Source organism: Scomber scombrus, chromosome 1 (assembly GCF_963691925.1).
Source record: "Scomber scombrus chromosome 1, fScoSco1.1, whole genome shotgun sequence".
Lineage (NCBI taxonomy): Eukaryota > Metazoa > Chordata > Actinopteri > Scombriformes > Scombridae > Scomber > Scomber scombrus.
The window spans coordinates 5,937,655-5,998,602 of NC_084970.1; the positions used below are offsets into that span (position 1 = coordinate 5,937,655).

General features: G+C 40.6%; 1 protein-coding gene across 1 annotated transcript; it reads right to left on the reverse strand.

Annotated features, from left to right (window-relative positions):
- Window positions 1-29,486: 29,486 nt before the first annotated feature.
- On the reverse strand, window positions 29,487-59,614 carry mmp15b (matrix metallopeptidase 15b). Its single transcript, XM_062419641.1, has 10 exons — window positions 58,742-59,614; window positions 49,201-49,349; window positions 48,894-49,016; window positions 48,284-48,591; window positions 44,385-44,546; window positions 43,961-44,157; window positions 40,770-40,908; window positions 35,433-35,583; window positions 34,386-34,504; window positions 29,487-33,158 (listed from the first exon to the last, which is right to left on the reverse strand). The coding sequence occupies exons 1-10, from the start codon at window positions 58,859-58,861 to the stop codon at window positions 32,626-32,628; spliced, it is 2,001 nt and encodes a 666-aa protein (XP_062275625.1). The 5' UTR covers window positions 58,862-59,614; the 3' UTR covers window positions 29,487-32,625.
- Window positions 59,615-60,948: the final 1,334 nt, after the last annotated feature.

Genomic DNA, 60,948 nt, shown 5'->3' on the forward strand with positions numbered 1-60,948 from the left:
TGTTATGTTGGATGTAGGCAAGCTAAAGTCAAAACATTTTCCTAAAGATGAAACAGTTTTTTTCCGTTACACTTATCTGTCCATCTTATTATTGCTCCCCTTGGTTAATATGCCTCCACTCTGTTTCTTTGATCCCTTATTCATCCATCCATCCATCTCAGTCTCGATCTCCAGTGTAGGTTGATGCTACTGTAATTACTGCCTCCTACATTCTCTCTCTCTCACACTCACACACAAACACACACAAAACACAGACAATAAACACAAGGCTTTTTTTTTTTTACATTTCATTTTATTCTTTCATGTGCCTCATCCCGATTTATGTAAATTACAAGGCTTCATCAGATTGAGTCTGCCTACCCTGCCCGGCTGTTGTGATTCTCTTGTGTTTCAGAGAATTTCCATATGAGTCGGGGTAATTACATCTCGCTATTCAGCCTACACAGAGAGACACACTGCGCCATGGGTGGCAGACCGACCGCAGTTCATTGAAAGGTCAACAAGTAAACAGGCATATCGTCTTTCATAAAGTCATGCTGCCTGCTCTGTTTAAGGGTGTGTCTGTTACTGTACTGTGTCTATGTGTGTCCACGTTAAGTGTGTGTGCAGGCGTGGTAAGTTGAGCTTCATATTAAGCCATACTGAGCCACTTTTAAGGGGATTGATCAATTCCCAGGAGGTGAGTGAAGAGTGAAGGTCCCCATCATTGTTAGTGACCTTACGGTTTAATTCAATGGCTATTTCCTCCCGGAGGGATCAATGCTGTGATTCACTGGCTGTTGGCTAATTCTCACTCAGCGGACGGACTGGCAGAAATGGGGGGTTGGGACCATGAGGTTCAGATGAGTAACACCTGCTGGAAATGTATATAGAATTGTGTTTATGTATTAGATGTTATATATATATCACTATTTATGTAGTGATAAGACAGGCAGGATAGAGTGGGTGTTTCAATCAGTTACCATAATAACTCATATAGTAACTATTTCCTTTGCATATTATTTTCTCCCATGTTCATAAAATAAATACATAATATACATTTAGTCAGGACTTTATTAGATATCAGCACAGTTGTTTTCAGAGTCCTGAAAAATAGTATGAAACATAGTACTGTATAAGCTGCACAAGCACAGAAAAGTCAATCAAGGCCTGAGACTAATGGCATTCTTTCAACCTGGGGTGATAAAAAATGTGACGCCTCCGGGACGAAAGGGATTTGATATATAATTTGTTTTAAACCATTGCTTAGCAAATGACAAACTGACAACAACAGAGTGCATCTACTCGTGCTGTTACTATAGTTACTATCACTGGCTGGCTACTCAGGTACCACTCCATCTATCCCCTCTGTCACAAACAACTTTGTCCTGGTTGGACCTCATACATATGTTCTGCTGCAAAGCCTTCTACATGGCTCTCCTGCACAGCACAATGGCTCAATGAAAGCAGTGACCAAGTGGTGGAGTAGGGACTTCAGGGCACAAATACCTCTGACATAGAGACAGGATTATTTCCCACATTTTGTTCTGTTCTCCTGTTTGTTTTTTACAGTTTAATTTTTGAGTATTTTTAAACCTTGGTCTTTAAATGGAGCAAAAATAAATATAATGATTTATTTCCCCAACATGTTAATATCATCTTTCTTATGCCAATTACAACTAACAGCTGCAGATGGTAACTAAGTAAAGAAACAAGATTTTAATTAAGGACAGTTAACATTCACTTCATAACAGTTAAAATTGATTTTCCAAAAAGTTCCAAGAAGGTGGTGAAAAAAGTAAGCCTGGAGCCCTGGTCATATATTTTCCAGAATTTCACAAAAAGTTTTTTTTTTAAAAGAAGAAGGTAATACTAGTGCCTCCGTAAAGGCTGTGAGCTAACACTAATGCTAACATGTTTACAGTGATAATGTTGTAGAAACGGGGTGGAGGTTTCTGGCACAACTTCACCTACTTCCAAGGTGTATGGAGAAGGGAAAAAAGCCCCAAAAAAGTAAAAGCTCTAGCAACATTTGTAATATAGAACAACTTTATAGATAGACCGATGTGTTTTAGCTTGCAGCGGGTCAGGGTCATCCATCGATTAATACAGTTGTTCTATACTACAAGTATAGTTACTGGAATTTTTACCTTTTTGTTTTTATTTTTTTCCAGTGACAATGTTAACATACTTATGTGCAGCAGCTTACCATGTTAGCATGCTTGCATTTGCTAATTAGCTCTAAACACAAAGTACTGAGGTTAATAAAGGTCAAGTACTGGGTTAATCAGAATTTATGACCTGATGATGAGCTAGGATAAATATGGGATCACCAAAGTTATTAGAATTCCTCTTGAGGGGAACATGAATGTCCAAACCAAATGTCATGACCATCTATCTGACCTTATGGTGGCGCTAGTGGAAAATTCAGTGGATCGCCAAATTCTCTGGGGACCAAGAATATCTGTGTAAAATTCAATGGCAATCCATCTTCCGTCTTACCAATCATCTTGCAACCCCTTGGGGGGTCCCAACCCCCAGATGGGGCACCACTAATCTAATGCAATCCAATACAACAGCCCTGCAACAAGTCTTATTATTGTGAAGCTTATATCTTATAGTCAGTTTATTTAACTCTATGGTAATTTAGTGCCAACTATGTATTTATACACTTTCTATATTTTATAGTTTACTCTTCTTTATATCTTTGTCTTTTCTGTATTACTCCCCTGTTTGTTGTTTGTTGATCTATCCCTCTTTGGAAGAAAGGGTAACGGTACATCTTTTATTCATTGCAACAAATATCCAGAGAAAGTATAATATGTATTGAACTCCAGCCATTCTGGTTCTATAAATCACTACCCACATTGATTTACTTATCGATTGCTTTCACTTCTGTGCTTATCTCTTCTGGCACTTCAGTCGCTATAATAACCAGCCTTACTATTTATTGCTGTGTTTATTGCTGTCATTGCTAATGCTAAGATAATTGAAGTTTTTGGATACGTTTTTATGGGTAATTTAGTAAAGAATATAGAGGCATGATCCACTCACCACTGTGGCCATTCTTTCCCCTCTGACAGCCACAAGGGCAAAGAGCAAAATCATGATGGATTGGGGAGAAGGAAAAAGGAGGTGAGCCTCGGGGAGAAAAGAAGTTTAGAGAGAGGGGAGGAAAGAGGGGAGACAGAAGAAAAGGAAGAGGGGGCGGAAGGGGAAACAGTGGCTTATTATCTGACCATTGTGGTTCCAGACCAGTGGCTCTCAAAGTGCAGGTCCTCAAGCAAAATGACAAATGGCCCCATTTTGGTATAATGGTCCCTATTAAGCAATGTGCTCTGACTATGACCTTCGCCCTGTCTTGATTCTGGTTTTGTCTTCTTTTTCATCACCCTCTGTCTATTTCAGTGCAAATGATAACATAAATCTTTCTGTATGTAGCCCTCTTATCAGTCAAATCTGGATCAGGACACTGACAGGTTTCTATTGGTGTCCAGGATGTGATAATATTTGAGGTCAGTACAGGTTCAGAAATAGATGAGATGAATTTAGCTGCCCTTTGTTAATATACAAACATGGTGTGAAATGAAGCCCGTCAAGTTAAATCAGCAAACAATGTAAGAGTGCATTAAGGTTCTTCAGTGCAAATGAGCTGGTATTTATGTTTTGCTGCATTAAAGGTACTCCACTAATTTTATACATGAAGTCTGAAAAAAAGAACCCAGATGATGTCGTCAAGATTATTCTCATTTTGAATTTAGACCTTTTGTTTTGGTAAATGGTAAATGGACTATACTTATATAGCGCTTTTCTAGTTGTAATGAACACTCAAAGCGCTTTTACACTACGTTCTCATTCACCCATTCATGAATGGGTGACACACAGGGTGCCAAACTGCTCATCAGGAAGAAACGAACCATTCATACACATTCATACACTGATGGCAGGGGCTACCACACAGGGTGCCAACCTGCTCATCAGAGGGAAACTAACCATTCATACACACACAATTTGGGGTTGCCCAAGGACACATTCACATCGCCAATCTTCCAATTGGTGGACTACCGCTCTACCTGCTGAGCCACAGCCACCCCACAATTGTTTTTGACAGAAAAATTGCATTATGAGCATATAAGAGTTGCATTACAGTAAATGTATAGGATGCAGTGTTGTTGGGGCCCAAAGTGAGGCTATGTAACTTTTGCTGAACAGTGGTAGAGATGCAACAATCAGTCAATTAATCAATAAGATAATATTTGTCTTTTACAAAATTATTTTTATTATTTTTATTTTGAAGGAAAATGCTTCTCACATATAAGGATTTGCCACTCTTCTCTATTTTATATTGGTATTATATATTATATATCTTCTGTTTTATAAATTGAACACTAAATATATTTGGGTTGTGAATTGTTGGTCAAACAAATAAGACATGTGAAGGTGTCACCTTGGGCTGTAGGCAATTTTCGTAATTATCTGATGTTTTATAGAATTAATAATAAATGATTAATCAAATAATGTGGACTACAACCCACAGATCAACAATAAATAATGAAAAACATTGTAAGTTTGTTAACTATAGCCACCAGGAAGCTACTAGATATACCAGACCAGTAAGACTATATCAGCAAAAACCATGAGTGGACAAAATTCAGCAAATGTGTTTTTTATTGCACTTGAATTCACTTTTTAATTCATAGAAGCAAGTTAAATAGTCACACTTTATACATCTTTCTTTTTTAATGTGTGTCTTGTAAATCCCCCCAACTTCAAAAAGGTGCAACACAGTAAATCAGTGGACTATGCCTTTAAAGTTCACATAATGCTGAGCTGTCCTGTGACCATGATGATGACGTCTTCATATTTGTATCATCATTTGCAGTCATATTTTAACAACCAAAGGGGTAAATATGCCTGTATTGATTTACATACAATATAATATTCAGCTGCTGTTCAAAGCTCTGATGAGTGCTGAGTCAAACCCTTAAAAAGCTATTATATTTTCTCACCGCTCTGCTTAATAAAAGCCTTTTCTATGATTTTTTACCAGCAGTCACTCCATCTAAATGATTTAGCTGGCAGAGATACCCACCAGCATAACTCACCATCAACTACTCTGAGGAAGGGATGACAGGTCATACCAATTCATCACAGCCAGGTGGAGTGGAGTAAATGATGGAGCGACACGCACATACACAAAACACACACCTAGGCGGACACACACACAAAGTCGCAGCTCTTTAATGCCGGGCTCGCTCAAGTAAGGAAACGGAATAGGAAATGCTAACTCATAATTACGTATGACCCATCAGTTCACACAGAGGGAGATGCTATCAGAGCTTTTATAATGGCTGTTTCTGGTTTTCATGTTGTCACGGCAACTTTTTTCCTCATTTTATTCTCATTATTTGTTTGCTCAGTCACCATGGGTTTAATTCCTCCCTTCCTGCCTTATTCCTTTAGCAAGAGAAGTTACATTATGGCGCAGCCACATCCCTCCTCAAGTTTCACAGGTGCTAAAGTGAAGTTCTGGGCGGAGACATGCTCTTACGTACTTTTCCTTACGCAACAGCACACGCACAGGATGGAAGATAGGGAAAAGTGTTGGCGATGTGGAGGTGTGGAGCGGAGGGAGGGAAGGAAGAGGTTCAGATCACCTCCTTCCTGTTACAACTACGTTCTGTGACTACGTGCTGCTACTGGAGGAAGTGTGTGTGTGTACAGTGTATCCCTTTATATAATTATGCTGCCTTGTGTAAGGATAGATATTTTTTTGAAGCTTTATCTCCGCTGTCTTAATTTAAAGTTAAAAAGTTACAAAATTGTGTTATCAAAAAGTTATCTTTAAAAAAAGTTGTGCGTGTGTGTGTGTGTGTGTGTATGTGTGTGTGTGTGTGTGTGTGTGTGTGTGTGTGTGTGTGTGTGTGTGTGTGTGTGTGTGTGTGTGTGTGTGTGTGTGTGTGTGTGTGTGTGTGTGTGTGTGTGTGTGTGTGTGTCTTGAGGATGGGCTTTGGTAGACAGGAAAACGTGTAACAATATCAGTCACAACCCTGCCCGTCATTTCTCACACCTTTATGATGTGAAATACCGGAGAACAATCAAACATTTGCACGTCCAGTAAACGTCTGCTCCCCTGAAACCAAGTTTACCAGCAATATAAACCATATGGCTTCTTACCAAGAATCATTACACTCTATCTGTGAGGAACCTGTCCTCCAAGGGTGTTGACTTTTTTGGCAAATGTCACTTAAAACGGCCCTTTGGGAAATACACCTACTAACTTTCTTGCTGAGTGTTGTATAATAAGATTGATGCCTCTTAAATGTCTGTCCTCTTTCTGTCAGGCTCTGTCCAAAAGTAAAAAGAACCCCCCCCCCCTCCTCCTTCCCCCAAAAATAAACATCCTACCAGCATCAAGATAGCACATCACCTCCTGTAAAACCACAAGTTGACATTCATACAAGTTCTTTTTATATGGAATAAACAACTGAGACGTAGGATGTTTATTTGTGAGCTATAGAGGTGTTGCTAAGCAGGTGTTTCCTTCATTTTCATGTTGTAGCTACATATTTAGCGTATAGACATGAGTGATACCAATCTTCCAAACTCTCACCAAGACTGCGAGTTAGTGTATTTCCCCAAATTTTAAACCATTTCTTTAAAGTGCTCAAAAGTGTCTTCCTATTGGCTCTTGATCCATTATAGTAAATGCTGTTTTTACATGTTTTTTGGGGGTCATGAGGAAAACCACTTTCATGTGAAGCCGACATCCACGACCTGTGCCCTTGAGTGTAATGAGGAGGCAACCAGACTGTTCGGTCGGTCAAACCCATCAGCTTCAGAGAATCTGCAGAGATAAACTTGTCATATTCACTTGCGGGTCTTTGACCTTTAACCCTATAAGCAGTGGTTGGTAATTGATGAACAATTTTAAATAGGGCCAGACACAGATATCATTGTCATGTTAGAACTCCAATACTCAGGGAATCAGTGGATCCATCATACAATAGGGTTGTGAACTGGGAGAGGCTGCTGTGTTCCCATTTCACAGAACTCTATAACAATTCTATACTGTGTTTATATTATAACCATTGCCTTTAATTAATTAATGTTTTGTCCATGATTTGGGCTGACAGCCAGGAATACTGAAATGAGCTGAGGCCACCATTGCTATGGAGAGGAACCGAGTCAGAAGCACAAATCAGAGCGGTAATGAATTGGTAACACTTTGTTGTGGAAGTTGTTAACAGTTGATGAAATCACTCAATAGTGACCCAGAAATGAAAACAGCTGAGTCACACCACAGACTGTAAAATCAGTTTTCACAACAATGTAGTCTTCAGCTTCTGTCCGCCATTAGTGGAGCACATGACCCAATTAGTAACTTCTATTTTCTTACTGAAATATACCTTGGGAGTCATAGTTAGCTTCTACTCTGACATCTTCATGTACACATTTTACCTTTGACTTTTTGTCAAAGAGCCAAATATTTTCTAATGCAGTTTAACCATGAAAGTTTAGTGTGTTGAACCAAGGGTGCCAGATTTATTGTTTCCAAATAAATCCACTCAAAGTGTTTTGGAAAAACCTTATAATTGCTTGGTGAGCAAATTCTGACAAGGCTGTTTATCTTTGCCCCTGAAAAGCTCTGGAGAAACAAGATTTCCCAACATATGTGGTTTAAGGCAAACATACGCATCCACACAAAAGACACAGACCCTTGTACAAAAGACAGACACAAGAATCATGTGTTTATAAAACTGATACAAATCTCTCAGAAGACTACATGTGTCTTTGAAGGGCAGATAACAAAAGGCAGACAGTTTAAACTCCATTAGTTTTGGGCAGGGACGTGATGCTGTTTCTGTGTGTGTGTGTGTGTGTGTGTGTGTGTGTGTGTGTGTGTGTGTGTGTGTGTGTGTGTGTGTGTGTGTGTGTGTGTGTGTGTGTGTGTGTGTGTGTGTGTGTGGCCATAAGGTGGTCTCACAGACGCTGTTTAATGGAGTTTAGAGTGTTTTTCAAAAGTGACCAGATGGGTTTTGACCAAAGAGTGAAGTGTCCAGCAGCTGGTTGTCTATAACCACAGAAGGTGTTCAGATCAAATGGTCCTCGCTGGTTATGTGGCTTCCCTTCCTGTTGCAGCCTGTGGGGCATCTGTTACAGCAGCCATGTGGACTTACCCATAGCCATCTGTCTGATTCAGAATGCTTTATTAAATATCCAGTTGCATGGAAAAAATATTGCCACGTGAACAAGCCTTTCCATAAAAGTACCTAACCGAAAAAAGTACAGTTGTACATGAAGCTAATGGATCTTTAAACCAAATCAGGCAAGATTTTTATATAACATACATGCATCTTACCTGTTAAATCAAGAAGCAGGGTTAAAATTAAGAAGAACATCCAATTCCAACTAAATGAGTTCACTGAGCTGTACTTAATTCAAAGAAAACTGGAGCCCTAAACGTTTGACCTTAAAGTTAATGACTTTAAAGTTAATGTTAAACTTGAAATGTTGGGGAGTTAGCTTGGCACATAGTAATCAATATCCCTATCACCCAAGCCTGCTGTCTTCAACCTTGTTTCCATCAGCAGGCAGCTGGTTTCGGCAAAGAAAGTAAACTCATTGTACAATACCTGTACAAGACAAAGATAGTAACTGGAGCTGTTAGCATTTGCATAGTTGAGCATTTGGCAGCATTTGGTAGCTAAAGAGCCAGATATTCTTGTCAGGAGTTGGTGGAGATCATGATGAAGCTAAAAGGGGAGTGAATAGTACACTAACATTTGTCAGGTGGACGCAAACAGTACTCCAAATGAAGGCTAATGTGTTTTTTTGTCATCTTATTTAAGCTCTGTCTTTTGTGTGTGTGTGTGTGTGTGTGTCTGTGTGTGTGTCTGTGTTTGAGTGTCTGCTTTTGTTTGCATGTGTGTGTATCTATTTGTGTGGGACTGTGTATGTGCCGGATGTGTGTGAGTTGCTGTGTGTCTGTATCCGAGGGTTTAGGGGTATGTATAAAGTGTGTGTATATACTTGGGTGGGTGGGGATAATATATACCTGGGATGACAACTGAATGTGACTGTTGGGAAGTTTGTGGTTGGACAATTTAAGTTAACCAAATTCCTGTAATTTCTAGAAGGAATGATAACTTTGTTGAAAGGTTATATTTATTGTGCCCAGACTCTTGCTCATTGCCATATCAAGTTTATAAGATCATATGTCAGACAGCTTGTTGCACTGCTCCCAACTGGCTAAAACTATATTAATGAAGGTTTAAGTGATGTATGAAGATGATTAGATCAGAAACTCTCCTTCCAGTAAAAGGCTACCGCATCTTTATTGTATACATTAAATACCAACAGCAATCAAAGAAAACTCAACAGAGTGAATTTAGTCAATTAGTATGATAAATTCAAGGCAACTAAGACCTGTAAGCTAAATCCATATTCAACTGTTTCAAACATGCTTGCCCACGCAACCAGATGTTTGCGTCTGCTAACATAATTGGCTACAGTAGAACAACTATACCAAAAAATACAAATAAATGACTGTACATTTAATTGTAGATGTGGTACTCATTTGGATCTTTTTTCAACAGCTTCTCAGGCAACATTTTTTCCTCAACCGCATACCAAATAGTTTTAGCCCTTACATACTAATCAGATCAAATTTAACCCGTTTGTACATTTGACAGCTGTAAAAGTTTGATGACTTTTCATAAATTGGCCCAAATTTGACCCGTATCTATTGACATAGTTGTTTGTTACATTAATAGTTAATAATGTTAGTAAGATAGTAGTTATGAGGATTTCTTTTTATGATGTAGCAGTTAAGACTAATGGCTCTAATGGTTATACAATGAAACCCACAGTTCCTTCTTGTCATTTTCAGCTTCAATAAAATACAGTGAAAACATTATTGCTATTATATTTTCATGCCTTAGGTAAAATAGGACATGATATTGTGTGATAGTAGCTGTTTTTTCTCCAAAAATGAGTGGTGTAAAACCTAAAAAATACACCCTCTGTGCTCTATGAAACATTATTATCGGTTTAATCACACATTTATTGATCAGTCAGATCAACTATTGATGCTTTCTAAATGGATATGTGGTTCAAAATTTGGTATAGACACTTTTTATGAGGGGATTCTTAGACCGGATCAAATTTACCCAGAACATACTGTGAAGGTAAAGAATAGGAATATTATGTAAGGGTTAAAAACGGAATATTTTATGTTGTGAATGGTTAAGTGCAGCCATGGTTATGTTTAGGTTCTGTCATTCTACCCAAGAGCCTCAGCTCAGGCACCAAAAGTCTCCTGTTCAAAATCCCTGAATGCATTAAAAAAAAAAAAAATGCTAAGAAAAACTGTGAGCAAATAATTTGAGGAGATATTGTCTTTGTCAGCTTGTCTTTGGCATAGCCTCATTATTTTTGTTATTAATGTCTGAATTGTGACAAACTGACAAATGAAGTTGAATAAGTTTCAAACCTCCTAAAAGCACTTAATGCACATTATATCAGCATGACATCCGAGTAGCCTCTGTGTCTGCTCATTTAAAGTGGAAAAAGCTAATGAAAGACATTTCTATATCTCGTATATGTCGGTGCGTGTTACCTTACACAGAGATATGGGCAAAATCAGACAGAATTATTCATTCAGGGGGTTCTTCCGCAAGATCGTCTTTCAAAATACTTCAAGCCACCCTGAAGTCTGAAGCACAATGTTGTAGCAGTAGTTTTCTGGTTCATACAGTGCTATATCTGTCAGACAACTGTGACTTGTAGCCACCAGGGAAAACATCACATGAGCTCAAAGCAACACAAACATGCACACCACCACGCACACACATCAACACACAAACATGAAGTCCCACAATCTCGAGCCATTGTGTAAGTCACACAATATCCCATGTCCTGAGGGATATAGACTTCATTGTAATTCCCCTGATGAGGAGAGAGGCCTATAACTTAGCCTTGTTTTGCTGTCACCCCCCCCCCCCCCCCCCCCACCTCTCGTCTGGTTGTGGTTGAGATCTCACTTCATTACATCCTGAGGCTCATACTTGACATTCTTAACTTGTCTTCTCATTTTGTACTTAATGCTGTTTTGATGTTGTTATTTTGAAACCGCAAAACCTCACGTGCAGGTTATGAATGTTTTGGGGTCACGAATGTGTGTATGTGTATGTGAATATATTGTTCTGGGTCTACCCTGAAACCACATTGATTTCCTGTTGTAGCATCCCTCCCTTGTTGCTTCTTTTGCAAATTGCCATATCTGCCACACCTGTCGCATAAGCCTCAGAGCTTGAAAAGCCACTATTTTTAGGCTTACTTCACTTCATTGCAGTACATAGAAGGAGAAAACAAAGTAGGGTAATAATGATACAGAAGATGACACACAAAAGAGGTCATGAACCAGACTGCGAGGGCACCATATACTCCCACGGAAACCACGAAAAATGTCCCATGTCTCCGGTTGCCTTAGTATGTGGAGTAGTTGCACCATACACATCATCACCTTTTATTTCTAATCCTTCCGACCACAATACATTTATACAGCATCTATTTACATTAATTGTGAAGTACTTATGGTGTGCATCATCCAGGAAGAGTTTAATCCACACCTACACAGCTGCATGACAGGAATAGAGAAGAACTAGACAGACAGCTGACTGGCAGAATAAATAGCCCTATAAATCTGCCGAGCTGCCTACCGTCTGCATGCGTGTGTGTATATGTGTGTGCGTGTGTTTGCGGATAATCACCCCAGGGATGTAAAGTTAGTGGTCAAAACAGAGGTGGTTGCTAACTTACTATCTGTCTGCATTCCTGAGCTTCAATGAAATAACAAGCCGATGGGACGCAATTACCAATGCAAACACATTCCATGCTACGATGACGAGACGGTGGGGTGGCAGAGATGGCTCTTATAGTGGCGTCTCATTTATTTATCGCCCAGCACGCATTCTTCTGTCTCCCAGCGCTGACATCTTGTAATGGATGTCCTATCCCACCGCATCTAAGAAACACACCCACACTGATCGGCTGGTGCAACGAGCTGAACTTTACTCCCATGTGCCTCTCGCTCTCACAACACACCCAAACATAGAAAGTACAGATGTGAATGACTGTAATGAGTGTCACATCATATGTACCTAGCACATCTGTATTTTTTTTTATCTGTTACCGCCTCTCTGCTACGTCTACTCTCAACTTTATGTCACCTCTAATGCTAATATAATCAAAATTTAGACTTTTTAGCGGAAGTATGCATCAGTTCAGAGTCTCATTCTAGAAAATTAAAATCATATTATATTAATTATAGACAATGATATTGTATTTGTACAGTATTTCATGCAAATGTTTTATGATCAAAAGCATTTTGATGACTGCAATACTTAGCAGTCTCATATTTCACTTTTTTCAGGTTTACTTCCACCTAGATCTGTCACGATAACTACTTTTATTGGACGATATATTGTCTCAGAAATTATCGCGATAAACAATATTATTGTCATTTGAAGACCATTTTATACCACTGATATAATGATAATATAATAGTGGGGGGTGGGATTGGAGAGTGGGTGCGATACGCTTCTGTATAAACGCAGACTGCCATTATGGGCCGGGACAGAGTTAGTTACCTTTAATAAGTCATTACAATAATTACGTTATTTTACGATAAGTCGATAATGTAATGATTGTGCCTACTTCCTCCTTTGTCTTTCTAACAAATGTCTGCCCTCATTACTGATCTAACTCTCCTCTCTTCTCCATTATGAAGCTGTTACTTTAGTATGTTGTACTCACAGGTTATTATTAGTCTAACAATGACATGACTGTGAGAGTTTTAATTAGTCCCCATATTTAAATGTGTAATACAATTTGCACCTCAAGAAGAGATAGCAAAAAAGAGTTTGATGTTGCCACCCTGTTATATTCCTAAGAGGAAGTACAAACTATGAAACACCAATCACTGTATATGCAAACAATGGAAAGTAGAGACATAACATATAACTGTGATTTGGTGAGATGGCACTTGAAGGAACTGTTCTATATAAAGCTACAGCAAGCAGGCTTGTTTCTTTTACCCATTAACACCTCAATGTTTTACCAATTAACATGTCATGTTCCTGTTTTTTGCCTTCAGTCCTTATTTGCTTTCAAATCATTGAATATGCTGCTCAGCTTTTCTTCTTCATACGTACGACCATGGCAGTAGCTGAACCTATGTGACTGAATCATGGATTAATGGGTGGAGTTATGAGGTCACCAACTTACTTACTGCTTCCAGGCTGTAGCTTCATATTTTACTGAATGGTATCAATCTTCACATCTAACCAACTAGAAAGCAAATTATTGTATTTCCCAAAATGTTGAAATAGTTCCTTGCGTAATACACAAAGATGATAAACCACAGAGTTCTCCCTCAGGTCAAGGGGTGCAGCTGCTTTATTGTATTTGTAATATGCCAATAAGACTCAGCAGTCAACAACAGCCTGGATTATGACTCAACCTATGAATATTAAAAAGATAAATCCATAAATTCAGGTGTTAAAAACATGCTTGCTCACGCACCCTGATTATTTTTCTAAGATGAACTTTACATGGCATTTCACCATGTTTCCTAGTTTTAGAAAGACTTATTGTCATATTATATATATCATACGTCATATTGACGTACCAACTGGACAGCCTTGAGTCATTCATTTACATACATCTCATTTGGAATGGTACCCCACTGTCCTCTGGCTCTGTTGGCAACACGGCTGAGCAATCTTGAGGATGCAATTTGGATACAGTGAAGGACAATGCTGCCATTCAGCTGGCCGGTACAGACATTCAGCAGGTCAAACATCCAGTCAGCCTCATCAGCAAAAGATTGTACACATCTTCACACGCAGTCGTACACATCTTCTGTGGAATGGACATTTGATTATGCCTTTGCGTGTTTGTGTTTTATTTATTTCTTTTTAATAGTTATGTCCTTCATGATGCATGGCAGCTGAGTCATTCTGAAATGATATTAATCCAAAACTACAAAAAGTAGCTAAAACCTTTCCTGCAGTATACATCTCCACTCTCCTTGTGAATGCTAAATATGTAAACTCACAGAAGCAAGAGACATTTGTTTTTAGGAAATGATCACAAATTATTAAAGTCAGAGTCTCAATATTGTGATGTAAAACCACACAAGTCTGGTTCATTTGTATTTGCCACGTCAAGCGAGCATCTTGCAAAGAGGATGAACTCTGAGCTGGATCTGTATGCATCTAAGAGCTCACTGGCTGTTCAAGATTGAAATAGGGGCTAGTGTCAGACACTCAGCAAGCAAAAACCTGAAGTTAATATACACCCACACATAGCTGGTTATCAACCCAGTCCGCCTGTGAGAAAGCCATCCAGGCGGACTGCGGATAGACAAGCAGACACCTACTCAGCCCACTCACCCAGTCAGGACTGAAGCCATTGCCCTGGGCTGAGCGTAGACAGAGGCTGGAATGCATGTAGGGCGAGAGTCAGGCCAGACTTCTCTCTCTCTCTATGCACAAGAAACCTTTATTCTGAGGCAGACATGAGAGAAAGGCACAGTAGTCATTAGACCAATGGAGGGAGGGGCTGAGAAGAGACTGATAACCAGCTGTCTAGAGAAAATGAGCCAAGCTGCAGACATCAAAAACAGTGAGGGGCATCTCCGAAGCAATATATTTTCCTATTCAATTAAAATTGAGAAAATTGAAATGGAAAAAAAACAACCCAAAAAACATTTACATAATGGTTTTTCATTTCAAATCTATGAAAAGTTACAAAAAAAGAATAGTTTTCCATTATGTTGTAATTTACTGTTTGATATGTAACACTGTGAATCAAGCAAATTGAAACCGAACAGCCAACAGGAGCCTGACAGTTCAAGTCTGCGAGTCTTGATTCTCGCACTCGCTCTCCGACTTGCAACCTCTCCTCTCTCTTTCATGTGTGTCAGCGTGCAGGCGTATCTTAACTTTGAGGATGCTATCACAGGAATCCTTCTGGCCCCAGGCGGGATCCGAGAGAAGCTGAAACGTAGACAGAACAGACTTGCCTTGACAGCGCGATGAATGAGCAGGAGTGATAGAGGGAGATGAAGCAAGCGGAGAAGTGATTCTGCCACACAAAAAAAAGATGAAAACGGGATGGGGTGAATGGGAGCTGAGATGTAGATGGCCAAAGCTGAAAAAGAGCTCTTATCTCTGACAGCATTGTGGTGAGCGCTGTCTGGCTTTTGCATGTAGATACTAAAGAAGCCATACTTGTCGAAGCAGCACAATTTAATTAGCTACATGTAGCGTTTGACTTAAAAATTAAACGTTCCCAATTCATTTGGGTGCTTAATGACCATAAACTAATGAGACTGTGAACTGTAGTCTCTTTGTTATGGCAAGCAGAACCGCTCATGCTAATGTTCTCAAAATAGAAGCATATTCCCGTCGCCCTGTTGCTTTTTGTTTTCAGACAGGATGTTGGTACTTCATCTATTTATGATAAAAGTGTAGTGTGAGTGTGTGTTCCTGTTTTGTGTCTCTAGGCAACCTTTCACTGTCCCATGTGGTACAATATAATACAAGCGTATAGACTGGCATTAGATGACACTTCTCCTTAAGGGTGTCATTCATTTTGAGTGTACAATGTTTCTGAATTAATGGGGCATAGATGTCCCAGTGCTAAATGTGGCGCCTTTACATCCAGGGGCAACATGCACAGCCACTAACTCTGAAAAGAGTAATGTGATATTTTTGGGGAAAAGTCATATCTGAGTTGAATGATAAAGATTGATTCCATCCTTGTGTGTGTAGCCTACGCTAAGCATAGAACCAGAGCCAGGAAGTGATTAGCTTACATTAGCATAAAAAGTTCATGGGAAAACTAGGGAGAAAAAATAGCCTTCCAGTTCCTATAAAGCTTGCTAATTAAAATGATCTGTTTGTAAAATGGACTATTTGTACTTCCTAAGGGAGTTATTTGCTTTAAATGTGTTTTGTGTGTTTTTTAGTCACATTACAAGCATGGCTCTTAGGATGATATCATTGGTTATACCTGACCTCACAGAAATGTATGAAATGACCAGGACCACCTTTTAACATTACATTACATTACATACATAATATGTTAAAATTACGTGTATGAGAGTTTTTTTGGTCATTTTATTTGCTATTTCTGTGCAATCAGGCTGTATCACTGGGTCATTCTTTTGGTCTAGAATGATATTCAGCAACTACTGGATGCAATTAAATTAAGTACAGGGGTTCATGGTTCCCACAAGATGGCGATTCTCTGAATGCTTTCATCAGTTAAATATGCTCCATTGGTTTATGACTATATGTCCGCACACCTACATTCCTGTAAGACTCAGCTTTACTTTGTGTTTAGTGTTGAATGTTAGCATTGTATCACGCTAAACTAAAACAGCATGGTAAACATTGTACTTGCTGAATAGCAAAGTCATCATGTTAGCTTGTGGAAGCTAACATTTATCAAAGCACTGCTGTGTCTATAGTCTCACAGATTCACTAGCATGGCTGTACACTTAAAGTCTTGTTACATTTCAGTATTACAGAAGCGATATCCATTGTCTTAATGAATTTTCTTGGCATATTTACCTATGTCCAAACTTACTTAACTTAAAAAAGTAACCCAATCAAAGAATGAAATCGTTATAGAAGTAGCCAAATCTTATCGCCTCCAGTTTACTGTTTTATTAGTACAATTATTAGGCGGTGTGGTTTTGGGTTCACTCCAGTTCTAAAAATGAAATAAGTGTGATGCCAATTATAAAATCTAAGTTGTTTATATAATGTTACATTAAAAGGTAACAGTTTTTTACTCATATGAACAAATGTTACAAGTGCTTTATCAATTTTATTTAGTTAATTTTATTTTACTTAGTTGTAATAAACTGAGATGACATTTGGTTTTGATGGTCAGTCATCAGTTATTGTGTGTTATTGTGAGCTCTCTGAACTCCATGCACTGTTTATTATCCAGTCCACTTGGATGACAGCACTGGGCAGGGAGTGTTGGGGATCCATGTTGGTCCATGTCAAGAGTTTCCCAGGCAATGACACGGATGATTCACATTTTGGAACAGCGCTGCAGAGAGGCTGCCAGATGCTACTGATTTCCAAATGAATGGATATTTGCCATTACAGTATTTTTGGCATTAAAAAAGAGTTTAGCACATTTATGGGGGAAACACTGAATAGCCTAACTGTTTGGCTGTGGTAACCTTGCAAGTTACATACAGTAGCCTAAATTATCACAACCCACCCAAAACAACGTTTACCCCACCAATTAAATAATGAGTTGCCCAATTAGGTGGGAAAATGCTCAATCTGACAACACTGCTAAGTGTTTCCCCCTGTCTCTCATGTTAAGGCAAACCGTTTCCTTGCTCCATACTTAACACAAGATACAAGATTGGTATCAATCTTCCATCTAACTCTTGATAAGAGAGCGAACAAGCGTATTTCCCGACATGTCTAACTATTCTTCTAAAACAAAAAAGCCTTCCGTCCCTTTTTTCTGTAAATAATGGGCTGTAGTGTTAAGGGAGCTCGACTCATGTCCAAGACTGGTTTCTAATCAGAAGCCACTATTTGTCCAGTTCAAATGCTCTTGATTAAAGAGTGCTTGTCCTGTATGTCATCAGTGATCATAGATGTTTTTGTAAATTCTGGTTATAGATGAATTATAATCAGTATTGGCAAATATACAACAGAAATAGGGGATCTTTTCCCCCTAGAGTGAAATGAGGGCAATGGGATGTGGGAATCCACCTGGTGCTCAAAAGTTTCTCATTTCTTCACAAACACACGCACGCACGCACGCACGCACGCACGCACGCACGCACGCACACACACACACACACACACACACACACACACACACACACACACACTAACATGGGTACTTGCCTTTCATTCCATTCTCCATTTGGCATCTGTTTGTTTTTTGCCAGTTAGTATTCCTGTCCCAGCTGCCTGGAAAACATGACGGCATCTCCAGAGCCTCACCAGGACCGGGGGCTCCCCTCCTGCTGTGTGGCCCAATAACACTGCCTCTCGCTGGACTCTGCCAGCTCCAGATGTCCCTGCCCTGATGGAGGCAGAATTTGTCCAGATGAAGCTATATTGTGTGTGTGTGTGTGTGTGTGTGTGTGTGTGTGTGTGTGTGTGTGTGTGTGTGTGTGTGTGTGTGTGTGTGTGTGTGTGTGTGTGTGTGTGTGTGTGTGTGTGTGTGTGTGTGTGTGTGTGTGTGTGTGTGTGTGTGTGTGTGTGTGTGTGTGTTTGTGTGTGTGTGTGAAGGTGGCAAACACAAACACCTACACACACCTACACAGCTGTCAGACTGCCCGACATCATGGGTAGAGAATGTTTGACTAATCTTGTCTCCAGGTGCTCAGCGTGTCTGTCTGTGTGTGAATGTGTTTAGTACAATATCAGCTGAATAACCTGTAATTAACACACTTTATCACACACACACACACGCCCTCACAACAAACACATGCATGCATTTATAGACCCAAGCCTTTCACACGAAGGAAAGAAGACTAATAAAGACAGAATGATTTTTAAAATTCGGGCTGTAAACATACCTAAAAATGTCACTTTGGACCCCCATTAAAAGCTGATCTGGTCATTGTTCTCCTAATGTCAATCAATCCAACCTACAACCCCCCCACACAGACACAGAACATCATCATTGGTTTAATATACAGTCACAATCACATACACAAGATGCACGCACCATGTGTGTCCCTTGTGATGTTTTGCTCATTAACTTTATTACATCCCCATAATTTTATGAGCTTTCTTGTGGGTTATAATAGGTTTAACATTAGTGTGAAAGCAGACTCTGTGCAGCCTGTATCTGCATACACATCCTGTTGCATGCGCATAAGAGCATAAACACACATTCACACACAGATACAGGTTTTATAGTACACAAAGGGGAGGGGGGGGGGGGGGGGGGGTACATATAATAAAACATGGACATAGCAGGTTTGCATTATAAATCTGAACCCCTCATCTGGGTTCTCTTTGTACTCTCAGCTTTGTAGTGCATGTTGAAGAGTCGATGTTGGATGTAATAAAAGTTTAGAGAGTGAAATATAAACTCAGGAGAACATGATGGTCAGGTAAGTCTTCCCATGACTGTGCTGCCATTTCTCTGTGGATTTTAATGTGTGAGTTGAATGTGGTGAATTTGATAGCTTGACTTCTTATGCTGTAAATTCTCCCCATGGGCTGAAGGATGTTCTGAATATTTGAGGTTATCTATGATACGGAGATGTAGTGTTTAGTAATTTAACAGACCTGCAGGAAAGGTAATACATTTCCCCCTTTCATAGCTTTATCAAATCTATTTCAGCATCTATGTAATTATTATGAAATGAGCCATTTAAAAAGTCTGTTTTTTTATTTTCCCTATTCTTCCAGACATTAGAGAGGAATATTCCTACAGTAAGAGTACATTGCATGCTATTGTGTCTCTTCTCTCCTGGGTCTGTGGAGGTCAAAGGTTCATATCACAAGAGGTTGTGGGAAGTGAAGAGCTTGGTCGTCTGTTGGATTCAGCTGTTGTGGAGATTAGGTCAGAACTTTCTCTCAGGAAAAAGGAGACGGACAAACTGGAAGTTTTGTGGAGCGGTTTCCCGTGCAAGTTTATAACACAAATTCACACCCCAATTTTTTTTTGAAAAGTAAGAGGTTACTGGAAACCAAATTGTTCCCACCTTCAAAAGTTGTGTTTGGCAGTACAACACTGATTGCAGAAGTTCACAGTAAACACAGCTCACAGAAAGTGAAGGAAAATGGGGGAGAAAATGCAAATGAACTGCTAAATATGCACAGGTCTAGCTACGATTTTAAAAATGGAACTGCACAGTACGCAGCAGTATTGTTGAGATGCAAATAAATTATAAATATCAAGATAAAAAGGTTTTTTTTTTCAATGAACAGAAACATTTTTAATGTATAATGTACAAAGTGAATTGTAAAATTAAATTTACATTCCTGATTAAAATCCAGTTATTTTAACACAAACAACTTCTGCACATTTCAAGTTAATGTTTGGCTCTATATATAACTAACAACGTTTTTGATTTAATCCTTCTGCTTTATCACCCTTGACTGGATAAACAGTCTGTTGGTCTATTCCCTTGGGTTCACCGTATTTATAATTCATGTTGTTTTTTGTAGTGTATATAGTGGAGTTTCATACTGTTGCCCCACACCTCCACACAGTAACTAAAATATGATAAACATTTAAAGTGGCTTATAATCCAACACATACTTTGTTTTTCTTAGAAATATGAGTTTATGGTCTGTACTTACACCCCAAATTTTGATTGTGGATACCCTCTCAATATTAAATTAACCTATACATACTATGACTGCAACCTCATGTTTTAATTTGTTTTCACTCAAATTTCATGATAGTAAAAAAAAAGAAGTATTTTTAAGGTAGTTCCAGAACTAAACTAAACTAAATTGTATCATCTGCAAATAAATAAATTGCACAATTGTTTTTTTTAAATCTCACAAATATCATTTATGTACAAAATGAAAAGTTTAGGGCCCAATAATGACCCTTGAGGGACTCAACAATTGATATTCAGACATTACGTTTTACCACCAGCAAACTGCACTCCAATGCCTGTAATTTGGAAAGAAATATATAATTTATAATATAGAATGATTTTTAAAAAGTATTTACCAGGTCTTTGTGAATTCAGATTCATGAAACCTATGGAAATAAATACACTGGCCTGTAATTAGTCCACTCTTGTTTACCACTATTTTTGTCTCTGAGGTACCCATGCACCTGCATGTGTCCATGTTAATTTATGCATTCTTTGCACGTTTGTGTGTGTAAGTACATCCAGGTGTTATTTGTGCTTCCATACATGGGAGACTAGCCAGTCTGGCTATAAGCAGCTCAGCAGACCAGAGATCTCTACACAAGGTTTGAGAGGGGTTTGATTTGTAATCTTACACAGATTCACTTAAGTAAAAGTCTCAACTCTGACTTGAAATAAGCTTTTTGTTAAATTGCAGTAATTTGAAGAGTGGTAATTTGCCTACTTACCTGAAGAATGACATAGAAACATGACTTCAATGTAAAACTTCAGACCTGTCTGATGTTCAGGCAGAGATCTGTCATCAAGCATATACTGTAGATTCCATTTAGTCATCCAGTCTAAATGCAGCTCATGAAATATTTTTTTAATGTAATTGTGTATCTATCAGCACAGTGGATGGTGAAACTGAAAAAGAGCCTTTAACTTTTACCCGGCCCTCTACCTCACACTGTTCATCAGCACCGACCATTCATGATTTAAAAATGATGATCTCATATTTTAAGATTTATCACGTGTGATTCAGTAGTAAAACATAAAAAGAGCCATCCATAAAAACTTATTAAACAGAACATTTGAGGGAAAATAAGATGCACTTCTGAGAACATTGCTTGATTGACAGGTGATCTCTGACTTACCACAACTATATGGGAAACTTTGAGGGATATTCCCACGAAAACCAAAATCAAAACAACTATGTGATAAACCCATAAAGTGTGTTGTAGCTAGGACAAACACATCAGCCTCCACCAACGCTTTACAAGCATCAGGAGTCTAATGGAACCGACCAAAACATTGGCAAACACAGTCGTAAACCCAAACCACCCTGCTGTAGCATCTCCACACCCTGTGCTTTGGTAACATGTGCCAAAGCTAGCACCAAAAAACACAGCAGACCCCGCTCTATTATAGCGCCAGATGTTACCTCAACATTACCTCACTGTGGAATAATAAAAATGAAGGAGGGAAGCGGGATGTGAAAGAAAGAAGAGTGAGGGAAAATGTTAAACTGTGTTTTTAAAGTGAAGATTGTTCACATGTATTTTCATTGCAATAACAATCCTCATGTCCAAACTACATTTTTCATTCTATTTCTCTTTCTTTACACAATCAAAGACTGTCATTTAGTACATCATGCAAACTATGTTTTATTTCTTTAAATGCACCCTGCATGCTACTTTCATCCTTGATGATGCTTAAATGGTTTCTTAAACTGATGGATGCTCATCATGCCTCCGATTTTTCCTCCAATGCTCATTAAAGTTTCATCTAATCCAATCATGTAATCTAAATACAGTATATCACACCTAAAGAAAAGAATATTATAGTCCATTGACTTTGTAGTGCCAGAGACTAAGGCTGGAAAATTGCAATTTGCTCATACCTAGTACATTACGTCTCTCTGTGCTTTATATGAGGTTAATGTTCTTTGTACCTGTTCAAATAAAGAAATTCAATTAATTTCTGTCTTGGTGAAATTGTCCAGATCTTCAAATACTTGGGAGCTGTGATTTAATGACAGATTGATATTTAGAGACGATACAGATGTTAATGTGAAAAAGGCTCAGCAGCTCCTGAACTCCTTAAGAATAGATCATAGAATATTGATTGATATTGTTTTATTCCTCTTTAATTGACAGTATTTAAACATGTTCACTTATCTCCTGGTTTATGTCACTAACCCTAACCGTAACCCTATCAAAAGGACAAGAACCGAATGAAAGGTGATGGCAACCTTGGATAACCCGCTCAAATTACTGGCAAAACACAAAGATCCCTAGCAAAGCTTAATACCGTACATGTCCTCAAGAACGTATATAAGATTAGAGATTATCAACAACCCCAAACATGTCCTCTACAACTACTTTAACCTAATGGCATTGGGAATGTGGTGTAAAACAAACAGAAGGATTGTTGGTTTTATTCCAAAGGCCATTAGGCTTTTGCGCAGCCATCGTACAAGAAATGTCCAGTTTATCTTGTATAGACTGATAAATGGACTTAAACTCTTCTCCTTCTGCCATATTTGTATTTTTAGATTATTGTTTGTGTGTGTGTGTGTGTGTGTGTGTGTGTGTGTGTGTGTGTGTGTGTGTGTGTGTGTGTGTGTGTGTGTGTGTGTGTGTGTGTGTGTGTGTGTGTGTGTGTGTGTGTGTGTGTGTGTGTGTGTGTGTGTGTGTGAATGAATTGTATAAGTGTACTTCTTTGCAAACTAGATTGCCTCAGATGCCCCTTGAGGGACGAATGAAGTGCTTTGAACTGAATTTCTCATATATCTCCTTTTTTTTTTTTTTTTTTTTTTAAATGCTTGTTGGATGCAATTATTTTTTAATAAATGTGACAACATTAGGACTTAAAGGTGCACTGTGTAGGATTTAGTGGCATCTAGTGGTGAGATTCTCACTAAACACACCTGTCCTCCTTTTCCCCTTCCAAGTATGTACAGTGACCTTGAAACTTGCAACAAAATAAAAACCCAACAAAAGTAGTTTGTCCATTGTGGGCTACTGTAGAAACATGGTGGTGCAACATGGCAGGCTTCATTGAAGAGGACTCCCTTTGTAGCTATAAACAGCTCATTCTAAGGTATTTAGAAAACAACAATATTTATTTTCAGGTGATTATACACTAATTAAAACATACTTATGAATATTATATTCCATTTCTGTCAAGTCCGTTCTGCTAGCTGCCACTAAATGCTACACACTGCACCTTTAAACCTATCTTTCAGCTCTATTGTTGGTTTCTAGCAACTCCAATACAAAGTGACAGCAACGTGTCTTTGTTGAAACAATGTCCTTCTTATGGATAGTCCACAGACCTTGCTGACAAAATTTCAAAGGTCATTTGAAACTATACAAAAACCTCTAATCTTACAGTTTTTATATGTACACGGCCCTGAGGATGCTCAACAGGTGTATTACTCTAAAAGTTTTCTTCTACAGATGGTTCAGCTCCACTACAATCAGACATTTGGGGCTAAGTGTTCATTAGCTGTATAGCTGCTAGTGATTAACATCATTGCACGCTCATGCATGTGTGTGTCATGGGGCTAAAAGGGAGTTAATTTTCTACCCAGAGGAAAGACACGACTGCAAGTAATTAAGCCACTCCACAGGTATAGCTGGTGATAACTGTAGCAGCTAGATTTAACAAGCAATGATCCAAAACACACACACATACACACACACACACACAGCAGGAAAGCATTAAAAGCATGCAACATCAGTGCAAACCAGACCAACACACTCAAACCTCATGTGTGCACACACAACATGCACCATTAGCGTTGTTTGTTTACAGAGTGCACAGAGGTATGTCCTACTTTTAAAACTTGTAATGATGGACATCTAAAAGTAGGTCATTTGGTGGATTTAACTTCCCACCACCAGTGTACAAACCTGTCAAATCCTTAAGTACTGAACAAATTGTTATGGGACTTTCTCCTTAAAAGCAGACGTTCTCCTTCACAGTTACAACAAGCTCGACTCTTGTTTGTTTTCATGAGGAAGTCACTGGTTCAACAAGTGAGCAACCAAACACAGGCTCTGAGTTGAGATGTTTGTTATAGATTAGTTTGAGTAGTTACTGTGCAAACATGCATTTGTTAGACATACATGGATATGATTTTGTAGCACCACTAACACGTGTTAAACAAAATTGTTGGATGGATGAGACATTTCAGTCCTCCAATCGTGACCATTAGTGGAGCAAAAACTGTTGGCCTTATCAACATGAGTATGATATAAAGCAGGAATTTTAGCACTTGTGTTATCATAAATGTCAATGATTTTTAGTTTTTTTGTGCTTCTGAGACAGAACTTTTTTACTTTTGCGCTCAATTTCCAATGACTATTTTGTGTTTGGACAATTGAAATGTAGTGACTAAGCCATACACTTTAGCTGCTACTGGCTGCTAATGGGTGCAATTGTTTAGGCACATAAGGTCTGATTTATTAAAGGTTTGCATGTAAAAAACGAGTGTAAACTTGATATGACCTGCAAAAAATGTGCATTCTGATTTACTAACGAGGTTGTGTGCAAAATAATACACGCTGTCCATTTAGTGCGTTTGCCGTAATGAATATGCAATGCGGGGCGATTTTACCCCAGTGTGCAAAATACAGGGAGGAGAAAATGCAAATACGTTATTTAGCACGCGCATTGTGATTTACCAAACCTGGAGGTAATTTAGGTGATGGTAACTGCGTCTATAAATAATACGTTTGAAGGGAAGGTATTAACTGGCTGCACGCTGCACACAGATGAGGAGACGAAGGCACAATGACAGAATACACAGGTTTTTCCACCTGGGTTAATACTTTTGGATTGGAATATTTTTGGTTTTACTAGCAAATACTCTCCCATAAAGCAGTTTTTGTAGTAATATTCTTTTTTTTTTTGCTGTGCCTCAACAATATGTTTGTAAACCTCTTCCACTAGAACCTCTAATTCCATGGGATGAATTTCCATTTTGCGCTTTAAGGCTTTCTGCCCATCCAAACTCTCCATAAAGACATGCAAAACCCTCATTTAAATACTGCTGTCTCCACCCTGCTGCACCTGTTGTCATTTGCACAGTTATTCTTAGTTGATCACCAGCAAAACACACGCTAACCAAACGTGCAATCTGTTGAACTGCACACGCAATTTAGTATCCTTTATTTGGGGTCTTAATAAATCAGACCCATAATCTTTTCCAGTAAATCACTTATACTGTGTTTATTTTCTTACCAATGTCTGTGTTATGTATTGTCTGTCACTTTTCATTAAGCATAAAACTAAAGCAAATACAGCCCAACATATACACACAGTCAAAAACTGTTTGCACCTGTGATTAATGGCATGAACTTAAATAACCTGTGCCCAGCCTGGCCTATACCATGTACCCCCTAGTGTTTGGTAGGAACATTACATTTAACCCAAATAAAATACATGACTCCTGCTGGAAAGTCACCGAAGACTCATCCTCTGCCAGATATTTCACGTTGCACTCATCATACAGATAAACCAACACACCGTCATTCCTTGCACGTCTTGTATTCTTTTGTCATCATTGTGATAAACACTTTCTTTGTGTTAGTTTGCAGCTCTAAGCGAAGCTCCTCCATTAATTGATCGCAGGGATGCAGATGAGGATAAAATAACTATCATTTGGTGTCAATTTTGGGCAATTACGCCTGCAACAGGATGTGAGTAGGTGTCACTTCATTTTCAGTCTTGGAAATAACTCGCTGTAAGTCACAAAAACATGTAATTAAAGTCTGCTGTCAGTCTCTTCTGTAATTTTGGTGTTTGGATATAAAAAAAATAAAAATAAAAAATCTCGTGCTGTGAACAATGAGTTTCCTCAGTGTGATGACACCAGTGCCCGCTTCATTTCTTACAGGCTCAACACGCTGCCTGCTAGTTTCCTCTCTCTGCTCACGTGGTTTCGTGGCAATCTGCCAAACCTTCCATGGCCGGTCCCGTGTGAGACAGGAAGTAAGGCCCTATGGACAGTGACCTCACCGCAGGAAGAGAGTGGAGGGTGTGTAGTATTTCTCTGTGTATTTCTCCATTCAATTCAAATAAAAGCTGAGAGGATATTGTAGCTACTGCGCCAGAAAAACACAACTTTGAACATTTTTGAGAGCAATTTTTAATGTGTACATGTCCAGCATGGCTTGTTAACACACTCAACTAGAGGTGAACACACAACACAAATGTATAAAATCTTATATTTTCTACAGAAAAAACCCCCCACTAACAACCAATCAAAAAAAAAAGAAACTAATTGGAATGTTATTAACAAAAAAAGAGTCATTCTTGACAAGTTCAGAGAGAAACAAATGCACAAAATAAAATTAAAATAAGACAAAATAATCAAAGACAAACAGTAACCTCATCAGTTTTGATTGATCGATGCTTTCTTTTCTTTTTTTCTTCCCAATTTCATCCCAGTCAGAGATGATAGTGAGGTTTTTTTTTTCAGAAAGTCGCAAAACCATTACTTAAGTAGTAATGAAGAGAGAAGATCAAGAGAGCTTAGTGTGAGATGTCAAGTTCCACTATTGATGCTCAGCTCGAGAATTGACTGAGTCCTCAAAAAAAGAAAATCTACTCCCTACTGTAGCTACAGTTAGTGGATGAAAAGAGGTTTTTCGTAAGTGGGCTGCTCAACAGTCTCAAAAAGTCTGTCTGAAGTCTCGGCAGACGCTCGGAGTCATTCGTCAACCATCTTCTCTTGTTTTCGTCCCCGCGGCGAGCCCGTGAGCTAGCCCAGTAGTGCTTTAAAATGAGTGGTTAGGCTCCGATGAGCGAGGTGAGATGGGACTCTGGGTAGAGCGAGAAGCGTCCGGGCAACACCCACAATCCTCTGGTGTTTTTTTCCCAGGCTGTTGTGAAAAGCCACAAAGTTGACCCGACACAAGGAGAACACAGTCTTTGCTTTCTGGGTTACATCGGACAGATTTTTATTCTCTTTCATCTTTTCTGTCCGTTATTTATTGATCTGTATTTTTTTATTTTTCTTCCTGGTAGAGTTCAGACTTTTGCACAGGGGCTGATGCAATGACTTTTTTTTTTTTTTTTTTTTTTGAAGCTAGTGGTTATCAGGCAGTGCGGTGCGGGAGGTGGTGGTGGTGGTGGTGGGGTGGGGGGGATACACAGTGACAGCAGAGAAGTGAAACACAAGAAGTACAGCTAGAGTGGACAAGCTAGAAGAAGACAACCTGGCTTGTGAATGACAGAGGAGATAGTTCATTAATATAACTGAGAAGAGAGAGAAAATAAAAGAAAGAAAAGACAACAGCGGGGCCGACGAGGAATGCTTAACATGCAGTGTTTACAGAAACACATCCTGAGAGAGATGAAAGCTCAGACAAGCTCAGCGATGTCCTAACCTTTGCTAAAACTTTGCATCGGGGAGAGGGGAGAGGGGAGAGGGGAGGGGGGGGATTCACCCTGCATGTCAAAAACAGACAAGATGTAAAAGTTGAAGGCTTCAACGACCTCTACTCCCATCAAAACCTTGACAGGTACAGCGCTTTAAAAGTAGGTCTTTTTTTCCCACAGTGTTATTATAACATCGCTGAACAAGGACCTGGAAAAAAAAAGAACCACGGCACGAGGAGGTGGCTCTAAAAACAGGCTTTTTGCTGCATGAGGCTGGACCTTGGCCTGGACTCGTTTCCTCCGGAGGGGGTGGGAGGAGGAGGAGAAAGGAGGGGAGGAGGAAGGTGAGGTTGGGGGGGGGGGACAATAATGTGTTTATGTGTGTGTATTAGAGAGAGAGAGAGAGAGAAATAGCAGCGGGGGGAGGGAAGGAAGGAGGAGAAAGAAACAGAGAGAGGGAGAGAGAGAAGGCCATTGTTGTTATTATGATCCCCTCGGGGCTCTAGAGGCCCGGGCTGTGGAGGGGTGGGGACACACAGAGAGAGAGAGAGAGAGAAAGAGAGAAAGTGAGAGTGTGGGAGATTTATAGTCAGCACAGAGAAAACAGACCTCGCTTATGGAGAGTGCAGCTGATTAGCCGAACACCTCGGGCACGCCTACTCGTGCACGCTCACCAAACAAAACGGGCATCAACTAGCCTTGATACATCTTTTTTTTTTACCTCCACTAACTATCCACATTTGTAGCAGGTGTCTTGAGATGTTAAATTGTATTTGAATTGAAAACAACCTCTCAAACTGCTGAATTACTGAGATTTTAAGTCAAACTCTGCTTTTGGGAAACTTCTTGAAGTGTCACTTTCGCTTTGAAGTGGTTAACCTAAGTGTGGAGGGGTTACAGAGCAAGAGAAAAAGGAGGTTTGATAAAGAAGAAACGCTTCGCCTGGCGCAATGAGTCTGCATTTTCTGAGCCCTGTCCAGACAGCTCGGGCCTGTCTAAGCACTCTTGTTCCATCTATGTACCGGAAGGAGCGATTGGAAGAGCGGGACAGAATAGATAGACCACGCAAGAGAGGGAGAGGGTTGAAGTTGGAGGGGGAGGAAGGGGTGGGGGGTTGCTTTTAACGCTGATTAGCTGTGTTCGCCAACCCCCCCCCTCAACCCTGACGATGAGGAGGTGAGCGATGGACACAGGACACCGTTTCCTGGCAACCCCGCGATCGACTGGCAAAGCGGATCAATCTCCAGACTTCTGGTGACGGCTGATTACGCTCTTCCTGTTCTCTTTCTCTTTCTTTCGCTACTAGTGTCCCGTTGGCTTTACCCCCCCAACCACCCCCCACCCCCACCACATGCTTAAGTGTCTCAACCGACCCAGACACCCGCCTCAACCTGTCCTCACCTCACTGGAGGGCATTACAATGAGGCGGTGTTGTGTATCTGCTCAGCAAGATAGAGGCTTACTGTCTGACTGGCGTGAAGAAAGATAGATGTAACTGAGGTGGGATCAGGGGTGAATGGCCAGGTTCCAAACATGTAACGGGGGGTGTTTCGCACAAGCGAAACACTTATGGCAAACGTTCTTAAAAAGGTCTGTCACATACTGTAAGCTAAAGTTTCCTCTCTGGCCAGCAGTGTTGTTGAGCTAGCAGGAGAATTTGGGTCACATGGGCTGTTGCCAGATAGATCCAACGAGAGTCATCAAAACCCTCTCTCTCTCTTTTTCTCTCTCGCTTCCCATCCCTCCTTATTCCTGAGATCTAAACTTTGCAAGCTCAGGGAGAATAGGTCATCCTCCCCTCCTCCTCTTACTCCTCCCCCCCACTTTCCTTGTCTCAGCTGCAGGAAATTTGGTCTCTCCTCACCCTCCTCCCCCAGCCCTCTCCATCGGTTGTAACCTGATCTGGGCAAGCTGAGCCCCCTCTGGTGAGAGTGGCAGCTCGCTTCTTAACGCCACCTCAGATAAAGCCTTCCTCTCTTTCTTTATCGCAGTCATCCACTCGAACGCTCTCAAAAATCGTATTTCTCGGATGGTCGTACGAGGTCATTTCACTTTTCCTTTTTTTTTTTGCACTGCTGCTACACCTTTGTGGCTATCTTGAAATAACACTGCTCCTTCCACAAAAGTCAGGTCAAATTATATTGCTTTTTTTTTTTTTTTTTTGCATAATCATAATAGTGGTTCTGCATGTTTTAGCCTCTTTACTACAATTCCAGTATACAATTCAAGAAGCCAACCATTATGCTAATTATCCTGTTATGTATTAGTATTTTGGAAGCTGTTTTTCAAAGGCAACCATTGGTTTCCATGCATTACCGTACAGTATGCAAATCAATAAGCAGATTCTTTAAACTAAAGTCGTGTAATTGATTTGTTTGTGGTAGAATCTACTAATTGATTTTCATATTGTATTTAAATGAATGGAAAACAATGGTTGATGGGTATGGTAGGAAAAATACATACAAAAATGAAAAAAAGTACATTGACTCAAGTATTGTAGTTAAGTTAAATTTGGAGGTTCTTTTACTACTTCTTTTCTACTTCACTAAATTTATCTGACAACTTTAGTTACTAGAAGACTAGATGAATATTTGATGGTCATTAATCATCTCAGGACCCCTCAGATTTATCTCGTGACCCCTTCTAAGGGCCTGACACCTAGGTTGGGAACTGGACTAAACTATTTAACTGTATATCAAGTAGTGTAAACTAGCTCCACCTCCAGCAGCTACAACAGTAACATGCTGCTCTAACACTGATGCTTCACTATTAATAATCTAATGATGTCATATATAATAATATATCAGTCAGAGGGATGAAATTGGTACTTTTAGCTTAGTATTTAAAGTATATTTTGCTGCTAAATCTTATGTACTTTTACTAAGTACATTTTTTAAATAGCATTTTTAAATAGCATTTAAGGGATCTGAACACTTCTTCCACCACTGCAAAAGTCTAAAATGATTTGTAGTTAAAAAAAAAAAAACACTGGTATGGTCCTTTACCTTCTCCGTACACATGCCCTTCTGTCATATCTGTGTTCTTATAACATGAAAAGGAAGTGGAGAATGTTTTGGTTCTGGGAGTTCAAGGTTTAGTTTAGGGGTCGGGGGAGGTTAACAGCATTTGCACACACCTGCTGTTTTTTAATGAAGAGGATTAGACCGTGTTCACATGAGCCGCCATCTATCTAGTGGCCCGAGCCCACCCTGCCGCTTTAGAGCTTTACAACAGAAAGGCACAGGGGTCATCGGTGAGGTTTCTCAAAATGTCCTTTAAACTAAAAATACGAGCAATAAAAAAAGAAGTGCATTAGAAACTGCACGGTACGTTAGCTGTGCACTTGCTGTGTTACATCCTGTTCTGAACTTTAAGGCCTTGGCTTCGCTTTGATCGCCCCCCCACCCCCGTCCCCTCCACCTCCCCCCTTGTTTCATGTCAAACACACGGGCGCAATGAACGCTCTCTTCTCTGTGTTATTTCACAGTGAGCTGACTTTGTAAATTAACCATTAGTCTGTTTCCTCTGCAGCACAAAGGAAAAGGTCTTATTGCTGACAGAGAGGAGGCACTCAGAGAATTAGCCACATAAAACCAAAGTTAAGGGTGAGGTTCCTTTTAAAGTCTGTTTACCCTTATCGGCCAAAGAGCTCTTTAAATGGATTCCAAATAAGGGAAAAAGACAAGGTAGTGCTATTGTCCACAAGATAGAGAAAGAAAATAGGAAAATGAGTCTGAATTTAAAAAGATAATTACGATTTATTACGACTTGGGTCTGAATTTCATTGATTTAGCCACCATTTCTATAGTTTGGCCAGTATAAATCACTACTACTACTACTAATTTACAGTTTCTCTTTGTTTTCTCTTTCAAATAAGTTTCAACAACCTGGAAGATTGTTTAAAATTCGTCTAATCGTCTTTGTAGCGATGTCGCGGCTTTCCCCGATTTCAGAAATGAACTTGAGAACAAATGTGACTCCAAAAATAAGATCCCAAGTTGTAACAAATTACCCTTTCAAAGCAAACTAATCTCTAATCCAACCTTCAGACTTCTTAACCACAGCTTGTTAATCATCAGACGGACACAAACGGAGGGTCTAAGACTAAACTTCTAGATAACTCCTTAAGTAAACTCCAGTGAAATGTCTGTTGTGACCAAAACCTGTTTCTCTCAAACTCAACAGCCACCCAAAATCAAACTGTACCGCGGAGGAAAAAAAAGGAAAGAGATGGAGGAGATAGAGGGGTGTAAAATCTTGGTGGTCTGTCCGCTGATCGTTGTCTCTGTTTTCGGAACCCTGTTCGTTTCTTTGACTGGTGGCGACTGTGAGAGCGTAAGCAGATGTCAAGTTATCAGTGAGGGGAAAAGCCCCTACTGAGATGAGGGGGGAGGGGGGGGTAGTGGGGGAGGGAGGGCAGTGCAGAGAATAGAACAGCCTTCCTGGTTTAGAAATAATAATAATAACAGTAAAAAGTCACACAAAAATGAACCAAAACAAATCAAGAAGAAAAAAAACAATGTGCAAACTTCTCTCATATAAATAGACTACAGTCAACGCATTGTAGAGCACCATGGGAGACAGGAGGAGGTTAAGGTGGTAGTGTGTTCATGTGTGTAAAAGACATAAATTATGCTTTTTTTCTAGTGTGTGTGTGTGTATGTGTGTGTGTATCTGTATCAGTACAGTATTTGCATGGATCAGCTATCACATGTACTAAGAGTTGCAGGAGCCACTGAGCACAGAGACGTGAGACAGATGATCACCGGGAGGAGGGTTCGGTTAGAGGAGGACGGGGAAGGGTTGGGGGCGGTGTCTAAGATCCGTTTGGAAGTTCAAAGTTCGGTGTCCCCTAATGTCCAGGGTCAGACCCAGTCCTGCAGCGAGCGCTTGCAGTGCACCAGCAGCCTCGGCGCTCCTTTGCTCTGCAGCGTGTTGATGATGGCGTAGATGAGTCCCAGGATGCACAGCACCAGGACCAGTGGGATGGTCACCATAAGGATGTTCATGGTCCGCTCCTCGCTGTCGTCCACCTTCAGCACCACGTCCACCTCGTTGGTGTCTTCCTCGCGACCCTCCCGGTAGTCTTCGTCTTTGTCGCCGTCCGAGCCTTTGCCTCCTTCTCTGTCGTTTTTGCCGGGATCCGGTCTGTCCCGGTCTTTGCCTTTGTCGCCGTCGCGTCCCGCGTCGGGGTTGAACGGCGGGCGGTTCACGTCGGGCTGTTTGCGTCCTGAGTCGGTGTCCGTGTCTTTGTCTCTGTCTCTGTCTCTGTCCGGGTCCTGGTCCACGCTGCAGCCCATGAAGTCCCTCAGGATGGACTTGGGGTAGCCTGGCTCGCTCTTCATGCGGTGGTTGTCAAACTTCCAGTACTTGGAGCCCTTGTAGAAGTAGGTGTAAGCTGCAATAGAGGAAATAGAGCAAATATAAGCCAAAAGAACATGAAGACAGACAAATTAAAGGAATAGTTTCACATGTTTTTTATGTGCCTATCCTTTACACAGAGAGTTAGATAAAAAGATTAATACCACTCTCATATGTGTCTGTTGCTTTGAGTGTAGATAGATTGTTGTTGGTTCATATTAGTTCCAGTAATGCCTATTGATTACACCCTAAAGATTGGCAAGTATAGTTATCATTGAAAGCTTCCTGCTGGATGAGGCCACTAATTTAAATACTATGTACAAAAAGATTACATTACCTACTTGAGGCTTCATTGTAGAGCTGCTACTATTATTTTCTTTATCAATGAATTTGCTGATCTTGATTATGAAATATCAGAAGAAAAAAAACGGCCCACTCATAAAAACCAAAAGCCAAGCCAGTTACTTTCCTCTGGTGCCAAGACTGGTCACCTGTTAACTGTGGAGATATTATATTATATTATATCCACATTATGAAAATAAGCAAAAAGTATCTTATCAAAAATCTTGATTTCACATATGAAATGGTCCTAAATGATCACTTTAAACATATTACAGCGTAACCAAGTCGTAACAGTGCTTGAAATGATTCCATCGGACACTTTTGGGGCCAAACACACAGTTGATCACTGTAACGTGATCACTATGAGATGTTTCCACTCTGCATGGTTATTACAGGATATGCAGAGTCGGGTCAGGTCGTGGATCTTGTGTCGGGCAGGGTCAGGTTGTGGAACTAATCGGCCATATGTGCTGGTAGCAAGGCAAGGGCGGGTTTTGAAACTCATACTCATGCAGGACTCTGGTCTGGTTCTGTTTTATGGCAACAAAAGATCACTGACTTTAATCTGTACCAAAAAAAATCAAGCGTAAAATCAAAAAGTTGTTCAGTTTATGTGTGGGATTATTTCTTGTTATCACCATGATGTTGGCAGGTAGCAAGCATGGATTTAACACAGATACTGTTTGGAGATTGGATCATCCTCTCTACTTTCACTAAGCACAGAAAAGCAAAAAAAAAAAAAAAAAAACTCTCCACATGAAAGCTCAGATTCCCAACAGACCCACTAACACACACACACACACACACAGACCACCCCCTCTCTCTCCCTTGATGACTGAACGACCACACCCTGATTCTTTGTTCCTGCTCCAACACCTCCTCTCCCATCCACTCAGAAACCACTCTCCTCCTCTCTGCTCACCTCCGTCATCGCTAAGGAAAGCCCCCTTGGGAGTGTTGGGCACTGACGTTCCCCAGACGCTGATTGGTTTCGGGTAGCCTCGGTCTGCAGAGCGCGACTGCTCGCTGAAGCGCCAGTACCTGCGAGTGAGCAGCGGAGGAGATGTTACTGTTACTGTTTATCAGCTGTCCAAACAAGACAGAGCAGACTGCTGACACAGTGCACGATGATCCTGCATGGTGTGTATTTAACAGCAGTAGTTTCCACTCAGAATTAATATCTGTTTTTCTATAAGTGTTGAGTTTTGTTCAGTTTACTTTTCTATCAGTTCAGAGTTTTTTTCTATTCTCAGCCTATTCGTGTCATTATTCTTCAATATTATTATGCTTCCCTTGCACACACTTGTGTTATTTATATTCTATAGCAGCACAAAGGGCCTTTTTTTATATATGTTTGCTTTGTTCACTGCACTTTTTAACATTGCTAACAAAAGATCTGAGCAAATACAGCTGCTGCTACTCGTCTTGTAAAGCACAGCACTCATAGGACAATGTGAAGAATCTGTGACATGAGTGATTCCTGTGATCTCAGTCAATACAGTCTATATATGGAAATAGAAGAAAAACACTCACCATCATATCAACTTATCTGCTGCCTCTACATTCTGACTTTTACATTAGAAACACATGAGCAGTGAAATGATGCATGTCATTAATCTTACATATATTTAATACACATCATTTTGACGTTCATGTCATGGAAACTGGATTATTTTTATTTCTATCTGGTTTATTGAAATGAATACAGGCGTTCCGTTGTATGAAAGTGAGTCTTTCTTTTTTAAAGTGTGGATTGGTTGTTTCCGCAAAAATGTTTTAAGCCGTGTTGCCGGGAAACAGAAGGTAGATGAAACACACACGCTTTAATCAATTAATCAATTAATCCATTTTCAAGCAAGAATTTCAAACATCTGCTGCTTCAAGCTTCTCTTATGTGAGGACTCGCTGCCTTTCTGTGTTTAAAGCATTTTAAAGGAAAGATCTTTGGGTTTTAGACTTTAGACATTACCTGTCTCCTTGGAAGAGGTAGGTGTACCCCGATGGCTCCCACCAGATGGCTGTGTCTATTCGGTCGTAGGGAATCTCCCGGCCGTAATCGACCAGCTCCAGTGGATAGCCTTGTTCCAGGTTAGCTTCCCGGAAAACCCAGAATCTGTTTCCTAAAAAAGAGGAGAGAGGAGAGGAGAGGAGAGGAGAGGAGAGGAGAGGAGAGGAGAGGAGAGGAGAGGAGAGGAGAATAATTGCCTCATGATCTTTACGGTGCACCCATTTGGGACATTCTCTTTCCACTCCCACCCATAACCCTTGTGGACTCTGGAACATGTAAACACACACAATCATACTGTATATGAAATGTACAGCTCGTTACACACACGTCTGTATACATAAAAATCAGACGTACACACTCCTACAGGCGCAGACGTGCTGGAGCACAAACATTTCATTTGTTGGCACAGAATTTGCAAAATAATTAAAATGGAATGAGGAATAATAAGAGAACAATCATAGAAAACCAAACCGGCATTTACACGCACTTATAAATTATATGAATGCAGTAATGATTTGTTGGCAAGCGATCAAAAAGCGCAGCAGAAACGAGTACGACACCGTCGACTCAGGAGTTTGGGTTCGGCTTGTAATTATCCAGTTGGAGCCGCTTGTCTCATGTCAGGCTAAAGCAGGTTTCTCACTAAAGGGAAAGTTTTATTGTTTTTCTCTGTGTCAGACGGGGGGCGGGGGGGGGGGGACTCTATTCCTTTTGGCACCATAACATCTCTCCTCTTGGCTTCAGTCCATCTTTCCCTCCCTCTATCCAAACCCACCCACTCATCCACCCATCCATCTCTGGCCCCCTTGCTCCTCCTTTAAAAAATGAAAGCTGTACACTCAGCATCTGGAGAGAACGAGAAATTGACGCAATGCTTCTCAGGGTTCCTGCTGTGCGAGGCCATCATATTAAAATCCCGTGACTTACTCTGTGACTTTCATCAAAGCACCTCAGTGACCCGAGGATTTGATTCCTTCCTGCTGCGTAACAGTTGGTTTTTGTCTTAAGGGGTTTAAATTACAGTGGTTGAAAACAGCTGTGGAGATAAGAGATTCTTGCATGTTACTGTAAAATGATGAGTTTGTAAAATTGTCTGACGTTCTCATACTTTGCAACTCATGATTACCTTTCAAAATCCATGATATTCAATACAAGCCTCCATCTATACTTCCATTCATCCCTTTGAAATTGTTTTCAAACCAAAATGTAAGCCTTAAGCCTAAGTTTACATTGTTTTGAACCCTAAATTTAAGCCTTAAGCCTAAATTTACATTGTTTTCAAGCCTAAATTTAAGCCTTAAGTCTAAATATAAATTGATTTCAAATGTAAAATAAGCCTTAAGCCTAAATTTTAATTGTTTTCAAACCTCAATTTAAGCCTTTTATAATACACAGAACTTCAAACAAGCTGAGCTCAGCATTCCAAACTTGCAAGAACCAGAAAACACAAAGTCAGTGAAGTCAGTTTGCAGTTGGACGGCACAAAACAGCTGCACACCTGTTATTCTCACTGTGAATACCACACACTACACTGCCTCTCTTTGTTTTCATATGTACAGTACAATTATTCATTTTATTAAAGCTTGCTGATGATGCTGGATTGATCTTGAGCTGCAGAGTCAATATTTGATGTGAAGGTCACTCCCCGAAAAGGAAACAGCATGTTAAAACCAGCAGGGAGCGGGGAGTGACGGTAATGACTTCCTCCTCAGGAAAGTGTAGACTCAGAGCCTTGGGGCGGATGCTGAGGTGGAGGGTGGGTGATGCTGTATGAACAGCTGCTGCAGCAGAGCTTTCAGGTGAAGCTTAGTTGCCTTCGGTGTCGAGTTGGACTCAACCTGACTGCCTCATTTTTCAGACAAACATGACAAGCTTGTCAGTCGCCACTGGTTCATGCGGCCATTTCGGAAAATTTGCTCCTTGACTGATGATGTTTCACAAGTCAGATTGAGAGAGAGGACTGCTGTCTTCACGCTGACACAAAATCAATTTGTTGACAGATCTGATTGGTGCATTTAAACAGACGTCCCTCTCTTGCGTTTGTCTCCTTTTTTCTTGTGCTCTCAAGTCTGCCAGACCTTGCTTTCATCCTTCTTCCCTTCTTTTTTCCTCTCTCTCTCTCTCTTCACTACTGGCTCGCAGTCAAGTGTCACACTGAGAGGCCCAACGATGACATCATCCTCCTCCTCATCATCAACAGCTGCACTGAAGCCTGTAGCTCCGCAGTAAAGGCTGAGTTCTTTCTTTTTCTCGTTTCAACAACTTTATCTACCGTCGTAAAAGACGAGGTTATTTATAAAGGGTTATAAAGTGAACTGCCTTAAAATCAGACGCCCTTCTTCTGTCTGAGTAGTCAGTGAAGCTGGATTCGAGCCAGTCGATATCAAATTCTCTGGCATTTCCTCCTGATTTGGATCAAATAACAATAGTAAATGCTTATCCTGATTCTGGAGACATTCAAAAATATGTTTGAAAGATAGAAAAGACTCAACCTTTTTGTTTTGGGGCAGATATAAAAGATTAAGGGCTATCCCAAAATTATTATGCATTAAGCATGTTTCTTATTCCAATACCTGACAATCTATTTTAATTGTATTTATATTAATTTTATATGGAAAAGAAATGGAAGAAAAGCACATTTCAGCCTTAAAACTCTGTAAACATGAAAAGACAAATGATGGTTTAACCTACCAAATATTAAGCTGTATTACTGAGCCTTCACTATGCATGTTTAAAGACAGATACAGTCATTAAACCATCTCGGGTCACAGTACTGAACAGCAATCTGTCGCAGCCAATCAGCTAAAACATTTCCTTTTCATCAAACATCGCTTTGAAGATCTCCTCCATCCATGCCTAAGCTTTGTGAACTGTATTTGGAAGAAGTTACATAACTATACAAAAGAATCTGTGACATAGTCGCCATGGATACCAGCTTGGGAGTAGCCATCTATAATGATAGGGGGGAGGAAGGGGCAATTAGATGACACCATTTATATGGATGTAAGATTGATAAAGTAGCTGATCTTTATAATTATAAAAGGTTTAAATCATATTGCAGATATTAACTCAGAAATTCCCCCAAAATAGAACAACCCAAATCCTCCTACTGGGACAAATGTTTACTAGCAAGAAATATCTCTCAATTAAAACTTATCTATAAATAAGTTACAGTATGATCAGAATATCAGCTGATTTTCCAGCTCTGAAAAGGCTTGGGGTTATGAATCTAAGCTGTGATATAACAAGAGATGAATAGAATGAGGTTTGGAGAAGAGCTCGGTTTATCTCCAACAGTGTTTCACTGAAAGTAACTCAGCTCAAAAAAGCACACAGGTATCACTGGACTGCTAATACATTGTGAAGGGAGAAGTGGGGGTGGGGTGGTGGGGGGGGGGGCTCATGGCCAGACAGCACTTGCTGGAAATGCTCGTCTAATAAAAGGTCATATCTGCATATGTTACTGTTAGAAAGTTTTAGAGTAAACTTTTCCAGCAAATTAAACAAAAGTTTATATTGACCCTGATCCTGTACTTTGTATAAAAGGTATTGCTTCATCAGAAACATAATAAATGACGGTTTGTAGCTTTTGCTGTTGCCAAAAAGTTATTGTTTTTTTAAAATGGCTATAGCTATTAAACAACTATCTTGAAAAAAGTCATTTAAATGAATAATGATTGTCTAGATAAGTATAACTGAATATGTTCAACCGTCCTAGCAACCACTTCCTGGAGACTACACATGGAAACGTTAAAAATTAAAGTGCATTTAAATAAATAGTCAGACTAATGTACATCTGTCCACTTGCTTCAGTAAGGTAGTAAGTTTATGACCTGCAGAGACTAAACCCCAATTTTTTCCTCAAATAATTAGATACTAATTTTATTCAATTTGTGTTTTTTTTAATGTTTTTTTTGTTACAGCTGTTGTTTACTTGCTAACTCACCTGCTGCTCTTTGGAATTGTCTACCTGGTTGACTGTATAAGATACAAACTACTGCTGTGCTGTCTGATTTTCATTTGTATTGGTTTTTTGTTTTTTTTAAACATACAAGGTCCCAAAAAGTTCCAACATCTTAATTAAAAAGAAAGAAAGTAAAGGACATGCTGCTCTCAGTAAATCAGCGGTATAGTTAATGAGCTGTGCTAAAAGAGATTTACACTGGGCATGTAGAATACATTATGTATCACTGCTTTCTTAAGGAGGTGCGGGTATGTGGAGTATATCTTCATCATCTGCACAAGATGAAAAGCTGCAAAAACTGTTTTACTGTTATAATATGACAGCATTGAGAGATAATGCTTTAAAAGTACCATGGAGCAGTATAGCTGTATTCTGGTTATAAAAGAGAAACCAGATGGCCTCAGGAGTATATTGAAGGGTGTACTTATGTTCCATATGCAGACTTAATGCAATATCTTATCTATAAAGATGAAAGGATTATAGATACTTTTACCTTAAAGGGCCTACGTGCCGATACATACAAATGTAAGACAGACTGACTCTGCGTGTTGTGTTCCACCACAGCATCCAATAAATCCAGCTATGGTTGTATGCTGGCCTGGCAGAATAAACAGCGCTGCTTCAGTGGAAACTCAATCCAAACACTGGTGTTGTTTGTCGTTGTTACTACTACAAAAGCATAACAGCGCTGTCACACAAAGTTTGTATGTTAATTTCTTGAATGCTGTCAGGCAGCTACTACCTTAATGTCCAAATTGGGAATATTATCATGGGCTGTTGAATATGAATGAGGATGTCATTCGCTAAAAGTGACTGCTAGAAGAAGACTGTTTAGAGCAATAGTACGACTTTAATAACCCATCTTTTCACTGCTCTTGTTCTTTACAATGATGAGCAATAAATGATAAATGATAAATAATAAATAATAAATAACATCTGTAGCCACTGGTACATACATACAAAATTATTTGGGTATGTTTCTGTTTTGATTTTATGTCCAACTTTACTCAGCACTGTGTTTTAGTCATTGGAGGTTCTTTTACTTATTTCATTAATCTTGTAAAGCATTATGAATATCTAGGAAAGTGTTGTGTATAGATTAAAATGTGTTTTTATTATTATTATTATTATTATTATTATTATTATTATTATTATTATTATTATTATTATTATTATTATTATATAATAAACCCTAAGCCAACAACACTCTCCTCCATGAATGCAATCTTTTCACATTCATTGGCTGATCCACGATTGACAGATTCGTCACATTCTGACAGCTGTGCTCTGAGGATCATGCATGCATCAGTGTGTCAGATGTGTTTGCCACATACCTTTAAAGAAGACGAATCTGCCGTCGTGTCTTTCATAGGCAGCATCTATGTCTCCGGGTAGCCCCCTCCAAAAGTGACCGATGGGCATCGGGTAGTTATCCAGAACCCTGTTCCTGCGAACCCTCCAGAACCAACGACCCTGAGGGGAACCAAATTAAGAAGTTAAACTATACAGCTTAAAAAAACACACAACAGTAACAGTTTTTTCTTTTTTTCTATCAATTTTAATTCTTTACTGAAGACTTTAAGTTATTCCAAACGGAATAACAGCTCATCTTCACACACTTTGCTTAGGACACACAGACAGCTGATTGTTATATTATAGCTCTATATAAGCAGTTTTCACCAGTCCACTGATTTGAAGTATTTGTCCCATTGAGGTCACACAGCACTGTTGTAATGCTCGGTGGTCATTACGCCAAGCAAACTGAGCTCTGCAGGATAACTAGACCAGAACGTACAATAAACTAACAATAGCGGGCTAATAATAGTCAGTCTCCACTCTGCTGCCTTTATCACATCTCATTATTGCACTCTCTCTGTTCATCCCGGCCTGAACTAGAATTATTCAGGTGATTTGGAAAGGAAACTTGTAGTGAGCATTTGTAGCTACTGTATATGCTGTGCACTGGAGCCAGCAGACAGATTTACACCAGAAGCCCTCAGACCCATTCATAAGTGGTGAGTCAGTATGGCCCTGCCTGCCTGTCCTGGATAATGTAACGGTAAAATGCTCGGGGCTGCTTCTTTCTGGCAAGCGCACCTAGATTTGTCCTTCAGGCAGGACACTCTGGCAGACAGGACGGCACGGTGTAGAATGGAACAGAATGGAGAGCCTGGAGTAACAGAACAAGAAGGGGGGGGGGGGGGGGGGGGGGGGGCAGACTACTCACTCCACCATTTGTGTGGTCTGACATCTCATTGCGTTGACCAGATTAAGACTGAATTGACCATATTAAGACCTCAGCAGAACAGACCGGATCTCGATGTGGGAGTTTGAATATTGAAAGCAGCTCAGTGTGCACACTGCTGCCTGTTCTTTACATCCCAACTCTGTGTGTGCACTGTGAAGAAATTGCAGAAGTGGGAGCAATTTCCCTTCAGAATGACAGCCCCCCCCTTTTTATCCTCTAATGGACAGGACTCTGTGGAGAAGAGAGAGTGCTAATGATGTGCTTCAGATTACTCCCACTCATACAGTACAAGTAAGTGATTTTTGTTGTGCCTGTGCAAGACTAATAACACAGAAGAACTATGGCTACACTTTCTGATCAGTGGAGGTTTCCAAATTGAGAAGAGCACATTAGAATAAGTGCAGTCAAAAATTAATCCCAAGCCAAGCGCTGAATGATGAGGATGATAAAAATAACTAAAGAAAAAACAATTAAATTACTCACTTCTAGCTGATAACATTTTGAACCAACATAATATCTAAAGTGCATATATCACTTCCCAATCTCTCCACACTCAGACCATTAAGACATGAATGAGACAGAGGAGACAGGCTGCTGATCGACCGCCTGTAGTTACATTAACAGAAGATAGATAATCACAATTTAAACTGCTGTCACCGTACAGGTCGATTACATTACATATTTTCCCCCAGTCCTATGTAGTAACCCTTGTTAGGTGAAGACAAAAAGTTAATTTTGGACACCGATGAATGCTGTTTAGACCAGATTCAGGAGTGAGGATGAAACCCAAGAATACAGATATTAATGGCTGAGATGAAACCAGAGAGCACAAAAATAAGTGTTTGACCATGTGCAGGCAGCTGGATGCCAACTCTACTAACTACTGTTCAGAGTAACACACACTGCCAGTCTGAGATAAGAGATATTCATAGACTGAGGGACAGGACTAGTGGACCTTTGATACAGTGTTGTTTCATTTAAATGCCAGAAGTTTATTGTCTAAATATTTGTACAAGGTTTTAACATGAGCTGTGATTTTCATCTATAAAAATAAATCAATCTTTGCACTAGTTTTGTCAAAATGTTTGCTGGGATTGAGTTAAGTGTGCAGCCGATGCTGTAGTACAGCAGTCCACATGTCAAATGTCAAAACTTCAGATATCATAACAACATATCTGGAAGGGAAGCGGAGCTCCGTCACAGTAAATCCTGGGTGTTCTCTGTCCGGCTCACTCTCATATCTGCAAAGCTCTTTGGTGTTCGACGCTGCCAAGACCGGACACCTCCTCTGACCTCTCCCACCGAAACACATCACTGCTTATCTTTGTAGAGCTGCGCTATGTATAGACCGCCAGTCAACACATCCCGACTTGGAAGTGGACACCCTGGTTGCTGCTGAAATTTTGATTCAACTTTGCAAAGGGGAATTCTTAATATCCACACGAGCCGTATTTTTACCACCCCCTCCTACACTGCAGTCCACTAACTGCATTGCAGGTTATGTCTACTGTGTTGCTCTAGAAATCAGATGACATAAAGGCTGTATGAACAAGTATCTGTATCTACTTTTTCTCCTTTTTTCCAATAACTTTTCAGGAAATCAAAAAACTGTATTTTGTTTCCTAATGATGTCAAACAGAAATGCAAGCTAATCACTTCCTAGTTTTTAGGATACAACTAGCATCAGCAACAATAACAGCTTCCGTGGAAATACTTAGCAGATACAATAGCTAAAGGCACAGGGCTGGGTTGCATAATAGCAAAAGACTTTCAGTATTAAACAAGTAATAAAACACAGCTGACACAGCAACTATAGCCAACAGCAAAATGGTACAAATGACTAGCAAACCCCGCTAATGGCTAGCTGCTGCTCGCTTCAGCCCATATTTGTGAGGGTCTAGAGGCTCTTTAAGGCCAACACCTGACCACGCCACACCCCTTTTAACAATGTTCCGTCTCATAAAAAATCACCGGCCCTATTTGGTTTACAGTCCACAAGGACTTGATTGAAAACAGATACCCTTGTTGGCTGTGCCTGCGCCATTTGGCTCCAACTGACTCTCCAGAAAAGAATAAGTAATTTATTGATGCATTTAACTTGTGGGGACGGATGGTCCGCTGAAGGCCAACTAAATTTTCCAAGCAGGGACACATAAATAATGATTATGAGGATAAACATATCTCCTGTAATGTCCTCCGCTCATAACTTAGCTCGAGCCAATGGGCTGTGGCTCCAATTAAAAATACACAGATTTCCCGGATCCTCAACCAGTTTACCTTGAAAACAAACATCTCTCCTCGGAGCATGGCAACAGTGTCAAAGTTGCCTTCGCAGATATTGGGTCCATAGTGATCCGGTCTGTCAGTGGTTCTGGGGCGGTCGGGGTGCCTGGGGGGATTCTGAGGTGGCCTGGGCTCCGGGCGACGGGGTGTCACTGTGGGCAAGGCCTGTGTTGGACCACTGTTTTGTTGACCTGCGAGGAGACACAAAGAGTGAATTAAACTTATATGACCACATTATGCATTGTGACAAGATATAGAACTAAGTTTGTTGATAACAAAACCATGTGGTGGTATGTTATTGAAAGAAAAGGCAAAAAAGTGTACAAATCACACATTCACGTCTGCATCCAACACCCTATACTCATTTTACTCATTGGATACCAAACGGGGCATACAAAAAACATCCAAAGCATCCTACCGTAGATCTGCTGAATGCCTCGCAGGTCATCCTCGGGCAGCTGGAAGTTCTCGGTCTCCATCCATTGATAAAAGGGAGCCATAATGGCCAGGGGGTTGTTGGAATGCTCTAAACCCAGGGCATGGCCCAGCTCGTGGACTGCTACCAGGAAGAGGTCGTTACCTGTAAAGACATGAGGATGGAGGACAGTTTTAAACAATATTCTGTATAGGATGAGACAGAAAGAATCCATATTCCTCTCTACATTCCTACATGTGTCTTATGAGAAACACAAGCTGCAGAACGTCCTAATTCATCTATACAGTGCATGTGTAATAATGCCTCATCATTGTTCTCTCTCAGTTATGATGCCAATACAAATCTCCAAAGATCTAACCCATAAATCACAGATAGGCACGCTAATGATTGCTGATATCGATCAGCATACATGACCGATCAAGGGACGCTGTTGTCCACGGCAACAATTACACATTGATGAGGAATCAACACAGCTGTGACCCACTGACCACTGCATCAACTTCCTCTCTGCACAAAAGACTTCTTACAGAAAAGTCAACTCAAAGAAAACCTGGTTTAGAATTGACCAACATCTTCCTATAGTTGCATCTCTGAAGTGGATCCAGCACACAGCAGGGTACTTCCCCTCAGTAAATACCTCTTTGTTGCATTTCTCCACTCCGGGTGAACTTTGAACTTGCTACCCATTTTGTCTGGCCTGATTGGCCCATGCTGATTGGTCAGATTGGTGCCAGTGACATCATGCTTGTGGGAGACTGGGATTTAGGTGATGTCACTGCTGTGCAGGCAGAGGAAGAAGAGATGCTCCGGATGCATGTCCTCGTGCATCTCTCCTTCGCTTCCTCTTTGCGGCACACACACATTCACACACAAACACACACTTCATCTCCCCCCACCGTCTATAATTTCAGAGTCACATGAAAGTCCTCATGGCATGCTAAGCTGCAGCTAACACTCAAGGAGGGAAAACAGCAGAGGGCAAGACAGAGCGCTAGAGATAGCTGAGGAGGAAGAAAGAGAGAGAGTGTGTGTGCACTGCCAGTAGATAAAGAGACCTTTGTGAGGTAACCGTGACAACCATTCAGTTTGACAGAGAAAAGCAAAAGTAAACTTCAAACGTCTTAGCGGAGTTAGAAGTTCAGCCAATGCATCCACTGCTAACTCTGACTCCCCTATACACACACGTTTAGTCATTCAAATCCTATTTGGGCTTTCTGAGGCTTTGTTCGCTTGTTTACCACATCTCACACCTCATTCATCAGCAACCGGGGGAGACTCCCAGTGAGGGAAACGTACACTAAAGAAGCACCCAGACAACCGAAATGCACTTTCCAAGTTTGCTTTGCCTTTTGCCAGTAACTTACTCACATCGGCCTCATCTGACCACAAAGAACCACAAAGGTTTCTGACCCTTTTTACTTCTACTGGCCTGCAGCATTTCATCTGTGTCATGTGTGTTTGAGGGATTTTGTGGATAAAGGGTGTGATTAATCACACTGTGCGTCACAAGGTTTACATGAAAAGGTTTAGCCCCATGCAGTTTTTATTCACTGTCAAATTAAACTGAGGTGAAAGGAAGGGAAAGCTGCAAGAATGGACGAAATGGGCGTGTGCTTTTACCGTCAATCACCGTCATGTCAATTTTTATGTGTAGCGATTGATTCTTGGACTGAAGACTGTTTTTTTTAACCTTTATCTAATCAGGAAAGTTTCACTGAGAGGAAAGCTCTCTTTTGCAGAAACGCCCTGATCACATTCACACACATTCACACGTGGAAGCTTCCCAATACAACCATAGTCTGATCTGCCGGACACTGAGCATTTGGGTTAAAGGGTCTTGCTCAAGGACAGCTCAGTAGTGATAATGAAGGATCCACTGATATTTATCCAGCCAGTCCAGGAATTGAACCTTCTGGTCACAAGCTTGCTTTCCCAACTTTTAGACCTTGTTTGAACCCCTTTCTAATGGAAGTCAAAGATCAGAGCTGATTCATGCTCGAGGATACTTCAGCAGAGCAGAATTGAAGGTTCTGGTGTTTGAACTTGTAAAATTGAAGTACAATCCAATTGGAACATTTATTTCCTAGGCTGTGCACACACACTTGCAGGGAAATGACACCTATTTATTTTATTTTTTTAACTTACAACTAAGCCAAAGTTAAACAATAATTTGATCAGTTGGTTGACAATACATTTCATACATTAAGCAGGTGATCAAGCAAAAATGCTAATTTAGCATTTTTCCAGCATCCAAAATTATTTTCTCTGTTTTATTTGACCATAGATTTAAATATTTTTGGTTACACGAAACAACCAATCTGAAGACTGGGCTCTGAAAGGTTGTAAAGGACATTTTTCACAATTCTTTGACATTTTACAGGCAAACTCACAATTGCTACCAGTTTTGCCTGTTTATAAATGATGAGTAAATGTTTATATGCGATGAGTAAGTGAACTGCGGTAGTTCTGGAAGAACTATTCTACATTAAAAGGGATTGCAAACATTTCACTGAAACTATAATTATTTCATTTATATGATTAAAAGGGTTCTCTTTAGTATATTCTGTGGTTCACCAGCTGCTGGATCAGTCTTCACAGGTTTGGTTGAGGACACATTTCTAATTTTCACATAAGAACAGAGCCTTTAACCAACCGTGACACTAAGTGCAGCAAAAATACAGGACTTAAATAAAGGCTACATCTGTGAAAAGTTAGACTAGTTAGACATGTGTCTAAGTAAAGTAAAGCAAGATTGTAATTTGGTTGCACTTTGCTTTTAAGCAGTGTAAGTAGCGTGGTGCAACAAAGGGACCAGTCTACAGATCTCCCCGAGTAGAACACACTCCCACTTACTGTGGCATTCCACCGTCCCTGTGATCTGTCCTGCAACACATCCCACACACAGCTGATCACACAGATACAGACACACACACACACACAACGCTCAGCTGTCTGCGTCTGCTGTGTATATGTAGATAACAGGGCAGGAAAGCCCATTGTCATAAAAAAAAAGCTCTGTGGTCAGCGGGTCGGATGAGTGCACAGCAAGAAGAGGAACCAAAACGATTCTCAAAAAACAAAGATATTTGCTTAATCCTGTCTTCTGCATATTGTTAGTTTGGTGCTGGACATTAGGATTGACAACAGTAATTGGGCTCTGGGTTTTAATTAAAAGGAAGCCCTCAAAAGCACAGAAGTGTATCGATGTGTGTATGAGTGTCTAGTGCAGCATGTACACACCACAGTGCACTTGAGATATTAGTGTGTCAGTACATGGTCTTAGATAGGTAGTGGTGGGTACATTTTAGAACCATAAGCAGGAGCAGTTGGGGTAAAAGCTGTGAGGTGTCACAAACTGTCAACTTTGAACTTTTACAGAGGTAAGTGGAGTAGTGGAGCCATGCCAGCTCCGGTTAGGTGTGGAGGAAAACATGGGGACAGCTGTTTGCAATCTGTTATACAGATCAATTAAAACCTCAACAACATGACATAGCGTTTGGTGCTGCCAAGTGCTCATCAGCCAAACATTCACAGAAACAATCAAGAACTTTATAACCACTCAAAGCTCCATTTCCACCTGAAAGTTGAGCAACTGACTCCCTCCCAACATCTAAGCCATCTGTGTGACTGCACACACATAAACAAAGACACACCAACTCGGTCTGGGCTGCAAAACATCCACCCAGCCACAGAAGGCTCTTCACTTGTGTAAAAAGCTCTAAAAGCCTCCCCTGGGAAGGTGTTTGCTGCAGATAAGTGCGCTCGGAACATAACTTCCTTTCCTGTTGATTTGTATGTGTTGATTATCACTGTCTCTAAGATACACATTGAAGTACACATTCCAAAGCATACCAACAGCAACCATCTCCTCTCCGTCCTACCTTGTAAATTCTGGTTTCCAATGGTCCACGGTTCGTCTGAGTCAAAGTGTGTGTCCCCACCCATTCCAGGTCCAGGGAAGTAGGCATGGGCTAGGAAGCCCCCCTCCCCATCAAAAGGAGAGCTGTCTCCATGAAAACCCGAGGCAAAGAAGATCATGATGTCGGGCTCCTTGCGGCGTCCGTATTTGATCTCCTGGTAGGGGATTTCGTCAAAGGTCAACGGGGTGACGCTCGCCCAGACTTTAAAGGCTCGCCGGATGGCTTCGTATGACTCATACTCTCCGATCTTAGGTGTGTAGTTCTGGATACTACAGGAATCAAAGACCACATGCAAAAAGTGTCAGCAGTTCAAAGTCTTCAAAAGAAACCAGCAGTTAGACAGAAATCTGTTTTGGGTTGACCCAAATTTACACATTTTCAGATCAGAGCCAAACATGTATATTAGGTTTTGTACATAATGAAAACTCTGTGATGGTAAATGCAACAACAGAAATGTGAAACACAAAAGCAGTATAAATTCAGGTCACAACTCTATTACAGTATCACAGTTTTACAGTAGCCACCTACAACAAAATAACACTCGTGGCAGGCTCCATGTACTTTTCATCACCTGTACGTGAGGTGGCCTTTGCTCCACTTATGTCCGGTTAGGGCGTAGCGTTTCCGCCGCACGTTGGTTTTGATCTGGCCTCCAAACTTGTCAGGCACACCGCAGCGGGGTTTCTTCATTGCGCTGCAGGAGTTAAAGAAGTCAGGATTCAGGAAGTGGTATGAGAGGGTGTTGTAAGGAAGGGATACCCAAGAGAAAAGATGAAGGGGGAGCTGACTAGTGCAAACAGACTACTGACAGTTGAACTGATCCTCGTCCTTTATCTGGGTCTAAATGTATAGAAACGGCAAACTGAAATCCTGCTGACCTGATGGTTCCAGAGTCCATCTGTCCGGTGACCTCCAGGCCGTAGAACCGCTGCATGTCACTGATGGAGTTGGACAGGATCTGAGCTGATCGCATGGTTGACATCTGTCTGCTGGCCTGGGGCAGGTAACCATACATCCTCAGCCATGTCTGGAGACACACAGGAGGAAAAACATAAAGAGAGTTGGATGAATAAGCAAGTAAGTAAGTTTACAGTAAGGAAATAAAGCTCATTAGGTTAACCGAAGTACAAAATGAACATTTACGATAATAGCCTTTAATCAAAGCCAGAAAACAAGAGCAGCTTGATATAATCCAGAAGCAAATTAGGGCATTAAATAGGAAATGGAAGTTATGGAAACAGAAACAGCTGTTTTAAGGAGCATATAGGCAATTTGTGTCGTGTAAAGCAGATAGAGACGAACTGAAGCAAATGAACCAACATGACAGAGATAATCATATTAATTCTTTGATCTCGAATGAGAGGAAAAACTGATAGTATAATGCTTTGTGTTTTGTGCTTTTTACTCAGGAAATATGACTAATGACAATGATTATTATGTTTTGCAGAATATAGGCATATGTTGCAACCCATTTTCCGCTTATCAAGGTTGTGAGGGTCAGTGAGAGACAGGACACACACCGGACAGTTCGGCAGTCTCTCAAAGGGACAGTAGATTAAAAAAAAAAGGAAATGGAACACTGTTAATCATGACGTTTTTGCACTCTTATGCATTCTCATGCTTTAAATTAACTTTTTTAAATACAGACACATTCAATTTCTATTAGAAGTATTTGGGAATGTATGCTATCGCTGCTTTGGGTTGCATGTAATGTATATACAGAAAAGGGAGAAGGCAGGGAGGAGATCATCACACTATCAGGGTTGCTGTATCTGTGGGAGTGTGTAACAGGGAGGGCTGAGGGGGAGGTGGGGGGGGGGGGTTGAGGTTAATGACAGACTTGAGGGAGAAAACGTGATACTTGACCTAATCACAGATGACGCAAAGTCTATCCCACCTGTTATGTAGAAACCTAATATCACATGCATACACACACACACACACACACACACACACACACACACACACACACACACACACACACACACACATACACTTGCATAGCGGGTTGTCTGAGATACTGGATATGCGTCCACATGGATACACTCCCTATGGTGGTGCAAGGAATTCACAAAAGTGTGTGTGTGTGTGTCAGCGTCTGTGTGTGCAGCTCTCGAGTTTACACCCATCTTTCACAATGCAAACTACTACTGATAAAGCTCTGCATTCACTCAACCACTCCTTTTAAAGTCATGAAAACAAACCCAACCTCTTCTGTCCTTCTCTCTCCCACACACACACACACACACACACATATCTTACACATATTTAATACTGTATACAAGAGCTATAGTCATATATCTGTGTATAAGTGCTGCCCACCAAATTAGTAAGTGTCTAGCTGCCATCCCACCCCCACAATGTCCCCACAGTGCAATGAAAACAAATTGCAAAGGGTGTCCCAGATGTACTTGATTTACTCTGTGTACACTCTGTCTGGGTGTCTTGCACTGGCTTCACAACTGCAATATGACTGCATGTAATAAAAAAAGTTAGAAGTGTGGATTTGTGCTCCTCTTTCAAATGACCTTCTGATGACAGGACGGTTATTGTCGTCATGGATTACCTGTCGATCACATTCAATTAGTTGTTTGGTCTGTGAAAAAGTAAATCGCTGTTTCCCAAATCCCAAGATGACGACTTCAAATGTCTTGTTTTGTCCCGACTAACAGCCCACAGCCCAAATATATCCGGTTTATTGCCATAGAGGACTAATAAACGACTCAAAATGATTGATTATCAAAGCAGTTGGCGATTATTTTAATAGTCTGCGCCTAATCTGCATCAGACATTAAAATAAAAGAACAGCTGCTGATATCAAACTTCAAAGTAACTTTAACTTTGTGAGCTCTTTGCTTCCGTCATTCCCCTTCTGACAAGGAAAACTATATACTGCCTGTGTGTGTTCTTCTTCTTCCACCATTAGACCAATCCTGACACAGCCGCCGTGATTAATTACGGTGAAGCGAATGCATAACGCCCGATCGATCAATCACTGTCGATCGCCGAGCTGAGCCTGACGGATCCCGATGGCACCTCATCATTTAGTAGATGACTACAGTTACACATTAAATGTATGAATTAGTTTTTTTTCCTTTCTCTGAAGGTTAAAGGATTTATAGCCTAAAAAAATGTAGCGACAGCAGTACAAATGCAGCAGGAAATCATGTACATTGTGTAAGCTCATTAACTAAAAGATGTATGTTCAAACTAAAAGTAGATTATATGAATAACTGAACTGATTGTTCCAGTTAAAAGATGCAAATACTTTATTTTGCCTTTTAGCTTAAAGCTTGTTCTGGCTGCTTTCTCTTTAAGTTATAACATATGCATAAATATATATATATATATAAAAATATATTCAAACATACTGGTGTTTATGCAGAACTCTCCACTGGCTATCAAGAGGTCAAGAATGAGAACACAAATGTTTTGGAGCCTGCAGCCTTTGGAGCACTCGGCCTGAGGAGAGCTCCAAACACATCTGTACAGAAAGGCTGCTGCAGTATGAGGTGAGGTTTTTAAGTGCTTGAAGTTTATATGTTCCTTTTTTTCTTTTATTATTTCCTTTCTCTTTCTTATCTTCTGTTTCTCTTTTTTGGCGACGGGTGCACTGGCTGTAGCAGCTGTGTGTGTGTGTGTAGGAGCAGGAAGAGGCGTAGGGAGGCCTGAACTGGACATGACCCTGACCCACCTCTACCTTTAGATAAGGGAGCTTCAAACACGCTGACACACACACACGCACACACACACACACACACACACACACACACACACACACACACACATACATGCACATACATACACACACACACATGCACATACACACACACACACACACACACACACACAAACACACATACTCAAACACAAACATGGACTTCCTGAAACTAACTTAACTCTATCCCATTCTCTCTCTGTCGCGGACACACACACACACACACACACCCACACACACACACACACACACACACACACAGAAACAGATGGCAATTTTCACAAAACATTCCTTTCAGTTTACATTTGGTTTTACCGACACCTTACTGAGGAGTTTTAAAATCATCAGTGTGATTGAATTAGAACATCTGTATCTGCATTCAGCTGTTTTGTCAAAAAGAAAGTTAAATGTTAATCACACTGGTTTAGTTTCCACTTGATGGGTTGAAGAAAATCAATTCCCTAAATGACACAAAATGCATGTTCACATGAGACAACAAATCTTTGAAGAACTGATTAGTGATGGGCCGTATTGATTTCTGTCTCATGTCAGCTAATGTCGCTCATATTTCATACTGTCTGAAGATAAAAACATAGAAATGCCACTAATGGCCTTCTAACCACAACACACACACACACACACACACACACACACACACACTGCGGGTATCTACAATTACAAGTCCTATGTGAATTCCAATAAAAGAAAAAAAAGAAAAAACGCTATTGTCATGTACAATCTCCAACATGCATCTACTCGCATTCCAGCCACTTCCTCTCCGCTCCTCTGCGATTGGCTATCAGCATCCTCACATGGTTATCACTGCTGCCGTGATGGGACGTTATGAAAAAGGGAGATGCCTTCCTTGCTTCCTTTGCTTGGTGTATGTGCGTGTATGTGTCTGTTATTGTCTCTATACACTTTTCCTCTGTCCCATCCCGTTGAGTATTTACAGCAGTCTGCGGCCGGGACGCGAGGGCAGAGCTGCAGCGCCGTTTGGAATATCTATGGAGGCCTGTGAACCTCTGCCACCCCTCACCCACATCATCTAAAATGGTAACGCGCTTCCAAGTCTGGCCGCTCACCTTCCCTCATCAGGCAAGCTGCATACAAAACAAGTTTTAGACAACAGGAGGAATGGGGGAAGGCTTGTGTGTGTGTGTGTGTGTGTGTGTGTGTGTGTGTGTGTGTGTGTGTGTGTGTGTGTGTGTGTGTGTGTGTGTGTGTGTGTGTGTGTGTGTGTGTGTGTGTGTGTGTGCGTGTGTGTGTGTGTGTGTGTACACTAGACCTCGTCTATTAAATGGTCTTTCAGAGAGTCCTTGAGCTTACCTGCCAAAACCAGACCCAGCAATATACAGAGAGTTGTAAAACCTGCCAGGAGTGTGCGTGTGTGTGTGAGTGTGAGTGTGTGTGTGCGTGTGTGTGTGTGTGTGTGTGTGTGTGTGTGTGTGTGTGTGTGTGTGTGTGTGTGTGTGTGTGTGTGTGTGTGTGTATGTGTGTGTCCACCACAATGTCAGCCAAGATACAGAGCTTTTATTCCAAAGCTTGGTCCGCTGCCATCTTTTACCCCCTCCCTCACCCCTCTCCAAAGTCCTACCAAGAGGATGGATGAGTAAATGGACGAGCGAGAGTGCAGACCGAAGGGAGGAAGGGATGAATTGAATTTGTTCAAATTGAAGATTTCATAACGCGCACACGTCGGCGTTGGTGTACGACGGCGCGAAGAAACAGGAAATAACCCCTGAAAACCTTTAAAAAATAAATAAACGTGCAACTTCCAATCCGTTGCAGTTCCATCACTGCAGCAATGTGAGTCTTTGTGGACTTTATGCTGATAGCCAATCACAGGGGAGCAAGGGGTGGGGGGGCGCAGCTGGAATGTGAAGAGACGGCACGTTGCAGATTACATGGATACAAAGAGGATATGGATTGAGGAAGTTGTCTCGTTATGTGCTGCAATAAGCCACTTATTATCCCTTCCCTCACTACTTTTTTCCTCTTCTTTAGCTACAAGTAGACGTCGATCGCTTTTTTTTTTTTTTTTTGCTTTGTCGGCACCCGACCTGTCCAATCGTGTCAGTGCGTCTTTCTGCGCTCTCATCCTCTTTAAACTGATATTCACAAGTTTTCTCTCACAAGCTCTCGCAGCTCCCTCGCTCCAGACAAGAGGGTCCATTGTATTTCCTAAGATGCCTCCGAGTCCCAGGCCCAGCATGCCTGTGCACGGTGTGTGTGTCTGTGTGTGTGTGTGTGTGTGTGTGTGTGTGTGTGTGTGTGTGTGTGTGTGTGTGTGTGTGTGTGTGTGTGTGTGTCCCAGTTAGAGAACAGCTGTCACATTCAGCCATCACATGCTGCACAGCTGAGACTGACCGCTACCGTTCCCCACGTCAACTTTCTCTCACTCCATCTTTGTCCTCCTTTCCCCCTCTCATGTTAAACTCCATCATATTTTTCTTGCGGCGGTCACTGTGACATATTCAATCAAAATGTCTTTCTTCTTGTCACACACACACACACACACACACACACTTGGTTGATAATCCCTCTCTTTTTTTCCCCTCATTCTTCTAACCTCCCACTTCATCTTTTTTTTCATCCAGACAGAGTAGGAGTTGAAGTCTCAGACTGACCGCTGAGCACATGGATTGAAGTTGAATCAGAATCAGATTGAACTCTGCAGACTTTTTGGCCTATGGATAAACTCTACAGTGGATGTGAGTAATGTAATTCACACAGTTTATGGATTTGATTTAACAGCTGCATGGTCCTTTGATATGTTGATTTTGTTGTTCCATACACACTCTGGCCTCCTTGGCCTGTCCTCCACCTTAAAAAATAGACCGTGTGTACTTTACATTTCTGCCTTTTGTCTGTTTAAAAATTAATATTTATTCAATCGCTATTCAGGCTGTTGTGGGTTCAAACAAATGTCATCATCCACATAGATATATGACCAACTGTGACTTCACAAAACCAGCATTTCTTTCTCCTGCTATTACATTTGGCTGGCAGTTAAGTTTAATGGACCAATCAATAATCAGTTTTCAAATAACAGTCTCAATTTAATCTAACAAATATGAGATGTTTTAAGATTTTAAGATAAGCTACCAATGTCTACACTGCTTGTTGCTACAGGCAGACAGGTGCTTGTTATAATTTCCTCCAAGGCAACATAACAACATTTGTATGGAACATGCATCCTGTCAATATGAAAACTTATAAGTGCATATACTCATATGCCTGTAGTAAATGAAATCTAGGATGTCCAGAAACCCCCCCGAAAAATGGTACAGTATCAAATTACAAGCATTTGTCCTGAGACCCGAATCCTGTCCTGTTTCAATTAATGTAGCTGCAGGCAGCGTTGGAGAAGGAGTGATCTGACAGATGTGATGATGTGCACTGATAAAGTAAAATGAATTTTATGTCATGATTTACACAGACAGTTGACTTCATGAACAAAAATAATAAACTTAAGTGCTAAGTTTAGACTTTCGCATGTTTACTGTTCGTTGATAATGAGGAGTGAATTCATAAAGAATGTATTCCAGCCTCTAACTGCACCATGAATTGTACATCATTTACAGCTGCTAAAGTTTTGCAACTAAATGCAAACTAACCCTGTTTTGTGTCTGATTATGTGAGGTTTTCAGCACACATATTGGTTAATAATGAACTACAGAGAGCACAAAGGTCTCAAATTGGATGACTTTTGTCAACAAAGACACACACACAGCTCTCCAACAGTCAAAAGTCAACTTAAATGTATTTTTTCTTCTTTTACTTCTCTAGTATTTCACATCTATAACATAATCTAATCTACTGAAACGTCAAATGTCAGAATACAGTTATTAATGTGACTCAGGCAGGTCTGAAACGTGATAGATTCACGTCTTACTAAATGCATCAGGGATTATGCAGACCCATCAGTACTGATGTTCTGTTTGTTGTCCACAGCTGACTGCATTATACAGCAGCTGAAACCATAACTGTGTTTCCAAACTGAGAAAGAGGCTGTGCGCATTTACGCACGCAGTACAGCAGCACAGCAGCACAGCAGCACAGCAGCAGTAACTTCATTAACATCAGATCAGACAGGATCTGACAGTAATAATGTTCTGTGTTCTGCTGCACATCTACACAGGTCAGCTGTTACACTCAAGAGTCAGAACTGTTTGTAATAAAGCAGCCCTTATGGATGAATCCTGAGCTCCATCGGATCTGTAAAGACATTTTTAAGTATAGCTGAAAGTCCAAGATAAGCCTAAAACCCCCTTAAACACCTGATTCCCTCAATGTCTGACTGAAAGGTTTGCCCTTGATATCATTCAATATCAATTAAAGCCTCACAAGAAGATTTGAGGAGAAAGAGAGAGGTCAAGTGAGTGAGTGAGTGAGTGAGTGAGTGAGTGAGTGAGTGAGTGAGTGAGTGAGTGAGTGAGTGAGTGAGTGAGTGAGATTGACTTACAACGAACTCTCAGAGGAAGATAATCATTTCACTCTGTGTGGCTATCAGCGCTGATCTTCGTAAATTGGACAGTTGTTGCAATATACGTGGAAAGGGGCCAATTTTGCGCCAAATGTACGCATGTTATCTGATTTACATACTTGCAATGCAGTTTGCGATGTATATTACCCTTTGCAGGTGCTTTGCAAATTACACGTCTTCTTTTGGTCTTATTTGTGCAGGTTTAGCAGCCGCTGTAGCCACGCCATCAGTGAATGTAACTGCTGGAGACCTCGCCCACCCCCAGTTCCCCCGTCTGCATTTCACCCATTCTCACCTCGTCACCCCATTGGAAGCTGATGCACCTTCTAAATAAAAACAGTCCTACCACGATCACACTGTTTCAATAATTCCACTTTTAATTTAACAGTGTTTTGAGCGCCTACTTGTAACAATGAAACCTCACACTCAGTAAAATTACAGGTTTCCAAGACAGCAGTCTGTTGTGCTTGTGAGAATGCTTTGTAACATGTTGATGTTATTAAGTAAATAGCTCTCCGGTAAAATAACCACAGGGGAGGAAACAATATTTCTTGAAATCATGCACATTCATTTCTCTCTAACAACATCATACATTTTCACCAGTGCCAGAATATCCTGTTTGGAAAGCAGTCAAACCTTTGTTCTCCAGGCAGTTGTGCAGCTCAAATTTACTTTTGTTTGAACAGTAACTAAGTTGGAGTGGACTGTGTCCAAGGTGCACAGAAGCACTCTATATTTTCAGAGAGATCCCTGTATGGAGCATTCCATATAGTAGCATATAAACTACAACGTCACATGTTACTCTTTCTGCTGACACATACAAACATTTAGCAACAAGTGTTCAGGAACTGCTCATTAGTCCACACATTGAGTAAACCCTCTGTCTCTTGTCTAAATACGATACACTGGCACATGAACACACACACACACACACACACACACACACACACACACACACACACACACCACAACTATGTTAATACCCCCATCAAAATGTGTTGTAACCTGACTGGACCCCCCCCCTGGGGTCACTGAGTTTGGTAATGTAAGCTCACTTTTAATGACCTGTCTGTCTCACTCTGTCAAACAAACCCACAACAACAGAATCAGCAGCCCTCCCACTAATCACCTTCTTATTGGTATAAAGTTCCCTCTTATCTCCTACATTGTCCCACAAAACAAACAAATGTGCTGGGTAGCAGCTGAGTCAGTGTAAGTAGAATGCAGGGGAGGCTGGTGAAATTCTGACTTGACATTTTGGCACACTTTGGCGTTTCCACGCTTAAATAAACACAGAATAAATGCGAGTGTGTCCTTGGCTGTTAAAGGGGTCAGAGAAAAAAAAAATATTACAAAGAATAACTAGGCAAGAGGAGACACCCGGATGGATATTTTGGACAGATGAGCCCAGCATGTTGATTCTGGTCTGAATTGTGATGATTCCTCAAATAAACAAGCTTGATTCCAAGTCGTCCACCTAAACAATGGCTCCTACAGTGACCATCAGTATTAGTAGAATGCTTTACTTTCGTGTCTGTCCATTTACCTATGTTCTGGGGACTGGATTCCTACATAACATGCACTATTTAAAAAGGGTCCAGAGACCACCAAGGATGGTGTGATAGTGCCCAGAAGAACAAAACAAACTGACAGAGGTGGTCTGATAGGGGGGATAAAACATTACAGATATGAATTGTCATGAGAAGATTTTTGCTATGTTTAGATATGCCTGCAATGCAAAAGATCTAGTTTTTGTTTACTGTACACACACCTCTTAACAGAAGTTGCTAACCAAATATAACACACAAAATAATAAAGTACTTTATATGAGTAAGGTAAAGCAGATGTTGTACACTAGACAGCTTTGCAATTCTGATTGGCTGGGTCACATTTGAAGCTATTACATAGGTGCAGTCATGCTTTCATTGTGGTTGTTTACAATGATAAACACAAAATTTATCATTCACAACAAAGAATCTCATACATGCAAACCTATTATATGTGTTACCAGAATAATGTAGTAATGTAGTTGAGTTTATCTGACAGGAGCAAAAGCTGCTGCTGTCTGATTCACTAACTCCATGTCAATGAGTGCGCTGCTACAATTGAATTTAACATGCAAAAGTCACCTTTATCCTCGGCTGCTTCTCATTAGCTTTCTTTTAATAAGTAAGCAGCAGCAGTAGCAGTGTGTGTGTGTGTGTGTTTTTACCTCTGCGTTGAACGCGCTGTCATCCTCTGCTCCGCGCGCCCCGAGAGCGCACAGCCACAGCGCGAGGAGGGTCCGTCTCCAGAGCAACCAGAGGCAGCTGTCCCGCGAGCTGGAGGCCATCGTGGTTGGCGGTGTAACACGACGGTTATCTGTCTTTTTTGTGAGGGTTTTCTCTCGCAATATTGTCTCTTTACGAGGTAAAAAAAAAAAGAGCAAATGAAAAGCTGTAATAAAACTAACTAAGCGCTCCTATAACTTGCATCCTGGAAGAGAGAGAGCTCCATTTTCAGTTTTACAGCGAGAGCCCCTTTATAAACGGACCCTCCATAAATGTCGGTGAGTTGTCTTCACTCATATGTGAGCCTGTGAGTCCGACCAGCTCTCTTCTTTTAGTTTATTCTGCACCGTCTCACCTATATGTATGTACTGTGCTGCTGTTTGTAGCGGGACATCAACGTCGCTCCCTAATTAGTCACCTTGGAAGTGCACTTTACCTAAAGCGCCTAAACGCAGCATCTACCGCAGAAAGCCTTACATCAATCCTTTACTGCTCACATGTTCAAATCCAGTGGGTTATAATAATAATAATAATAATAATAATGCCCAGTGAAGTGCATTTAAATTCACCCTGAGAAAGTTACAAACTGCAAACAAATCAAAAGCACAAAGTTCACCACACTTGACCGACTCCTCCGGTGGTCGCTTCAAGCAGAAAGATCGCGACCTCTCTTGTCAAAATTATATTTGACGGGTTTTTGTTTTTTTTAAAGCCCTTTAAATCCAGTTTTCCCTTTTCCCGGAGCGAATCTTCTCAGAAGCAGACACTTATCTACTTGCGATCAGCCCTGTCCTGTGTCAGTGTGTCTGTGTGCTGTCTCCCTACCGGAGCAGGACGGACAGTGATCGGCTGTTCGGGGTGTTTCGGTGCCTAAGGTGGACACATGCTCCTGTCAAGCTCTACAGCACGGTTAACGACGTGTTCCGGTCCACACTCTCAAAAATAAAAGACGAGTGTTCTGATACGTCCAGAGTATAATCAAAAACCAATGCACACATACATTTACTTTTCTTTTCCTGTCAACATGTGTGAGAGATTCCCCCTCTGAAACAGTTTCCTTGTGTCTTTCACAATCATTAACAGCACACATAGGGTAGATTAGGGTAATGTGGGACACTTTTTGCAATTCTGACTTGTTTACCTTTATTAACATATAAATCCAGTACATTATATCAACACCTTATATCATTATGAAATACCTGAGATGTTTCCTTGTTAAATTAAAAGACAATTTTTGGATATTGTCTTGTATATATTCTTGTGCCAAATTGTTTCAGAATTTGTAGATATTGTAACGTGGGACACTAGTTTTTAGGCTTAGAAATACCAAAACTTTCTGAAATGTGCTTACCTGTAGTTTTTAGGTTAAAAAACTAGTAGCCTGTATGTTCATGTGTAATTTTAAACAATATAACTTACACAGTACGCATATACTAGTTAGCTTTAAAATAACTGAATAGAAAAAGAGATAAATGCACTGGAGCTTAGTTATCCCACATTAGTGAATGTCCCTAATCCACCCTATGTCCCAGACATATCTAAGTAACATATACCACTACCAGCAATGACAATCCAATCAACCTAAAAATGGAAAAATATAAAAATAATAATAATAAACATATTCATAAAAAATCATACTTAAAGCTAAAAGACACCTCTGATCACTGTAAAAGAATACTATATCTGCAAACAGCAAATGCACCCATGAATTTCATTTTATTTTGGAAGGTACATTTTCCGGCTGACTTGAGGAGCTGACCACTACGAGGGATATGGAGGGAGGAGGTGGAAGTGAGGAGGGGAGGGAGAGAGAGAGAAAGAGGCAGCAAAAACATGACCCTCCCCCCCTTGTGTTTTATAGCTCCACTACAATGAGGTGACAGACCACATCTCTCTCTCTCTCTCTCTCTCTCTCTCTCTCTGTCTCTCTCTCTCTCTCTCTCTGTCACACACACACACACACACACACACACACGTTTAAGTAGCTATCCTTGTTAGGACATTGCATAGCCTTTCATTCATTGTGGACAGCTTAACCCAAACGTTAACCTTTAACCAGTACCTTAAAATATATTCTTCCTCATTAGGACCAGGCTTTAGTCCCTATGAAGACTGCTGGGACAGCTGTGGTGATCCACTTATCAGAAGA

Excerpts from the sequence above, each read along its gene's own strand:
- mmp15b (XM_062419641.1), bottom strand. The coding sequence starts at position 58,861 with ATGGCCTCCAGCTCGCGGGACAGCTGCCTCTGGTTGCTCTGGAGACGG. Across the intron at positions 48,592-48,893 it reads AAAGGCCACCTCACGTACAG|TATCCAGAACTACACACCTA; the intron begins GTGATGAAAAGT and ends TGATTCCTGTAG. Across the intron at positions 44,158-44,384 it reads AGGCATTCAGCAGATCTACG|GTCAACAAAACAGTGGTCCA; the intron begins GTAGGATGCTTT and ends GTCTCCTCGCAG.